Source organism: Leopardus geoffroyi, chromosome B4, assembly GCF_018350155.1.
Source record: "Leopardus geoffroyi isolate Oge1 chromosome B4, O.geoffroyi_Oge1_pat1.0, whole genome shotgun sequence".
In the NCBI taxonomy this organism is placed as follows: domain Eukaryota; kingdom Metazoa; phylum Chordata; class Mammalia; order Carnivora; family Felidae; genus Leopardus; species Leopardus geoffroyi.
The window spans coordinates 1,987,562-2,059,650 of record NC_059341.1 but is presented as its reverse complement, the minus strand read 5'-3'; the positions used below and the strand labels follow the sequence as shown (position 1 = coordinate 2,059,650).

Sequence of the window (72,089 nt, the reverse complement as noted above, 5' to 3'; positions counted from 1 at the left end):
GAATGGACATTGGAGGTAGACTTTCGCTGTTGCTCTATAGTGTCTGTCCTTTGGTCTTGTTATGGAGTCTCCCTAGGCTAGTGATTAAATGTTCATGTCCATTGTTATTTTGGTCTTTCCACTGGAACCAATAAGACACTAGTTGAGGAGACAAGTGCTCACAAAATGGTTCTCAAACACAACAATTCAGGGATTCCACCATCTGGCCATTAGAAAGTAGGATATTTTCTTTTTAGTTTTTTTTTTTTTTTTTTTTTTTAAACACAGTTCTTATTGAGAATTTGAACAGAGAGACACAGAATCCGAAGCAGGCTCCAGGCTCCGAGCTGTCAGCACAGAGCCCGACGTGCGTCTCAAACTCACAAACCGTCAGATCGTGACCTGAGCTGAAGTCAGACACTTAACCGAGTCAGCCAGGCACCCCAAAAGTAGGATATTTTCTTAACCTCAATGCAACTCCAACCAGTAGGATAACAATTGACACAAAGGGCATCCCAGAAGGGTGTGGAACCTGTGGCCTCAGAAGATGTAAGAACTCATGTGGCATAGGTAGTAAGAATGACATCCTATAAATGGTGTCCCCCGTCCCCCAGAGGATGAGACACCCCTCCAGTCACAGACTCGCCAACCTGGGAACCTGGGACCCTGGGAAGGTGGTACTGGGATAGAACCTCCCCAGCATTAACAAGACAATATGGGTCAAGACGACAAAGGCCCTTGCAGACCAGGACCCTTAGGACAAAACCCCCGAGTATCAGCTTGGCCAGACAGAGTGCTACTGGTGACTTCCTGTCTGGGATCTCAATCTACTTAACTGGCCACCAGGGTCACCCCAGTAAGCACACCCTCCAGATGACAGGGGCCAGAGGGCATATGCTCCCTGATCACGGAGCCCAGCTCTCAGACACAGAGCACATGGAAAACTTCATCTGGTTTTGACAGAGGGGACCCGCAGCAAAGTTGGTCTAAACAGACACCTGTCTGGTGAGAACTGTGAACTCACCAGTATGGGGCCCGGCTCCAACAACAGGCTAATGGGGGTGTGCCTGCCTTCTGCCCCATGGTGTCCCTCCCTCGTGACAAAGGACACAAAGAGACCAAGGAACAGGGTGGCCAGCTCTGGGAGGAAACCATAGTAACTCACTGTACTCAGACTTTACCAGAGTCTGCCTACCCAATACACTGGCTTCCCCGAGTATTCCCTCCAGCTAATCCTGGTTTGGACAAGGATAAGGGACTCTCAGCACCCCCACTGCCACCAGACCCTGCAGGCAGAGATCCAGGAGACCCACATGGCAAGAGTTCTTGCTGTCTGCCAGCAGTCCCAGGATGCCTCTGCCTACAGCGCCCCCAGAAAGAGGGGTCCCTGGTGGAGAGAGAGAAGTTGCCCATCTGTAGGGGTGAGGAATTTTTCCCTTTTCCCACTAGGCTCCTTGGTCTAATCAGGAAGACCGACTGACAGACGAATTCTGCATGTATGGGAGGCCCCTACAGATAGACTCACAAGCACTCAGGCAACTGAGCCCCATATACCATCCTTAGGTAAGAAGGGGTAGGGGTCCAGGGGGTACATGGTGGGGGAAGAATCCTCAGGAAAAGGAGAAAAACCGATGTTTGGAAATCAGACATCTGCCACCCTCCCCCACCCCCCAGAACTGGGATCACAAAAACTTCTGATAACAGCTCCTCCTGGCGTGGAGTGAGCTGTAAATTTCTTCAGGCCATCAAGAGCCAGGTAAGCACCTTTTCCGGAGTGTGCTGGGTCTTCGATGCCTTCAGCTCCCCAGCAATCCACATGCCAGCACGGAAACCCTTGGGGTGAGGTGTTGTGCTTCCCCCTAAGTCCCACCTTTGAAACTTCTCCAGGTAGAAACTTCTCCAGAAGCCCATAAGGCAGATGGCTCCATTTTGTTGACTCAGCCCCACAGTGCTGATAAAAAGTCACTTCAGGAGGGGAAGGTGGGCTCCCAGGTTCAGTCTGTACTATGCAAGCAATCCGGTGTCTAATAAACCACATTCTATGGAAACAAAAAAAAACACTAATGATTGAAACAGCCCATAACCCAGGTTCTGAGTCCTGAGTGCAGCCAGTCATGAAGCACCCCAGACGTCAGGCCAGAAGCATCTGACTGTGGAATTAGGGCAGGCAGTGGCCATCTGACAGATTTTGCTGGTTCTGAGTTTGAACTGCTCTGGTGATCTCTGGGGGTACACACAACAGGCATGCAAACGGTCTATACAAGAGCTGTTAACTCACGTAGTTTTGCTGAAGTTCCTATCAAGTCTTCCCCTTCAGAAAAAAGGCATTCTTTATTCTCAGCGACTCTAAGACATAGGAGAAAATTAGAAGCCTGGGGAGAGTTAGATACAAATTATTAGAGAAACTTGTATAGGAAGAAAACGGTACCCCTGAGAGACTATTAAAGCCTTAAGGTCATTAAATAATTTTTCTACAATTACACTTACACTATTCAAAGATAATCAAATTAACAGGATTGCTGAACAGCCAAACATGGCCTAATCATGTGTATAAATGCAGCAAAGAGAGGGATTGACCATATAGCTGCTCTTAAATCTGCTTTGCTGGATTTTTAAGGAATGTCAGATTGGAATTTTTAAGTCTCAAGGGGAGGGAGCCGATCCAAGGAGACTCACCATCAGACTTTGCCTGCAACAGCTCTAGACTTGGGTTTTCTTCAAAGTACCCCAAATATCCAGAGTTTCCTGAGCCTGCCTGGACATGACCTTCCTTATTTACTTTGTCATGCTGCTGGGAACCCTGTAAGCAATGTACCAGGCTGATTTTTCCAAGGGGTATTATTGGCTCCAAAATTCAACTTAGTTCCTTAAAACTGTCGGGTCACTGGAGTATGTATCCTTTCTCAAACCGGACATCCTGGTCAAAGTCTTGCCAACATAACCGATGTTTCCATTTATGTCCTGTTAGAGGACATATTCTTATTGTACTTTTGCAAATAGCTGTATCACCGTGAAAATACTAAGCTTCTGCATTCTGGAGAGATCAGGAAAGAAAGAAAGATAAATGCTCTGTCTTTGTTCACATAGGTAGACTTCACCCAACAGTTGACAGCTTGAGAGAAAAATGGTTTCTATAGTCTGGAAAAACAAAAGAACCAACAATGCTTTAAAAAAAAAAAAAAAAGTCCTACGTATTTTAATCTTTATCAGTTCATTCAGGCTCATGTAATTAATTCTTGTTGATCTTCACCTTTTGTTGGCAATTGTACAAAGCCCTCAGTTTCTCCACTGGGGTTCTGCAATCCCTTATCCACTCAGTGGTATGATCTGAGTTTTCAGAAACTGTCCTTGTCAGGGTCCTTTCCAGGAGTCTCCCTGAAGACAGAATAGTTTACATACACACTTTCCCAATAGTATTGGAGTAAAAGTCACTATAAATGACAAAGACTTTAGAATGGCCATGGCTAAAGTATTGGTCAGAATTCACAAGATAAAGGAGTTATTTCTGAGGCAACAATTAAGCAGCAATTTAAGGCACTAGTTGGACAATATCAAGTTTGTATGAACTACAATTTCTAGAATACCTGTATTAGTAATATATCCACATATAGAACCACAGGTTTATCATTACTTGACAATGCTTCCTACATAATTTAGCACACCAAATAAATCTAGTTAATCTAACATCTATCTTTGACACGTGAAAGACAAATCTTTGAGATTATCCAGTGGGTCCCTGGAAAATCCCAAAAGTTAATTTGAGCTCAAAACAACTATTTAGAATTTGACTTAGGAAAAAGTGAACACTTGATTAAATAGCATCACAGATGACAATGATCTATTTGGCTGAAGTGGCAATATAGAGATTGTAAAGGCAAATACTGAACTAAGTAGGTGTGAAACCACTTAGCACCCCTAATCGCAGCGACTGCATTTTCCTTAAATCAGAGGATAAAAGACATGAAGCTAAATTATTAGATAAGACACAAATTTTTTGCCTCCAGATTGCTTAAAAGGAAAAAGGGCTCCTATTAAGGGAATATCAATAATCTAAGAAAACTTTTAATTAGAAAAACCCAAATCCTAATTTTGCACTAGTGTATGGATATCAAAACTCTTCTTGAAAACTTAAAATCCGGGGCACCTGGGTGGCTTAGTTAAACGTCCGACTTCAGCTCAGGTCACGATCTCACGGTCCGTGAGTTCGAGCCCCGCATCAGGCTCTGGGCTGATGGCTCAGAGCCTGGAGCCTGCTTCCGATTCTGTGTCTCCCTCTCTCTCTCTCTCTCTGACCCTCCCCCATTCATGCTCTGTCCCAAAAATAAGCCAACTTAAAAAAAAATTTAAAAAAAAGAAAACTTAAAATCCAATCCAATCTTCACTCAACTACACATAAAATTCCTTTCCCACAAACCTTTTAGAGTTTTTTTTAATGTTCATTTTTGAGAGGACACAAGTGATTGGGGCAGGGGGGTTGGGACAGAGACAGAATGAGAACAAGAGTATCCGAAGCAGGCTCCAGGCTCTGAGCTGTCAGCACAGAGCCTGACGTGGAGCTCGAACCCACAAACTGGGAGATCACAACCTGAGCCAAAGTTGGGACAGTCAACCGACTGAGCCATCCAGGCACCCCTACATCATTTTTATATATGTTCAGGGGTGTGTGTGTGTGTGTGTGTGTGTGTGTGTGTGTGTGTGTGTGTAGCCATCATTCCATCATTGTCTTCCTGTACCCTTTTCATATACAGGTTTCCTTTCTCTATGATTTCAAGGTGGTTTTAAGTACCTATATGGACTACAGTTTTTAACTCTTAAAATCCTTAATTCCTAGTGGAAAATAAGAAAGCAACTCTGGACATCACACTGTGTTCTGTGGACTGGCAAACTTATAAATACATTTCTGGAGTTGCACAAAAGCACGTAATTCCTCACAGTAAATTGTCCAGTGTGGCCCTATTTTGTGATTTTAGCCTCTCAGTAAATAATGTCGTGGCTGGACCAGCCCTTGTGGTTCTATGACTGCAAGACCCCCTTCAGCAATAACCATCAGGAAACCTTGGAAAAAAAAAAATCCAGGTTTATTCCTTACAAGATCTGGAAATGACAGAACACACCTGGGGCCCCACAAAGAGGCCACAAGTTGAGGGACAGCACACCCATGGGCCTGCGGCTCTGCCTCTTGAGGGCAAGGGTGGGGACCTAGGGCTTCCCAGACACATGGTTTAATGGTAAATTTAAAACTTAAGAGCAGTAATTTAAAGCATGGGAAGGAAAAAAAAAAAAAAAAAAAAACAAACAAGTGGCCCAAAGGGTCAGTTAACATCAACCAAGATCTCCAAATAGAGGAGCCTCGCTGTGGCAGGGAGCCTGGCTCATTGAGTCATGTGGCTGCAGCGTGGTGACTGGAGAGCACCATCATTTCCGTGTCTGAAGGCAGGCACTCACGTTACAAGAACGGAGTGTGCACAACTCTCGGGGCTTACACACCCAGATAGACTTTGCTCCTCTGTAAAAGGAAGCCAAGAGTGGATATGCCTATTAATGTTTCAGGATCTCATTGCATTCAGAAATAATCGACATAGTCAGCGACTAGAACTCTAAGGTTGAGTCACCAGAAAGAATTCTGAAACTCTTTCGAGGCGGCGACCTACCACAAAGTTTAACTGTTGAAAAGTTTGCTTGTGAATTTCCACCTTTCAGCTATGTAATTTACTCGTTCACAATTAGGTTTAGATTGGTCATGAAAGTGTCACGTTAAACAGCCAGCTGTCTTATCTTTCCTCCTGAAAAACAGAATAAAATTCAGTTTGATGCTGGTAATCCTGAAGACATACCCATTTTTAATTAAACCAACTTAAACTAGCTTTTATTTACCAAAGATTATTCTAGATCACAAGATCCTGAAAAATATTTGTGTTTCCCTATTTGAGAGTACATTTGGTTTATAAAAACACTTGTCCTTACGCAAATTAAATAGAACTCCTCACAAGTTTTGGTGAACCCATCCAGAGGTGGAAATCACATTTATAATCCACATAGCCATACAGAATTATACAAATGGAATCAGATTTCATTTTAAAATTTTAGCCATGAGACATTTACAATAATGTACAACTCACTAATTTATAAGAAACAGATGGCTTCACACTGCAGCTTCTGGCAGACAGAATAAGTCTCCCCGCATAGACAGCTAATACTTTTTGGCTAATATTGGTGGAAGAGACTTAAGACATTTCATAAGGCCTCATTTTTCAAGCATCCTTTTCATTTTTTAAGCTTCTGGAGAGAATAACCTTGTTTCTAGAAAAAAAAAAAAAGGTACAGAGAAAAAATGCCAAGTTCCATCAAGAAGGACTTTTGTTCCCCAAATTCAGATCTTTTATAATGCCTGAAAGCCTTTTGATAGGAGTAAGGGAGGTTTTGGCAAGAACGCCCACCGAGCCAATTACGCGATTCTTCAGTTGGCTTCCTTATATCAGGGAGAGGGACCTCAGAGGGAAGTCAGAAGATTCCTACATTCTAGATGTAGAGCTGGGTTTCTTTGTAAATCTTAGGAAGTCTTTCCTCAAAAGGCTTAGGATGTTTTTCCTTCTTTCTTGGTTGTACAAAGTTTTATTTTAGCTTAGGGGACAAGACAGAAAATAAAGTGATCATCAGGCTGCGCATGTAAGCTTCCAGTCTGGCCCACTTCTGACCTTAGAGCCACTTACCAACAAAACGAACACCTTTCAAGACAGTACAAATTCCTGGCGATATTCAACAACTCCTTGGATGCAAGAGGAATCCCTAAAGAGGATGCAGACATACTGCCTTCCTCAGACCAGAGCGACTCCCAATGTTAGCCAGAACGATTCAGATAACTCCCCTGGTGGGGGCGGGGGGGGGGGGGCACAATTCGGTAGGGCCCCAGCACAGATTTAATACAACTGACCTCCCTGTTCAGCGAGATTTGGGGGGCTTCCCCCAACCTAATGGTTATCAAGCCAAGTTCTCAGTACACAAAGCAAGTCAAACAAGGTGGCAGTAACCGTATCTGGGAGTGGGGTGCAAAAACGACCAGTGGCTACCTGAAGGCAAGTTCAGGAGTCATAATTCAAAGATCTAATTCTTTCAAGTTCCCCCCCACCCCATGTAAATTTGGAAAGGAGGGACAACAGGAATCTTACCTTCCTCTGGTGGCCCGGCAGCACCACCACAGAGATCCAGGAGAGCTGGCTTGAGTAACAATGGTCACTTTTTGCTAGCTTCTGCCATTTTTCCCCACAATGCCATCAGGAATGAGTGGTATGTCCAAGTGGGTCTCATCCTGGTCAACCAAAATACGTGGAGAAGGAAAACTAATTTTCCCTCTTTTCACTATGGTGAGTGTTTTGCTAAGACCCCTTTACCCCTAGGATACCTCAAATAGGGAGTAAGCTTATCCAGGCTGAACATTTCCACTGTGGCCACTCTAATTCAAGATCTTTCATAACATTGACCTGCTTGTTCACCTTAAAGCAAAATTTCATTCACCTCAGGCTTCACGGTGGATCCACCCTGTGTAGGATATGGTCTTTGTTTTTAAGTAGGACCCAGTCTCAGCTGTGGAGCTAGGATCCAGGATTTGCCAGACTTACCCGTGACCTCCAGAGGTGGTGAGGAAGCACTTAGTTCAAGGGGCTCAATGGGTACGTTTGCCTGGCTGCTTGCCACTCCTAGGGGCCATGGGGAGACTCCTTTGGTGTCTTCTTCTGATACCAGGATGGCTTTAAAGTGAAGCATATTAAAATTAAATCTATTTTTGCTCAAACACCCTTAAAAGTCAGTCAACATTCCATCTGGCAAATAGAAGTTCAACCTGTTACCTAAAATGAAAGACTTTTATAGGCATAAGGGAGGCAGAAAAGTAGGTTGGTGAGTGCAAGGTCACTTTCCTTGGGGATAGGAGTCTGTCAGGCAGATGACATAAGTCATGCAGATCAGTGATACCTGGTTGAGAGGTTTAAGATTCCATTTCTGGAAAAGGTACAACTTTAGTCTTGATTTGGTGACATGGAGTTCGGCATAAGGTACTTCACTTTGGGTCTGCCATCTTGTTTTTAACAAGGAAACATTCACAATCTTAAGAGCAGGCCAATAGTCCAAGAAGTTCGTCTTTCATCCCTGAAAGCACAGAGTTTTAGTTTATAAAATACACGGACACTAAAGCTGTAACAGCCCTGGGGCAGGGACCAACCACCCGTGGTGCCCCAGCTGCAGGGGGACCAACTGTTCCCCACTAGCTCCTTTGGGCTGATTATTAGTGGTCATTAACAGACGACAAAACAGACTCCTAGGCGGCCAGGCTGATGCTGGCCCAGCCACAAAGTCTAATATAAGACGTTAAGCTTTGGGAAGACCCTCTTCCTCATACAGGCCCCTCGTCTAAGCTTTTAGGTTTTTTTTTTTTGGGGGGGGGGGGGCGGAGAAGGGGAGTTAACAAGCTCTTCCTGAGTTTGCTGAGTGTTAATTGCTTTCGCCTCAAAGAATCCATGTTCTTTGAGATCTGAAGTGACACATCTTGGACAGTAGGTCGTACTCTCTTCTCAGGGGACACCACGCTCAGTCCCTAGTCTGGGGTTGCACACACAGAATACAAGCAGCAATGGTACCCCTCCCACACGCCCTTCAGGTTTGAGCACACAAACTTTGGGGGACTTTCCATCTACAGCACTTAGATTTTAGGAACTCTGGTTCCTGTTTCAGCCTAGCACTAAACATTAACAATACCGAAAAGGGCAAAACATTTACCTTACCCGTGTCCTAAGGTGCCGTTGTCAGAATTGGTCATTGGTCCAATGAGAATTAGTCATTGGAAATGTGTGAACAATACAAGATGACCTCTATTTTGGATTACTACGGGTCCTTCCTTCATCTGAAAGAATCTCCCAAATAAGATACAAGCATCATGGTTATTTGAGAAGACGCTAAAAGAAAAAAAAAAAATGTGATGCATATATCTTCTGTGAGGTTGATCAAACTTCCCAGCTTAAAAAACCAGCTTGTCAGTGGCTACCTTGGCGCTGCAAGCAGCCTCTGATTATCGTCAGGAAAGGGTCACTCAGCAGGCATCTTGTGGAATGAGACCAGCTTCAGCTCCGGGCTCCACTGTTCCTGGCTTGTTCTGGAGGCTTCTCTAAGTCTTACTTTTTGTCATCTACAAGTTTAAGGACAGGTTACAACAACAGTATCTTAACTCCTAGTTAAAATAAGTAGGAAAAAATCCTTGTACAAGGTCTGTTGCAGAAACTAGATCCATTTTAGCTATTAGAAGAGGTAGCCTAGTGGTTTAGGATTGAGACCCTGAGCCAGACACAGCTCCATACGCAGGGCCCGCCCTTCACTACACATGTGGTGAGGAGGTTACTTGGACCTTCTGTCTCTATGCTGGTTAATTCATAAAACAGAGACAGTAGTAACGAAGCCTACATCATAGGACCATTGTAAGAGCTGTATTAATATCTGAGCTCCGAGAACAAGGTCTGGCAGGTGCTATCCAGTATATAAATGCTAACTATATGGTTGTTCACAGGAATCCATCTTGAAGGAAGGTCCAGAGGATCTTCTACTTATAGAATACCAGAAAGTATGCAAATTAGAGACAGCACTCCCTATCCCAACCTTGTAAGGGTAAGAACACCCATAGATCGATACAGATATGAAGATCTAGAGCTCTATATTGATATCGACAGGTATATCACCATATATGTGTATATACACCATATAAGATACACATATACACACAGGACTATAGCAATATACGTCTATACCTATACATGTGTATCAGCAAGTGCTAGAAGAGGTCTGAATGCGCAGCAAAAGGGCAAGATCAATTCTCATCAACTGTACCCTCACAACTAGAGAAATTCATACAGTAATTGAATATGCCTCAGAGTAAACTTCTAAACTTCTTTAAAAGCTGAAACATGCTAGAAAGTATATAGGAGATAGTCCTACCTATAACGTAGGTCTGAATCATAAGATATGACAGTACACAAAATCATATTTATAAGAAATACCTGAAAGCAAACCTTATACACGAATATGTTCAATATCAACTCAAATGGTGAAAATTCTAGTGTAAGAATCGGGAACTTTAATGCTTTCTGGTGTGCTTCTGGGGGGCAATCAGATTGGTTTCACTGAATTTTTGCCAGGAAAAAACTATGTAGGGAAGAATGCTTGGTGAAGTAAAGAGAACCCAAAAGCATTTTGAAAACGTGCCGAGGGTTTACAAAATCTCCCCAGGCTGGAGAAACAGGACATCCCAGAATGTCAGAGACCCATAGTGACACGTTTGCCCCGATTCTCCTTTTGTTCAGTTTCAAATGTGTGCCTTCAAATTTTAATACTAACCGTAAATGTACTCACCTTTGATGACACTTAAATGTTGGGCAATACTTGTTATGGCAAACCCCCCGAAGGCTCGTTCATGACCATTCATCTATTTCTTGATTTTTATTAGACTCACCATATCTTTTAAGATAGAATTTTCTATGTTTTGAAACACAGGTTTGTGATGTTCCATAAACCACTGTAATTTAGGTCATATAGGTCTTTAGGTTTTTTTTTTTTTTTTAGCCATTTAAAAAAAATTTGATGTGCCTAGGTCCTTAGGGTTTAAAAAAGCAAAAGGCTTTAAGTAGCAGGAAGTTAAGACAACAGTGATAATTAAACCCCAAAATCAATTTAAAACACACCAAAGTTTTACAGGCACCGGGGGGGCTCAGTCAGTTAAGAGTCCAACTCCAGATTCGGTCATGATCTCGCAGTTCACGAGTTCAAGTCCCACAAAGGGCTCTGTGCTGACCACTCGGAGCCTGCTTCGGATTCTGTGTCTCCCTCTCTCTCTGCTCCTCCTCCACTCTCTCAAAAATAAACATGAAAATTTTAAAACACACCCAAATTTTAATGCACAAAATGAATGAATTCTAGCATCCCACTACACAGCCATTCATCAACAACTCAACTACAGCCCAAATGTCAATGATCCCCAGTACCCCTTGGATTTTGCGCACCTGGATGCGGGCTACTTACCCCTTTACGTTAGAATTATTCTTGGCAAGCGTGTAGGACACAGGAAAAAAGTTGGTCTTGATTAAACAGCATCACTGGATACACGTGTCAAATTGATTCTTGATTTCATACGTAGAAGGGTACAGCAAACACCTTTTCCCCCCACCATGCTGTTTAAGGAATAGAATTAGAAGTACGCCTCTGAGGGGCACCTGGGTGGCTCAGTTGGTTAAGTGTCGGACTTTGGCTCAGGTCACGATCTCACAGTTTGAGAGTTTAAGCCCTGTGTCGGACTCTGTGCTGGCAGCTCAGACCCCGGAGCCTCTTCAGATTCTGTGTCTTTCTCTCTGCCCCTGCCCCACTCACACGGTCTCTCAAAAATATTTAAAAAATTTTTAAAAGCACACCTCTGAAACTCCTTAACTCATTCCTATCATGACCTTCCTCAGAGTCAAGGCACACCATTATGAATTTTGGGTCAAATGATTGCTGTGTTTTCCCTTAGAGTTTTACTACCTATGTATGCATTCCTATTAATAGGTTAAGGTTGTTTTTTTGTTTTTTGTTTTTTTTTTTAAGTTTCCTGTATATCTACATTTATGCATGACATTCATATACACACAAGAGTTCATGTGTATGTGCTTATATATACATGTGTATGTAGTTTTCTGTAAGTATACACTGCATGAAATTTTCTACAGCTCTTTTCTTCTTCTCCCCCAGGGCTTTGGGATTCACTTCTATCAATGAGGGAAGATGAAGTTCATGACTGTCATGCCCTTCTGGAGTTTTCATTGAAGGGGTAGGTCAACTGCTTATTTTAATACAAATATATTTAAGGTGTACAGTGTGGTGACCCGATATGTAGATTGACATGATCACAACTGTCAAGCTGATAAACACCTCCTCTCCTCACATAGTTACCACTGTGATGGGCGCACCTAAAACCCACTCTTAGCACATCCAGATTCAATACAGAATTGCCAACTGCCATCCTCGTGCGGTTTAGGAGATCCCAGGACTCGGTCATTCCACAGAGCTGCCACTTGGCCCCCATTTCCCCACCACCTATTGTCGGCTTCTACATGTTCAACTTTTTAGATTCCATGGGAGAGGTTTTTCTTCTGGGTCCGGCTTATTCCACTTAGCATGTCCTCCACATTCATCCACGGTGCTGCAAGTGACAGGGTCTCCTTTTTCAAGCTGAGCTTTTCACTATGCCACAAGTTCTGTATCCGTCTGTCAACAGGTACTTAAGTTGTTTCCTGATTTAAGCTATTAGGAATAGTTCTTTTGAACTTGAGGGTGAATCCCAAAATCCCGATTTCATTTCTGAGTAAATACCCAGAAGTGGTGGGCTAGATCACCTGGTAGTTCTAACTTTTTGAGGAACCTCTATACTGTTCTTCACAGTGGCTGCACCAATTTACACACCGCCCCCCCCAACAGTGCATGAGTGTCCCTTTTCTCTATCTCCTCACCAACATTTGTGATCTTGTATTTTCTTAACAGCACGAGGTGATGGAGCTCACTGTAGTTTGGATGGACACTTCCCTTGACCAGTGGAGATAAGCCCCTTTTCATATCCCTGTAGGACATTTATACATAATTAAAAATGGGGAGACATTTCTCAAAATAAGTTTTTCCCCTCTTTACAGCTATTGATCCATAGGAGTTCGTTAGACATTTTGAATATTAACCCCTAATCAGTTACAGGGCTTGCAAGTATTTTCTCCCATCCCGCAGGGCGACTTCATTTTATTGATGGCTCCTCCTCTTGGTATGTCAAAGTTGATAAGTTTGATGTAGTTGTGCTCATTCACTTTTGCTTTTGTTGCCCGTGTCTCAGTCACATCCCAAGAAGTTACTGCCAACGCCAATGTCAAGGAGCTATTTCATGTTCTCTCAGGAGTTTTGACGGGTTACTATTTACATTTAAGTCTTTATTCTGTTTTAATTCTTCTGCATGGTTTAAGGGTCTAATTTCATTCTTTTGCATGTGAATACTCGGTTTTCCCAGTACCACTGAGGAGAATATATTGTGTATTTTTGGTGCCCTTGTCAGAAGCTGGTTCACCATATTCACTTGGATCTCCAGGCTCTCTATTCCCAAAGTCTATGCTAGTTCTCATGCCAGCGTCCTACCGTTATGATTAATGTTCACTTACAAAAAGCCCACAGCTAACGATCAACAAATGGGGAAAGGTAAAAAGCTCTTCCTCTAACACTCAGCCCAAGGCAAGGATACTCATAGCACTTGTATTCAACACAATACTGTATTTAAGAGCAAGGGCTAGCAGGCCAAAAGAGAAGGTATTCAACTCAGAAGAGAAGGAGTAAAACTATGCTTGCAGAAGGCACGATCTCATAGGTAGAAAACCTTGAGGACTCCACAGAACCACTGAAACCAAAATTCTATGAAGTGGAAGAACAGAAAGCATACAAAAATAGTTGTATTTTTTTACATAAATAATTTCCATTAAAAGGAAACCAAAAAACAATCCCATTTAAAGTTGTATCAAGAGGAGTTCCGGCTTAAGATGGCAATATAGGAAGAGAGAACTCCTCTCCACAGAACCAAATTCCACCAACAAACCATTCCTCCTGAAGAAAAACCGAGGGCAGGACAAAAAGCTTCCCAACTGAAGAGAGAACTGCAAGAGATGTGGACATGGTAACAAGAGGAACCCCCAACACTGCCACTGGGGATGGACAGTACGTAGGGACCAAGAACAGATCCCTCCATCCTTGGGCAAGAGAAAAAAAAAAGCTGCAGTATTCAAGAGAAAGTAGCATGCAAAAGAGACAACACTAGGAACTCTGGGAAGCAGTGGAGAAGTTGCAGGAAAGTTCTCCAGGTCAGAGGGACTAGAGAACTACATGGTTTATGTTCCCACCTGACCTCGGGACAGAAAAGCATTGGTCATACAAAGAGACGTGAAAAGGAAGCTGGGTTGCAATACGTGTATTTGACAAAATACTTTTTAAAAAAGGCTCAAGAGACAAAGGAGGATAATATATAATCCTGAAGGGAATAATCCAACAAAGAGATACAACAGTTTTAAGTATTTATGCACCAATATATAAAACTAAGAAACAGCAATACAGTAATAAGAGACTTTAACACCCCCCACATACATCACTAGATAGCTCAAACAGAAAACAAGGAAATGGAGGCTTTGAAGGACACATTCCACCATATAGATCTAACATATACCTTCAGAACCATCCATCCTGAAATAGAATATACATTCTTTCTGAGTGCACATGGAACACTCTCCAACATTCTCTAGAATAGATCACCTAGTCGGCCACAAAACAAGTCTCAACCAGTTCATCAAGATTGAAGTCATACCATGCATCTTTTCTGACAAGGCTATGAAATTATCACAAGAAAAAAAAATCTGGAAAGAACACAAACACATGGAGGTTAAATAAGTTTAACAATGAATGTCAACCAGGAAACCAAAGAGGAAATAAAACACACGAAGACAAACAAAGATGAACACACAATGGTCCAAAATCTTTGGGATACAGCAAAAGCTATTCTAAGAGGAAGTTTATAGCAATTCAGGCCTACCTCAACAAGCAAGAAAGCTCTCAAGGTAACCTTACCTGAAGTAGCTAGACAAACAAAACCAAAAACAGTAAAAGGAAATCAAGATTTGAGCAGAAATAAGCAAAACAGAAACAAAAATGGGTCTATGAAACCAGAACCTGGTTCTTTGAGAAGATCAACAGAATTGATAAATCTTTAGCCAAAATCCTGGGCTGGGGGGGAACCACACACAAAAAATTCCACAAAACTCAAAATCAGACTAGACCACCACAAAACTACAAAAGCTTACAAAGGAGTATTATGAAAAATATAAGGTCCCCAAACTGAATTACTAAGAAAAAGAAAAAATTTTTAACAGTCCAATTGCCAGCAATGAAACTGAATCAGTAATCAATTCCCAACATCACCACCACCCCCCCAAGACCAGACCACTTCACTTATACCGAACATTTAAAGAAGAATCCATACTGCAGCACCTGGGTGGCTCAGTCAGTGAAGTGACCCACTCTTAGTTTTGCCTCGGTTCATGATCTCATGCTTCATGAGTTTGAGCCCCATTTTGGGCTCCATGCTGATGGTGCAGAGCCTGCTTGGGATTCTCTCTCCTCCCCCCCCCCTTTCTTGTCCTCCCTCAAAATAATCTTAAAAAGAATTTTTTAAAGTATTTCAAGAAAAATATATACCTGTTCTTCTCAAACTATTAAAAAAAAACCAATACAACAGAAAGAAAAGGAGAGCTTCCAAAGTCACTTTGTGAAGCCAGCTTTACCCTGATACTAAAAGTAGATAAAGACACTGGAAAAAAAAAAAAATACTACAGCAGGTCACGATTTATGATGAACATAGATGCAAAAATCCTCAGTATTAGCAACATAAATCCAACATTAAATCATTCACCAGATCAAGTGGGATATTCCTGGAATACAAGAGTGGTTCGATATTGGCAAATCAATCCACATGATACATCACAACAAAAATGATAAAACGATCATTTCAATAGATGCAGAAAAACATTTGACAAAGTATATCAATTCATGATAAAAAAAAACCCTCAACAAAATAGGTTTAGAGGGAACATAACATGGTGAGGACCATCTATGAAAAACTCATGACTATCATCCTCCTCTATGGTGAAAAACAGAGCTTTTCCCTCAAGATCAGGAACAAGACAAGGATCACATTCACCACTTTTTCTAAACGTAATACTGGAAGTACTGGCCACATCAGCCAAACAGAGGGATTTTGATAAACTATCACTATTTTCAGATGACTGAACAGTACACATAGAAAATCCTAAAGATACCATCAAAAAAAAAAAAAAAAAAAACCGACTACTGGAAGTAATAAAATCAGGCAAGTGGCAGGATACAAATTTAATGCCCAGACATTGGTATCATTGGTAACATTTCTATCCCTTAACAAGGTTGCAGAAAATACAGAGACAATCCCATTTGCAATTACACCAAAAATAATCACCTAGGAATAAACTTAACCAAAGAGGTAAAAGACCTGCAACCCCGAAAACAAAATAAACACCAGCGAGAGAAATGGACACAAATGGAAAGATATTCCATCTGCATGAATCAGAAGTCATGATGTCAAAATGTGCATATTGCCCAATCTACAGATTCAATGCAATTGCTATCAAAATTCCAATGGCATTTTTCATAAAACTAGAACAGATTAATCTTAAAACTTGTATGGAACCACAGAATACCCCAAATAACCAGATCAATCCTAAGAATAAAGCTGGAGGTAACAATTCTAGATTTAATATGTTACACAAAGCCATAATAATCAGAACAGTATGGTGTTAGCACAAAAATAGACACATAGGTCAATAGAACAGAATGGAGAGCCGAGGAATAAACCTACAATTATATGGTCAATTTGTCTTTGACAAAGACAACAGAGATGGCCTACAGACATGTGATGAGCAACATCGAGCAACTTCTCATCAGGGCTATGTATAACAAAACCACAATACTACATTACCTCACAGCTGTTAGAATGGCTACAATCACAAACAACCAACAACTGATCCATCCATGTTGTTGCAAATAGCAAGAGTTCATTCTTATGGCTGAGTGAAATACAAGTCAGGAATAGCATGATTTCACTCCTATGCAATTCAAGAAAAAAGAACCCCCCCTCAAAATACCCCAACTCTTAACTATAGAGAACCCATGGTTATCAGAAGGGAAGTGGGTGGGGATATGAAGTATGTGGAGGGTATTAAAGAGTACTTGTCATGAAGATCACCCAGTAATATACAGAATTGTTCAATCCCCAGATTGCACACCTGAGACTCATGTAACACTGTATGTTAATTATACTGGAATTAAAATTTTGAGACTGAAGTACTTAATGCAGCCTCTTCAGATTACCAGAGTAGTTGTGTAGCAAGAGAAAATTAAATTGAAAGGAAATGGCTGTAAATGGATATAAGGAAAATATGAATAAAAAGGTGTAAAATATGACAATGTATATGTAAGATGTGGAGAAGTAAAAAAGAATTTTTTTTTTTTTTTTTAAGAACAGGACTGAACTTAAGTCACCGAATATGGACCCCTATTTTACTTAGGTTATTTATGAACCTCATGGTCTCCACAGACCCAAAACCTATGATATCCCCCTAAAAAAAAAAAATAAGTCTAAACATTACACTCATTGATTGGAAAGAACAAGATAAAACTTTGTACAAAACACAACAAATTTTTAAATGGTAATTAAGTACATATCAAAAAATACTTTAGATTATCTAAATTCTCAAATCTAAAGACAGAGTGGAAGAATGGAGAAAAAAAGGATCTGTATGCTGCCTATAAAAGGCTCACATCAGACCTAAAGATCTATATAAACAAAGTGAAGGAAGAGAGGAACATTCACCATGCAAACTGAAGTAGAAAAGGAAAGCAAGAGTAGCAATACTTATAGCAGACAAAATACACTCTAAAACAAAGACCATAACAAGAGACTAAGACAACCATTACATATTGATAGAGGGACCTAATCAACAAGATGACATTACATTGTAAATATCACAAGTGCTCTCCTTAATACCCATCATCCATTTAGCCCATCCCGAGGAGCACTGGGTCTTTTAGGTAAGAGATTAATCACTAAATTCTACTCCTGACATCAATATTACACCATGTTAGTCAGCTAGAATTTAAAAACTTGATACAAAAAAAAAAAAATGTAAATGCCTATGTACCCAACCCTGAAGCATCTAAATACATAAGCAAACATTGACAAAAACTAATAGCAATGCAATAGTTTGGGACTAAAACTGCATTTACATCAATGGGTAGATAATCCAGAGAGGAAATCAATGAGGCAACAAGGTCTTTGACACATTGGACCAGATGGACCTAACATATCCAGAACATTCCACTGAAAAATGGAATACATATTTAAGCACAGAGGGAACATTTTCCAGAATAATGTATTCAGCTGTAAAACAAACCTCAATAGATTTAAGTTTGAAATCATACTATGCTTTTTTCTGGTCACAACTGTGTAAAACTAGAAGCTTAAAAAATAATAGGACAAAAACCAAACACATGGATACATGGAAGCAACCAGTGGGTCAATTAAGCAATCAAAGAAGAATTTAAAAAATACATAGATACAAATGAAAACAGTCTGAAAAATCTCTGGGACACAGCAGGAATAGTTTCAAGAGGGAATTCTAGAGCATTACAGGCCTCCCTCAAGAAACAAGTTCAAACAATCTAACTTTACACCTATAGGAAATAACAGACTAAAATACAGAAAATTAGTGAAATCAAGAGCTAATCCTTTGACAAGGTTGACAAACCATTAGCCAGACTCAAGGAAAAAAAAAAAAAAAAGGACTCAAATCATAATATCACACAAATACAAAGGATTATAACAATACTATGAAAAATCATATGCTAACAAACTTGGCAACCTAGAAGAGATGGATAAATTCTGAGAAACAATCTTCCAAAAATGAACCAGGAGGAAATAGATCATCTGGACAGATGGATTACAAGTAACAAAATTGAACTGGTAATCAAAAAACTACCAAAAAACAAAAAGTTCAGGACAAGATGGGCTCACAAGTGAATTCTACCATTTAAATATGAGTTCACACTTATTCTCCTCAAACGATTCTGAAAAAAATAGAAAAGGAAAATATTACCCTGATACCAAAACTAGATGAAGACCCCACACAAGAAGGAAACTATAGGCCAATTTCCCTGAAATAGATAGAAAAATCCCTTGCAAAATAATGGCAAAACACCTAAAACAATACATCAAAAAGATCATTCACCACAATCAGGTGGGATTTATTCCTGGAATGCAAGAATGGTTCAATACTCATGCTATTGGGTATTTACCTAGGAAAAACAAAGCCATTAGCTTCAAAAGATATGTGCCTCTACATTTATTGCAGCATTATTTGCAACAGACAAGACCTAGAAGCAACTTAAGGGTCCATCAACAGATGAATAGATAATGATGATGCGTGTATATACAATGGAACATTACACAGCCTTTAAAAAGGAGGAAATCGTGGCATTTCCAACAACATGGATGGACCTTGAGGTTACTATTTCTAAGTCAGATCATACTAAGACAAATACCATGATTCTACTCAAATGCGATCTAAAAAATAACAGAAAAAGAATGAGAACTATAGAGAATTGATGGTTGCCAGAGTAGAGAGTGGAGGGGGAGGGGATGATCAAAATGTGTAGAGGGAGATACAGGCCTCCTTGTGGATTAAGTTCCAGAAATAAAAAAGCATAAGGAATACAGTCAATAATATTGTAATAGCAATGTAGTAGGGCAAGTGATAGTTCTACTCATGAACACAGTATATGGTATAAACTTGTCTCATCACAAAGTTGTACACCAAGAAGTAACCGTATGAACTATACTTAAAAAAAAAAAAAAAGGCCATTAGCATAACAAGTTGTATGAAATGGACATTTAGGAGTCCATTTATCCAAGGAAGATCCATACACTGAAAATTATAAAGAACACTGATTGAAGACATTGAAGACACAAATGAAAGATCTCCCTATTTCATGGATTGGAAGAATATTATTTAAGAAGTCCTTCCTATGCAAAGCATTCTACAAATTCAATTCAATTATCCAAATTCCAAAGAAATTTTTCACAGAAAATTCTAGAATTCGTATGTAATCAGAGACCCTGAAGAGGCAAAGTAATCCTGAGATAAAGAATTGGTGAGGGTGAAGACGGCACAACAGGATGGAAATTTTTTGTGTGTGTCTCCCATCCATGAAATACAGCCAGACCAACACTAAACCATCTTGCACACCTAGAAAACCGATTTGAGGATTAACACAACAATCTGCACAACCTGAGCCACAGAATTAAGAGGAAAAATTTTTTCAACTTCTATTAAAAATATTTTTCGAGTTTTTACATTTTTTGCTTTTATGTAATTTTTCAAATTCTATTTTACATCCATTTTATTTTAGTCTACTACAGTGTATTCACTTTTTCAAATTTTAAAATGATTTTTTTCATTTTTCTTGACTACAGAAATTCAATTTTTATTAAAATATTCTTTAATTTTTTCCACTATTTTTTTTACTTTTGTGTAAATTTTTTCAAATTCTATTTTACTCTCATCACATTTTAGTCTACTTCAGTGTATTCATTTTTTCAAATTCTCAAATGATTTCTTCCCCTTTTCCTGCAATCTTTCAAACCACTTTCAACACCCAGACCAAAACACACCCAGGATCTAGCATCACTTATTAGGTTTTGTGTATTTTTAATTTTAATATTTTTAAAAAAAAATTTAATGTTACTTTTTCTACCTCATTAATTCCTTTTCTCCCTTCAAAATGACAAAATGAAGCAATTCACCCCAAAGAACATGAAGAAACGACAGCCAGGGATTTAACCAACACAGATAGAAGATGTCTGAACCAGAATTTAGAATCCCAATACTACTAGTTGGTAGTCGAAAATAGATTAGAATCCCTTTCTGCAGAGATAAAAGTAAAAAAAAAAAAAGCCAGAACAAAATTAAAAATGCTATAACTGAGCTGCAATCACGGATGGGTGCTGCAGCAGCAAGGATGGATGAGGCAGCACAGAGAACCAGGATTATAGAGGACAAACTTCTAGAGAATAAGGAAGCAGAAAAGAAGAGGAAGATTAAGTCCAAAGAGCAGTATATAAGAATTAGAGAAATCAGTGACTCATTAAAAAGGAACAACATCAGAATCATAGGCATCCCAGAAGAGGAAGAGAGAGAAATGGGGGTAAGAAGGGTTATTGTGAGCAGATCATAGAATACTTTCCTAACCTGGGGAAAGACAGAGACATCAAAATCCAGGAACACAGAGGACCCCCATTAAACAAAAACTAACTATCAACAAGGCATATCATAGTCAAATTCAAAAAATACTCAGGTAAGAAGAGAATCACAAAAGCAGCAAGGGGGGGAAAAAAAAAGTCCCTAACCTACAAGGGAAGACAGATCACATTTGCAGCAGACCTACTGACAAACTTGGCAGGCCAGAAAGGAGTGGCAGGATATATTCAATGTGCTGAATCAGAAAAATATGCAACCAAGAATTCTTTATCCAGCAAGGCTGTCATTCAAAATTGGAGAAAGTTTCCCAAATAAAAATTAAAGGAGTTTGTGACCACTAAACCAGCCCTGCAAGAAATTTTAAGGGGGACTCTGAGGGGAGAAAGATGGAAAAAAAATATGTATTCATGGGTGTGTGTACACCAATACACACACAAACACACACCAAAAGCAGCAAAGATTAGAACACCACCAGAAACTCCAACTCTGTAAGAACATAATAGCAATAGCTTCATATCTTACGGCACTCACTCTAAACATCAGTGGACTCAATGCTCCAATCAAAAGACATAGGGTAACAGGATGGATAAGAAAACAAGCTCCATCTATATGCTGTTTACAAGAGACCCACTTTAGACCTACGGACACCTTCGGATTGAAAATAAGGGGATGGAGAACCATCTATCATGCTAACAGTCAACAAAAGAAAGCCAGAATAGCCATATTTTTTTTTTATTTTTTTTTCAATATATGAAATTTATTGTCAAAATGGTTTCCATACAACACCCAGTGCTCCTCCCAAAAGGTGCCCTCCTCAATACCCATCACCTACCCTCCCCTCAACCCTCAGTTTGTTCTCAGTTTTTAAGAGTCTCTTATACTTTGGCTCTCTCCCACTCTAACCTTTTTCCTTCCCCTCCCCCATGGGTTTCTGTTAAGTTTCTCAGGATCCACATAAGAGTGAAAACATATGGTGTCTTTTCTCTGTATGGCTTATTTCACTTAGCATAACACTCTCCAGTTCCATCCATGTTGCTACAAAGGGCCATATTTCGTTATTTCTCATTGCCCTGTAGTACTCCATTATGTATATAAACCACAATTTCTTTATCCATTCATCAGTTGATGGACGTTTAGGCTCTTTCCATAATTTGGCTCTTGAGAGTGCTGCTATAAACATTGGGGTACAAGTGCCCCTATGCATCAGTACTCCTGTATCCCTTGGGTAAATTCCTAGCAGTGCTACTGCTGGGTCACAGGGTAGGTCTATTTTTAATTTTCTGAGGAACCTCCACACTGTTTTCCAGAGTGGCTGCACCAATTTGCATTCCCACCAACAGTGCAAGAGGGTTCCCGTTTCTCCACATCCTCTCCAGCATCTATAGTCTCCTGATTTGTTCATTTTGGCCACTCTGACCTGTGTGAGGTGATATCTGAGTGTGGTTTTGATTTGTATTTCCCTGATAAGGAGCAACATTGAGCATCTTTTCATGTGCCTGCTGGCCATCCGGATGTCTTCTTTAGAGAAGTGTCTATTCATGTGTTCTGCCCATTTCTTCACTGGGTTGTTTTTCGGGTGTGGAGTTTGGTGAGCTCTTTATAGATTTTGGATACTAGGCCTTTGTCCAATATGTCATTTGCAAATATCTTTTTCCATTCTGTTGGTTGCCTTTTAGTTTTGTTGGTTGTTTCCTTTGCTGTGCAGAAGCTTTTTATCTTCATAAGGTCCCAGTAATTCATTTTTGCTTTTAATTCCCTTGCCTTTGGGGATGTGTCGAGTAAGAGATTGCTACATAGAGTAGCCATACTTCTATCAGACAATCTAGACCTTAAAATAAAGACTGTATCAAGAGATGCAGAAGGACATTATATCCTAATCAAGGGATCTATCCACCAAGAAGACCTAACAATTGTAAACATTTATGCACCAAACGTGTAGCACCCAAATATCTAAATCAATCACAAAGAAACTCATCAATAGTACTACCATAGTAGGAGACTTCAGCACCCCACTCACAGCAATGGACACATTATGTAATCAGAAAATAAACAAGGAAACAATGGCTTTGAATGACACACTGGATCAGATGGACTGAACAGATATATTCAGAACATTTCATCCTAAAGCAGAATATACATTCTTCTCCAGTGCACATGGAATGTTCTCCAGAATAGACCATATATTGGGACACAAATCAGCCCTAAGCACAAAAAGATCAAGATCATACTGTGCATATTTTCAGACTACAACACTATGAAACTCAAAATCAACCACAAGAAAAAGTTTGGAAAGGTAAATACTTGGAGACTTAAAATCCTACTAAAGAATGAACGGGCTAACCAAGAAGTTAATGAGGAAGTTAAAAAGTGTACGGAAGGCAATGAAAATAACACTACAACCCAAAACCTCTGGGAGGCAGTCATAAGAGGAAAGTATATAGCAATCCAGGCCTTCCTAAAGAAGAAAGATCTCGGATACACAACCTAACCTTATGCCTTGAGGAGCTGGAAAAACAGCAAATAAAACCCAAAACCAGAAGACAGGAAATTATCAATAAAGATTAAAGCAGAAATTAATGCTATCAAAACCAAAAAAAAACAGAACAGACTAATGAAACCAAAAGCTGGTTCTTTGAAAGAATTGATAAACCACTAGCCAGTTTTATCAAAAAGAAAAAAGACCTAAATAAAATCAAGAACAAAAAAGGAGAGATCACAGCACAACAGAAATAAAAACAAGAGAATATTATGAGCAATCATATTCCAATAAAATGGGCAATCTGGAAGAAAAAGATTCCTACACATATATACACTACCAAAATTGAACCAGGAACAAATTTGAACAGACCCATAACCAGTAAAGAAATTGAATTAGTAATCAAAAATCTGCCAAAAACAAGAGTCCAGGGCCAGATGGCTTTCCAGGATAATTCTACCAAACATTTAAGGAAGAGTTAACACCTATTCTCTTGAAGCTGTTCCAAAAAACAGAAATGGAAGGAAAACTTCCAAACTCTATGAAGCCAGCATTACCTTGATTCCAAAACCAGAGACCCCACTAAAAAGGGGGAACTATAGACCAATTTCCCTGATGAACATGGATGCAAAAATCCTCAAGATATTAGCCAACCGGCTCCAACAATACATTAAAAAAATTACTCACCACAACCAAGCAGGATTTATACCTGGGATACAGGGCTGGTTCAATATCCGCAAAAACAATTCACATGATTCATCACATCAATAAAAGGATAAGAACCATAAGATCCTCTCAACAGATGCAGAGAAAGCATTTGACAAAATATGGCATCCTTTCTTGATAAAAACCCTCAAGAAAGTAGGGATAAAAGGAGCATACCTCGAGATCATAAAAGCCATATATAAAAGACCTAGTGCTAATATCATCCTCAATGGGAAAAAACTGACCACTTTCCCCCTAAGGTCAGGAACAAGACAGGGATGTCCAGTATTACCACTGTTATTCAACATAGTATTGGAAGTCTTAGCCTCTGCAATCATACAACACAAATAAAAGGCATCCAAATCAGCCAGGAGGTGGTCAAATGTTCACTTTTCAGATGACAGGATACTTTATATAGAAAACCCAAAAGATTCCACCAAAAAACTGCTAGAATTGATTCATGAATTCAGCAAAGTTGCAGGATATAAAATCAACGCACAGAAATCGGTTGCATTCCTATACACCAACAATGAAATGACAGAAATCCAGGAATCTATCCCATTTACAGTTGCACCAAAAATCAGAAAATACCTAGGAGTGAATCTAACCAAAGAGGTGAAAAATCTATACACTGAGAACTATAGAAAGCTTATGAAAGAAATTGAAGACGACACAAAAAAGAAATGGAAAAAGATTCCACGCTCCTGGATAGGAAGAACAAGTATTGTTAAAATGTTGGTACTACCCAAAGCAATCTACATGGTCAATGCAATCCCTATCAAAGTAACACCAGCATTCTTCACAGAGCTAGAATAATCCTACGATTTGTATGGAACCAGAAAAGACCCCGAATAGCCAAAGCAATCTTGAAAAAGAAAACCGAAGGAGGCAGCATCACAATCCCAGACTTCAAGCTATACTACAAAGCTGTGATCGTCAAGACAGTATGGTACTGGCACAAGAACACTCAGATCAATAGAACAGACAACCCAGAAATGGACCCACAAACATATGGCCAACTCATCTTTGACAAAGCAGGAAAGAATATCCAATGGAATAATGACAGTCTCTTCAACAAGTGGTGCTGGGAAAACTGGACAGCAACATGAAGAATGAACCTGGACCACTTTCTTACACTATACACAAAAATAAGTTCAAAATGGATGAAAGACCTAAATGTAAGAAAGTCATCAAAATCCTCGAGGAGAAAGCAGGCAAAAACCTCTTCAACCTCAGCCGCAGCAACTTCTTACTCAACACGTCTCTGGAGGCAAGGGAAACAAAAGCAAAAATGAACTACTGGGACCTCATCAAAATAAAAAGTTTCTGCACAGCAAAGGAAACAATCAGCAAAACTAAAAGGCAATTAACAGAATGGGAGAAGATATTTGCAAATGACATATCAGATAAAGGGTTAATACCCCAAATCTATAAAGAACTTATCACTCAACACCCAAAAAACAATCCAGTGAAGAAATGGGCAAAAGACATGAATAGACACTTCTCCAAAGACGACATCCAGATGGCCAACCGACACATGAGAAAATGCTCAACATCACTCATCAGGGAAATACAAGTCAAAACCATGATGAGATACTACCTCACACCTGTCAGAATGGCTAACAATAACTCAGGCAACAACAGATGTTGGCAAGGATGTGGGAAAGAGATCTCTTTTGCACTGTTGGTGGGAATGCAAACTGGTGCAGCCACTCTGGAAAACAGTATGGAGGTTCCTCAAAAAACTAAAACTAAAAATAGAACTACTCTATGACCCAGTAACTGCACTACTAGGCATTTATCCACGGGATGCAGTGTGTTGTTTCAAAGGGACACATGCACCCACATGTTTATAGCAGCAGTATCGACAATAGCCAAAGGATGGAAAGAGCCCAAATGTCCATCAACAGGTGAATGGATAAAGATGATCTCTCTCTCTATATATATATATATGTCTATATATCTATATGTGTATGTATATACATACACATACACAATGGAGTATTACCTGGCAATCAAAAAGAACGAAATCTTTCCATTTGCAACTACATGGATGGATCTAGAAGGTATTATGCTAAGTGAAATTAGAGAAAGACAAAAATCATATGACTTCACTTCTATGAGGACTTTAAGAGACAACAGACGAACATAAGGGAAGGGAAACAAAAGTAATATAAAAACGGAGGGGGACAAAACAGAAGAGACTCAAATATGGAGAACTGAGGGTTACATGAGGGGTTGTGGGAGGGGGGATGTGCTAAAAGGTTAAGAGGCATTAAGGAATCTACTCCTGAAATCATTGTTGCACTATATGCTAACTGATACAGATGTAAATTTAGAAAAGTTAAAAATAAAATTAAAAAAAAAAAAAAAAGAATTGGTGGGGTACCTGGGTGGCTCAGTTAAGCGTCTGACTCTTGATTTCAGCTCAGGTCATGAATGTCACGATTCACAAGTTCAAGCCCCATGTTGGGCTCCACACTGAGCATGGAGTCTGCTTGGGATGCTCTCTCTGCCCCTCCCCTGGCTCTCTAAAAAACTGAAAAACAGGCTCTGTGCCATACGTCTTGGTAATGAATCTTTAGGTCTGACACCTAAAGCATAAGCAACAAGGAGCAGAACTAAAAAGCTCCTACACAGTAAAAGAACAAAGTGAAAGGGCAACAGAGTGGCAAAAAATATTTTCAGACCTTATCTGATAAGGAGTTAATCTACAAAATGTATTAAAAAACTCCCACGGGGCGCCTGGGTGGCACAGTCGGTTAAGCGTCCGACTTCAGCCAGGTCACGATCTCGCGGTCCGGGAGTTCGAGCCCCGCGTCAGGCTCTGGGCTGATGGCTCAGAGCCTGGAGCCTGTTTCCGATTCTGTGTCTCCCTCTCTCTCTGCCCCTCCCCTGTTCATGCTCTGTCTCTCTCTGTCCCAAAAATAAATAAACGTTGGGAAAAAAAAAAAAAAAACCTCCCACAAAAGCAGGAAAAAAATAATCCAATAAAGACACTCTACTAATAACCAACAGGTACGTGAAAAATGCTCAACCATTAGCCATTAGAAAACACATCAGAACCACAACGAAGCATCACCTCACTCCTGTTAGACAGGCTATACAAAAGGGGTAACAGATGCCGGTGTTGAGAAACAGGAAGTCTGTTTTTAAGGTTATTGGGGGGCGGGGGGGAGAAGCAGTAAGGGAGGGAGACAGAATCCCAAGCAGGCTCCACACGGTCAGTGCAGAGCCCAACGTGGGGCTAGAAGTCACAAACCGTGAGATCATGACCAGAGCCAAAGTCAGACGCTTAACTGACTGATACGGTATACATACACCTGCCCCTAGAGTATTGCTCAGTCCTAAGAAAGGAGGAAACACAGCTGTTTCCAACAGCACGGACAGACATTGAGGGCATTACACCAAGCAAAATAAGCCAGAGGAAAACCTACTGCCTGACGTCACAGTTTGCATCTAAAAACAAAAGCCAAACCCATGAGATTTGTGGTTACCAGAGACCCGGGCCAGACGCCAGGGAACAGAGGAAGGTGGCAAAAAGGCACAGGCTTTGAACTGTAAGATAAGCAAGCATTCACGACGTAATGTAAAAATTGCTTACCACTGCTGTATGACGTATGCCCAAGTGGTTGGGAGTAAATCCTAAGAGTTCTGCTTCCAAGGAAAGGACAGAAAACTTCTGGTTTTATCTTACCTATAGAAGATGACGGATGTTAGCTAAGCTCGTTGTGGTAATCACGATACACGTTGTCAAACCTTTATGCTGTAGGGTTTAAATTCAGGATTGACCCTCGTGACTCTCTGGAAACTGGCAAGACCAGAATATGGCTCACGGCACCGTCACCAACGTCATCCATCACCAACACAGACCGCACGTCAACAAACCCCAGTGCCAGCTTCCCAGAAGCCATTCTTCCACACCACCCCATCCTGACTTACAGAGATCACTTTTCCGTGTTTTAACCCATCACAGGTGCTCAACACCAGTTCAGTTTTGAGTTTCATGAAAGCGCGGTTTGGAGTTTGCTGTTGTGCAAATACTAACACTCCACTGAATGTCCTACAACACAGGTATCTATTATGCTTTTGAGCCATTTTTCCCCCCAGTCTGTGGCTTTTATAAATAATGCCTAAAGTACTCTCTAACATATATACAGGCACATAGTTCTGTAGGGAAATATGTTTGAAAGGCTTTCCAAGTCAGTCTTAATTTACGCAACTCTAGTGGCCTATGCCAAATTGTTCTCAAAAGTGCTTGAAAATGATTCAAACTCCGTTATTTTCTGCATATGAGAGCACTGCTCGTTCTATATACATATTGCAAATACATGTTACCCCCGTGGTATGTCCCTTTATTCCAGCCTTTCGATAAACACAAGTTCTTAACTATAATGCCCAATTAGTTACTGGTTTCTCCAGACTTTTCTCCACAGTTTATGAAAGTGTTCTAGAATTGAGAAGGCTATGCTATTTTGTATCCACAACACTTATGTTTGCAATGATACAGAGTAAGCAGCTTTTTAAAATATGGTTCTACAAGTCACCAGTTTCTGCAGGCCCCCTACTACATTGTATTTTTCCATCCTGGAGTAACTTATCTGAATTACAGTAACTTAAAAAAAAAAAAGCTACAGTAGGAGCGCCTGGGTGGCTCAGTCGGTTAAGTGTCCGACTTTGGCTCAGGTCATGATCTCAGTTTGTGAGCTCAAGCCCTGTGTAGGGCTCTAGGGCTGACAGCTGGGACCCTGGAGCCCGCTTCGGATTCTGTATCTCCCTCTCTCTGCCCCTCCCCTGCTTGTTCTAAAAAAAAAAAAAAAAAAAAAAAAAAAGCTACAGTAATCCAGTAGAGGAAGCTTTCCCACCAGTTTTCTCCTAGATTTTTGGCTATTCTTGACCTTTTATCCCCATGTAGGTCTTAGAGTCATCTTATCAAGCTTCATAATCTGTTATTTTCATTAGAGATTCAAGTAATCTATATTTGGAGGGATAATTAACATTTTCACAATCCCCTTTGTCTTGTTTTCGTAGTAAGGCAATCGTGGCCTCAAAGATGGGTGGGGGTTATTATCTGAAAGTTTCAAATTTGCCATTATATTTTGTAGAGTATCCTGAAATATGGCCTCAGAAATTACTTCCGGTGGGTGTGGTGGCTCAGCTGATTGAGCGTCCGTCCAACTCTTGAGTTTGGCTCAGACACGATTCACCGTTCACAGGTTTGAGCCCCTAGTCCAGCTTTGCTGACCGTGCAGAGCCTGCCTGGGATTCTCTGCCCCTCCCCCACCGTACTCTCAAGAAGAATGCATTTTTCTAGTTCTATATTTGATCTGAATTTAAGGTAATTAGGTCAGTCAAGACCTTAGTTTTATCTCAGTCCACTTGTATTTAACATCACCACTGACGTGTGTTTAAATCTACTTTTTTGTTCTACTCGCATTACTTGTTCTTTGTCCCCGTTTTAGTCTTTTAAGAACTTTTCGGATTTTCCTTCTAGTCTATTAAACACAATGTTTGAAGAGAGCAGGGAGACGATTGGGTTATCTCACAACCAACTTCCACCTTTCGTTTATCGAGCTGTAAATTCCATGGGACTTCTGGCTTGCCCAGATATTTGCCCAACCACGATCCATTCATCAGAGAATGCACTTAGAAAATCCAGGAACATTTAAAGTATAGAAAAACCATTTGCAGAGGGATCAAGAGTAGGAAGGCATCAGAGTTCTTAAGTTTACCTGAGCTTTTTAGATAAAAGATGTGAGGTAGACATTTAAGAATGAACATCGTGTAAAGTTCTTTTCCAGGGAAGCAGGAGCACAGGGGAGGCAGTGTGGAGGAGAACCGACGAAGGGGGGTACCGAGCAGACCCCAGCATCAGGGACAAGCATGGCTGACTGCCCAGTGTTCCAAGACATTTTCACAAAGACCTTACGCAGGAGATTTAGAACAGGCGATCTAGGGAAACCACAGAGAAGGGAGGCTCCAGCTCTGCCCTAATTCTCCCTCCTCCCATAGGTGAAAGGTCACCGCTCTACAATTTCACGTCACATCACCTTGCCCCTTCAGGAGGGCCCTGGAGAGCCCAGGAATCCACTAAGTACAGGACAGCCAGGAGAGAGGGGCAGGGGTCTTACTCTGTCCATCTGCTTCTGCGTGTGGCTCAGATTCACGGCAGGAGAGGCCCAAACATCAACCCTGCTCAGACAGCTTATCGAGAACACCAACTACACTGGTCTGGCCAAAACCCAAGTCTCAGGGAGAAGGGGAGACATGTGAAGGTCCAGGAGCAGGGTTATGTGCGGGACTGTTCACACTCTTCCTCAGACCTGCCGGACCCTATATCATGCTTCTATCAGGGCCGTGAAGGGGATGCCCTCCATTCTCGCCCCCAGGAGACCTACGTGTTCAATGCCTCAAGTGATGGCATGCCGTATTCTCCTACAGAAGTCAGAAGACAGTCGGCAAAGCAGATGCTAGTTCCCCTTACTGTAGGTGGTGCCGTGTTGTAAATGCTACCAATTACCTTCCCCCACCCCTGCCAGCTCGTTTAGATTTGCCTCACCTCACCTTTAACCAAAACTCAGGCTTGGGCTGCAGGGGTGATGGGAGCACTGTCTTCTAACACCCTATCAGTTCTGATTGCCAGGATCTCCCTTTCTCAGTTATTGGTGAGCTGAGTACACAAGTACAGAGAGCTGGCCTAGTGAATAGTGGACTCCCCACCACGTCGGTCTAGAAGTCCTTTGTAAATGTGATGCCTGGCTGGGTTCTCTTCCCTGGTTTTCAGATTTTAACTAGTTTCTTCAGATTTTAGATTTCCCAGTTATGGCGAACTCTGTATGCTTTGCATTTTTTCTGTACTTGACTCCTAGGACTTTTTGAATCCAGAAGTATCAGCTTGTGAAAGTTTTTAGTCCTCTCCAATCCGTTGTTCCAATTTACCTGCTTGTCCAACTACATATACACCAGAAGTTTAATATTCATGACTTTTCATATTGATCATTTCAGAAGTTTTTTTCTGATATGTAATTTCAGTCATCCTACATAGCTCTTGTACATTAGGTAGAATACTAGATCTTATCGAAGTATTTGAGGAATTCTGGTTCTTTTTAAATAAAATATTTTTGAAAGAGGATGCACCAGCAGAGGAGGAGCAGAGAGAGGGAGGGATTCACCGAATCTGAAAGCAGGCTCCAGGATCTGAGCTGTCAGCAGAGCCTGACATGGGGCTCGAAACCCGCGAACCATGAGATCCTCACCTGAGCCAAAGTTGGAAGTTAACTGAGCCACCCAGACACCCGTTTGCCCTATTTTTAGACAATGTTTTGTTTCCAAATGTGTAAAAATGCTTAAAGGCCTTATCCTTCTGATTTGTTGTACTAGGTTTTTAGGTCATGTACCCTCAAGGCAGACTTTTTGCCAAAACTCCTGGTCCTTGAAGTCAGATAGGAGAAATAGCAAACGTAACCCTTTACTAACTGTATGGTTACCTTTACCAGTGTTCTTCTTTGCAGATTCGAGTTCCTCTCTAGTGTCTTACTCTTGCCTCAAAGATTCCATTAGTTCTGGAAGAAATGATTTAGCAACTTAAGCATTGGGCTATTTTCTCCATTTTTTAAGTTACTTGTGATTTTTTTTTTTTCCCCCTGATCTTTGAATATGGCATCCCAAGGGCTCCCGGCCTCCAGAGTTACTGAGGAGAGCTAGGAAATAGGCTGTATCAGCTTGTAGGGGGCTCCCTTAGAGACGAGGAGTCTTTCCTCCTGGCTAATAAGTGTTTTGGTTTTTGACAAGTAAATGCTGCATGTGTCCAGGTGTGACTCACTTTTGGTTTATTTCACTGGAGTTTAACATTTTTAAAGTTTCCAGCCATTTCCTTCAAGCATCCTGTTTTCCCTTTTTCCTCCTCGAATACTGCATTATGCACATGTTTATGTTGAATAAGATCTCATAGGTCTAAATCTTCATTTTTCCTCATTCTTGGTGTTCTTTTGAGTGAATAATGTCAAGCATCTTCAAAATACGGATTCTTCAGGGCACTGGGTGGCTCAGTTAAGCATTCGATTTCAGCTCAGGTCATGACCTCGTGGGTCAGGGAGTTCGAGCCCCGTGTTGGGTTCTGTGCTGACAGCTGAGAGCCTGGAGCCTGCTTCAGATTCTGTATCTCCCTCTCTCTCTCTGCCTCTCCCCACTCCTGTGGTGGCCTCGGTCTCTAAAAAATGAACAAACATTTTTTGAAGTTTCAAAATACCGATTCTTTTAATTGCTCAAATCTGCTGGTGAGCCTTTCCGTAAAATTTTTACCCCAAGTGTAGCTCCCATCTGTCACCACTCAAGGCTACTCTCTTTGACTATATTCCCTATACTGTACCTTTCATCCCTGTGAATTATTAATTCCATAACTGAAAGCCTTTACCTCTCCAGTATCATTTCCCATACCGCCCCCATGCTTCAGGCCACCATTTCAACAGGATTCTGTGACTGAACCAATCCATTTGCTATGACCCGGTACAGGTGATATACTTCATTGTATAAAAACTGAAGATTGAACACATGTCTCAAGAGGTGAATTGAAGTCCTTAAGTTCAACATTTGGGCTTCATGGATGATGGTTTTATTGATTTCCCCTTTGGGTAGTATTTCCCTTTTTAAACTTTTGGGAAAAAAATCCTTTCAGATAGTACATGGCAGCTCTAGAGATTTACCATCTCAAAAATTGTTTTTTTAGCAAGGGTCTTGAATCTATTCCATGTCATTATGGCCACTGAACTTTCTGCTCAGCTCATTGGTCATCTAATAACATAAATGCCTGGAATCACAAAGTCTCCCAGGCTTAGTGGAATCTGTAGGTGTACAGAGGTACGCTTTTAACACTCAGGGAGCTGAAAACTCTGGCTCAGCCTTCATTTCATCCTTAATGTGCAACCACCAAACCAGAAAGCCTCAATCTTTCTTCTAGCTTTCCTGAGCACACACATGGCCTAGGCATACATGAGACCTTCTGTGGTCCAAAGACTACACTGGAGTTTTTAGAGGACCCCTATGAATACTGCATTCCCCAGATTTTGCTTTTAGGGTTTTTAACCCATTTTTCTCTGAAGTCTTTCTCTCCAACTCAGAACTATGATGTTTAACAGCAAGTGTCGGTTTTGTAATCATCTAAGAAAAGGCTCTTTACATTGGGCAACACTTGAATCAGGTCAAAGAAAGGGAAGATCTACAACTTGGAACTTTGAAGTAACTTCCAAGACAGGTCAAGTGATGAGGAGTCGAAGAATGGGATTTTAAAATAGCTCCAGACCCATTATGATCCTTCGGGTGGGCTGCTGGGCTACTAGTTTTCACGTGATTGCAACTACTTAAGACTGAAAAGGAACTTGGAAGGCTACTGAACAGAGCAAGTTAACACACCACAAAGTTCACCCTTCCAAGATTGATTTTTTTTTTTTTTTGCATGAGTTTCAAGATTGTGCAAGTCTTTGGTTATTTTCTAGAGTTCTACAGAAGTTTCTTCTGACAGATTCTGAAAATGTTCTCATTTTTGTGGAGATTTGTGGAGGTCAACATTCTGCAATTGTAGACACGCTTTAAGTCAAATACTTGGATCTACTCTTCAAGTAGTTACTACTCAGTGATTAAAAAGGAACATCTGAATCCTAGGAGTCCCGAAAGATGGAGAGAAAAGGGGGAAGAAGTTTTATCTGGGCAAGTTACAGCAGAAAACTTTCCTAATATAGGGAAGGACACACGCACGTTAAAATCCAAGAAGCATAGAGAACTTCCGTTAGATTCAACAAAAACTGATCATCACCAAGGCATATCATAGTCAAATTCACAGAAGAGAAAAGGAAAGAATTGTGAAAGCAGCAAGGGAAAAAAAGTCCTTAACTTACAAGGGAAGACAGATGAGGATCACAGATCTGACCACAGAAACTTGGCAGGCCAGGAAGGAGTGGCAGGATAGATTCAATGTGCTGAATCAGAAGAACATGCAGTCAAGAATTCTTTATCCATCAAGGCTGTCATTCAAAATAGGAGAGATAAAGAGTTTCCAGATAAAAACTAGAAGTTTGTGACCACTAAACCAGCCCTAGAAGAAATTAGGAGGGGGGCTCTTGTTTTGTCCTTTCTCCAAAAAGCCCAAAAGCAAGAAAGACTAGAAAAGGCCAGAGAACTTCACCAGAAACACCACCTTTCCAGGCAACAGAATGGCACTAAATTCTTTCAGTACTTACTCTAAATGTCAATGGACTAAATGTTCCAATCAAAGGACACAGGATATCAGAATGGATAAGAAAACAAGACACCTCTATTTCCTGCCTATAGACTCATTTTAGACCTAAATACACCTGCAGATTGAAAGTAAGGATGAACCATCACATAATGGTCATCAAAAGCAAGCTTGGGTAGCCATACTATTAGGCAAACTAGACTTTCAATTAAAAAACGCTATGAGGTGCAAAATGGAAGCTGCCACATCACAGACTGAAGAGGCAGAGGACAGAATAGGTGAGTTAGAAAATAAAATTATGGAAAAAAGAGAAAAAGGAAACCAGGATTAAGAGAGAAGTAGAGAACCAAGTGATTCAAACAGAACAGTATCCACATCATAGGAATTCCAGGAGAAGAGAAAGCAAGAAAGGGGATGAAGGTGTACTTGAACAAATCATAGATGAGAACTTCCCTGATCTGGGGAAGGAAACAGACATTAAAATCCAATAAGCCCAGAGAACTCCCTAGAGACATAACTTGAATTGATTTTCTGCAGGACACATCATAGTGAAACTGGCAAAATATAAGGATAAAGGGAATTCTGAAAGCAGCTAGGGATAAACGGGCCCTAACATACAAAGGTAGATGCATAAGGGTAGTAGCAGACCTAGGCACTGAAACTTGGCAGGCCAGAAAGGAATGGCAGGAAATCTTCAATGTGATAAACAGAAAAAATATGCAGCTGAGAATCCTTTACCCAGCAAGTCTGTCATTCAGAATAGGAGATAAAGGTCTTCCCAAACAAAAACTGAAGGAATTTACCACTAAACCAGCCCTACAAGAGATCCTACGGGGGACTCAGTGAAATGTTGCAAGGACCACAAAGTACCAGAGACATCACTACAAGCATGAAACCTACAGATATCACAATGACCCTAACCCATATCTTTCAATAACACTGAATGTAAATGGACTAAATGCTCCAACCAAAAGACACATGGTATCAGAATGGATAGAAAAACAAGACTCATCTACTATTTGCTGTCTACAAAAGACTCATTTTAGACCTGAGGACACCTTCAGATTGAAAGTGAGGGGATGGAGATCTATCATGCTACTGGAAGTCAAAAGAAAGCTGGAGTAGCCATACTTCTATCAGACAAACTAGATTTTAAATTGAAAGCCTTAACAAGAGATGAAGGGCATTATATAGTATTTAAAGGGTCAATCCATCAGGAAAAGCTGACAATTATAAATGTCTATGCACTGAATTCGGAGACATCCAAATATATAAAACAATCACAAACATAAGCAACCTTATTGATAAGAATGTGATAATTGCAGGTGACTAATACTCTAGTTACAACAATGGATAGAACATCTAGACAGAAACTCAATAAACAAGGGCCCTGAATGATATATTGGATCAGATGGACTTGACATATACTTAGAATTCTGTATCCCAAAGCAACAGAATATACTTTCTTCTCCAGTGCACACGGAATATTCTTCAAGATAGATCACATACTAGGTCACACAACAGCCCTTCATAAGTATGAAAGAATTGAGATCATACCACGCACACTTTCAGACCACAATGCTATGAAACTTGAAATCAACCATGGGAAAAAGTCTGGAAAACTTCCAGAAGCATGGAGGTTAAAGAACACTCCACTAAAGAATGAATGGGTCAACCAGGCAATTAGAGAAGAAAAAATATATGGAAACAAATGAAAATGAAAATACAACAACTCAAGTGCTTTGGGATGCAGCAAAGGCAGTCCTGAGGGGAAAATACATTGCAATCCAGGCCTATATCAAGAAACAAGAAAAATCCCAAATACAAAACCTAACAGCACACGTAAAGGAAAAATAGAAGCAGAACAGCAAAGGCATGCAAAACCCAGAAGAGAAATAAGATCAGAGCAGAAATACAGAATCAAAGAAAAAAAACAAAAAAAAACAAGAGATCAATGAAACCAAGAGTTGGTTTTTTGAACAAACAAAATTGATAAACCTCTAGGCAGGCTTCTCGAGAGGACCCAAAGAGATAAAATCACAAATGAAAATGGAATTACTACAACCAATACCTCAGAAATGCAAGTAATTATCAGTGAATACTATGAAAAATTATATGCCAACAAACTGGACAACCTGGGAGAAATGGACAGATTCCTAAACACCCACATGCTACCAAAACTCAAATGCAAAGAAATAGAAAATTTGAACAGACCCATAACTAGTGAAGTAATTGAATCAGTTATCAAAAATCTCCCCCAAAATAAGAGTCCTGGACCAGATGGCTTCCCTGGGGAATTCTACCAGACATTTAAAGCAGAGATAATACCTATCCTTCTCAACCTGTTCCAAAAAATAGAAAGGGAAGGAAAACTTCCAGACTCATTCTATGAAGCCAGTATTACTTTGATTCCTAAACCAGACAGAGACCCAGTAAAAAAAGAGAACTACAGGCCAATATCCCTGATGAATATGGATGCAAAAATTCTCAAGATACTAGCAAATCTAATTCAGCATATCAAAAAATTATTCACCATGATCAAGTGGGATTCATTCCTGGGCTGCAGGGCTGGTTCAATATTCACAAATCAATGTGATACGTCACATTAGTAAAAGAAAAGAACCATATGATCCTATTAATAGATGCAGAAAAAGCATTTGACAAAATACAGCATCCTTTAATAAAAATCACCCAAGAAAGGATAGAAGGAACATACTTAAACATCATAAAAGCCATTTATGAAAAGCCCACAGCTAATATCCTCAATGGAGGGAAACTGAGAACATTCCCCCCTGAGATCAAGAACACAACAGGTATGTCCACTCTCACCGCTGTTGTTTAACATACTGTTGGAAGTTCTAGCATCAGCAGACAACAAAAGGAAATCAAAGGCATCAAAACTGGCAAAGATGAAGTCAAGCTTCCACTTTTTTGCAGACAATTGTACCAAGAACCATAAAATACCTAGGAATAAAAACCAAAGACCTAAAATCTGTATGCTGAAAACTATAGAAAGCTTATAAAGGAAATTGAAGATACAAAGAGATGGAAGAACATTCCATGCTCATAGATTGGAGGAATATTAAGATGTCAATACTATCCAGAGCAATCTACACACTCAACACAATCCCAATCAGAATTGCACCAACATTCTTCTTAAAGCTAGAATGAACAATCCTAAAATTTGAGTGGAACCACAAAAGACCCTGAATAGCCAAAGTAATACTGAAGAAGAAAACCAAAGCAGGAGGCATCACAATCCCATACTGTAGCCTCTACTACAAAGCTACATCAAGATAGTATGGCATTGGCACAAAAACAGACACATACACCAATGGAATAGAGACCCCAGATTTGGACCCACAAATGTATGGCCAACTAGTCTTTGGCAAAGCAGGGAAGAGCATCCAATGGAAAAAAAGATAGTCTCTTTAACAAATGGTGCTGGGAGAACTGGACAGCAACATGAAGAATGAAACTAGACCACTTTCTTACACCATTTACAGAAATAAACTCACAATGGATGAAGGATCTGAATAGGAGACAGGAAACCATCAAAACCCTAGAGGAGAAAGCAAGAAAAGACCTCTCTGACCTCAGCCACAGCAATTTCTTACTCAACACATCTCCAAAGGCAAGGGAATTAAAGCAAAAAATGAACTACTGGGACCTCATGAAGATAAAAAGCTTCTGCACAGCAAAGGAAACAATCAACAAAACTAAAAGGCAACTGACAGAATGGGAAAAGATATTTGCAAAGGACATATCAGATAAAGGGCTAGTATCCAAAATCTATGAAGAACTCCCCACCCAAAAACCAAATAATTCAGTGAAGAAACGGGCAGAGACATGAATAGACACTTTTCTAAAGAAGTCAGCCAGATGGCCAATGGGCACATGAAAAGATGCTCAACGTCACTCCTTATCAGGGAGATACAAATCAAAACCACACTGAGATACCACCTCACACTGGTCAGAGTGGCTAAAATGAACAAATCAGGAGACTATAGATGCTGGCAAGGATGTGTAGAAACGGAACCTTCTTGCACTGTTGATGGGAATGCAGACTGGTGCAGCCACTCTGGAAAACAGTGTGGAGGTGCCTCAAAACATTACAAATAGAACTATCTTATGACCCAGCAATAGCACTGCTAGGAATTTACCCAAGGGATACAGGAGTGCTGATGCACAGGGGCACTTGTACCCCAATGCTTATAGCAGCATTTCAACAATAGCCATATCATGCAAAGAGCCTAAACGTCCATCCACTGATGAATGGATAAAGAAATTGTAGTTTATATACACAATGGAATACTACTTGGCAATGAGAAAGAATGAAATCTGGCCTTTTGTAGCAACGTGGATGGAACTGGAGGGCGTTATGCTAAGTGAAATAGGTCAGCCAAAGACAGATACCATATGTTTTCACTCATGTGGATCCTGAGAAACTTAACAGAAGATCATGGGGGAGGGAATGGGGGAAAAATGTTACAGAGAGGGAGGGAGGCAAACAACCTTAGAGAACCCTGAGGGTTGATAGGGGTTGGGGGAGAGGGGAAAGTGCATGACAGGCATTGAGCCGGGCACCTGTTGGGATGAGCATTGGGTTTTATATGGAAACCAGTTTGACAATAAGTTATATTTAATAAAAAATGAAGACTAACAAGAAATTAAGGGATTTATGTCATAATTAAGTGGTCTATCCACCAAGAAGATATAACAATTGTAAATGTTTGTGCCAACTTGGGAGCACCCAAATATATAAATCAATTCGTCACAAAGAAATTCATTTATAACATAATAGGGGAGTTAAACACCCTACTTACAACAATAGATCATCTAAAGAGAAAAAACAAGTAAATGATGACTTTGAATGACACACTGGACCAAACAGACCTGATGCATATTCAGAACATTTCATCCTAAAGCAAATATAGAAGATCAAGTTCATATCATGCATATTTTTAGACAACCTTATGAAAACTTGAGATCAACCATGAGGAAAAATTTGGAAAGATCATGAATACTTGGAAATTAAAGACAATCCTACTAAAGAATGAATGGGTTAACCAAGAAATTAAGAAGTACATGGAAGCCAACGAAAATGAAAACATGACAGCCCAAAACCTCTGGGATGCAGCAAAGGCAGTCATAAGAGGAAAGTATATAGCAACCCAGGCCTTCCTAAAGAAGGAAGAAAGGTCTCAGATATACAACCTAACCTTACGCCTTAAGGAGCTGGAAAAACAGCAAGTAAAACCCAAAACCAGAAGACAGGAAATAAAGATTACAGCAGAAATCAAGGATATTAAAATAAAAAACAACGGACCAGTGAAACCAGGAGCTGGTTCTTTGAAAGAACAAAATTGATAAGCCCCTAGCCAGACTGATCAAAAAGTAAAAGGAAAGGATCAAAATAACATCACGAATGAAAGATCACAACGCTGCAGAAATACAACATTATGAGCAATTATATGCCAATAAATCATGCAATCTAGAAGAAATGGGTAAATTCCTAGAAATATATGAACTACAAAAACTGAAAAAGGAATAGAAGATTTGAACAGACCCATAACCAGTAAGGAAATTGAATCAATAATAAGTCTCCCAACAAACAAGAATCCAGTGAGGACAGCTTTCCAAGAGAATTCTACCACACATTTAAAGACGACTAGGGGCACCTGGGTGGCTCAGTCCGTTGAACGTCCAACTTCGGCTCAGGTCATGGTCTCACAGTTTGTGAGTTCGAGGCCCGCATTGGGCACTGTGCTGACAGCTCAGAGCCTGGAGGCCTGCTTCAGAGTCTGTGTCTTCCTCTCTCTCTGCCCCTCAGTGGCTCAGGCTCGTTCTCCCACTCTCTCCCCCTCCCTCCCAAAAATAAACATTAAAACTCAAAAAAAAAAAAAAATTAACACCTATTCTTTTGAAGCTGTTCCAAAAAATAGAAATGGAAGGAAAACTTCCAAACTCATTGTATAAGGCCAGAATTACCTGGATTCCACAACCAAAGATCCCACTAAAAAGGAGAACTACACACCAATTTCACTGATGGGCATGGATGCAAAAAATAACATACTAGCAAACTGGATCTAACAATACATTAAAAGAATTATTCACCACGATCAAGTGGGATTTATTCCTGGGATACAGGTCTGGTTCAATATCCACGAATCAATGTCATTCATCAATAAAAGAAAGGGCAAGAACCACAAAACCCTCTCAATAGGTGCAGAAAAAGCACTTGACAAAATACCTTTTCTCGATAAAAACCCTCAAAGCAGGGATGGAAGAAAAATACCTCAAGATAAGGGCCATACATGAAAGACACACAGCTAATATCCTCCTCAAGGGGGAAAAAACAGAGCATTCCCATAAGGTCAGGAACACAACAGGTACGTCCACTCTCACCACTGTTATTCAACATAGTGAAGGAAGTCCTAGCCTCAGCAATAAGAAATAAAAGGCATCCAAACTGGCAAGGAGGAAGTCAAACTTTGTCTTCACAGAAGACAGGAGACTGTGGAGAACCCAAAAGACTCAAAAAAAGAAAAAGCTTCTAGAACTGATTCAAGGATTCAGCAAAATTCCAAGATATAAAAATCAATGTACAGCAGTTGGTTGCATTTCTATACACCAATAATGAAGCAGCAAAAATCAAGGAATCGATCTCAATTACAATTGCACCAAAATCCATAGAATACCTAGGAATAAGAAGAGGTGAAAGACCTGTGTGCTGAAAACTATAGGAAACTTATGAAGGCAATTGAAGAGGACACAATGAAATGGGAAACCTTTCATGCTCATGGATAGGAAGAATATCGTTAAAATGTGTTATCCAAAGCAATCTACATATTCAATGCAATCCCGGTCAAAATAACACAAGCATTCTTTAGAGATCCAACAGACAACTCTAAAATTTGTATGGAACCACAAAAGACTCAGAAAAGCCAAAGTAACGTTGAAAAGAAAACCGAAACTGGAGGCATCACAATCCCAGACGTTAGCCTTTACTACAAAGCTGTAATTAAGACAGTTTGGTACTGGTACAAAAACAGACATGGATCAATGCAACAGACTAGAGAACCCAGTTTACCCACAGATGTACCGCCAGCTAACTTTTGACAAAGCAGGAAAGAATATCTGACAAAAAGAGTCTCTTCAGCAAATGGTGCCGGGAAAACTGGGCAGTAACGTGAAGAATGAACCTGGACCACTTTCCTACACACATGCAAAAATAGACTTCCCATGGATGAAAGACCTTAATGTAAGACAGAAAAGCATCAAAATCCTCAAGGAGTGAACAGGCAACAACTTCTTTTGACCTCGACCACAACAACTTCTTGACATTTCTCAGGAGGCAAGGGAAACAAAAGCAAAAATGAACTTTTGGGACCTCATCAAGATAAAAAGCTTCTGCACAGCAAAGGAAACAATCAGCAAAACTAAAAGTCAACTGACAGAAGATGTTTGCAAATCACATATTGGATAAAGGGTTAGTATCCAAATTCTATAAAGAACTTAAACTCCACACCCAAAAACCAAATAATCCAGTGAAGGGACAGAAGACAGGAATAGACACTTTTCCAGAGAAAACCTCTAGATGGCCAACAGACACGTGAAAAAAAAAAAATGCTCAACATCAGGGAAATGCAAATTAAAACCACAATGATACACCAACCTCACACCTATCAAAATGTCCAACAATAACTCAGGCAACAACAGATGTTGGCGAGGATGTGGAGAAACAAACCCTTTTGCACGGTGGTAGGAATGCAAACTGGGGAAGCCGCTGTGGAAAACAGTATGGAGGTTCCCAAAAAAGTTAATAGAACTGCCCTAGGACCCAGCAATTGCACCACTAGGTCTTTATCCAAAGGACACAGAAATGCCGATTCAAAGGGGCACACGCACCCTGATGTTTATATATGGCATTTATAGCATTTACAATAGCCAAATTATGGAAAGAGCCCAGATGTCCACTGACTGAAGATGTGGTGTATATATATACATAATAGACTATTAACTCAGCAATCAGAATGAAAGTTTGCCGTTTGCCATTTGCAACAACATGGATGGAACTAAAGTGTATTATGCTAAGCAAAACAAGTCAGAAAGAAATATATAGGATTTCACTCGTGGAATTTAAGAAACAGATGAACACAGGGTAAAGGAAGCAAAAATATAAAGACAGGAATACAAACCACAGGAGACTCAGAATGGAGGGTTGCTGGCAGGGAGGTGGGTGGGGGATGGTCATTAAGGAGGGCACTTGTTGGGAGGAGTACTGGGTGTTACCTGTCAGTGATGAATCCCTAGATTCGACTCTGGAAATCATTACTCTATATGTGAATTTGGATTTATATAAAAAATAAAGTTCAAGTACTTTTAGGGTTTGCAGGGTTTTTGGGGGGGTACCTTTTGAGATGCTCAATTTTTTATATCCTTGAATATGTAAAATATACAGACAATAGTATCTAAGAACTAGTATTTTAGTTCCTTAAGTTCCATTTATGTTTCCTGCTTATTTCTTGATTTTAATTGTCCTCCTCTCCAATTATTCTCTAATTGGTACTTTTTTTTTTTTTTTTAAATAATTTGTAAGAGGCGCCTGGGTGGCTCAGTCAGTTAAGTGTCCGACTTCAGATCAGGTCATGATCTCTCGGTCTGTGAGTTTGAGCCCCGTAATTGGGCTCAGGGCTGACAGCTCAGAGCCTGGAACCTGCTTCGGATTCTGTGTCTCCCTTTCTCTGTCCCTCCCCCACTTAGTCTCTCAAAAATAAAGTTAAAAAAATAATTTGTAAATACCTAGTAGTGCAATGGCTGGATTGCAGACTAATTTTTAACTTTCTGAAGGACAGATAAAAAGATGCAGTGTATGTACACAATGGAATACTACTCAGCCATAAAAAGGACAAAGTCTTGCCATTTGCAATGACATGGATGGAACTAGAAAGCCAGAAAAGAAACACTATTATTTCACTCATATATAGCATTTAAGTAAAATGAGCAATGGGGGAGGCAGGGGGAGAGTCAAACCCAGAAACAGACTCTTAACTATAGAGAATGGATGGTTACCAGAGGGGAGGTCAGCAGGTGAATGGGGCAAACAGGTGAAGGCAGCTAAGGAGAACACCTGTGATCAGCACAGGGTTATGCATGGAAGTGCTGAGTCACTATCATATGCCTTAAATTATAATATATGAACTGGAATTTCAATAAAAACTATTTGTAGTTTACAATGTCTTACAAACACACCTTTGTTACTACCTAGAAGCCCGAGTGCATCAGATCTCGATCCCTTCCACTCTTCTCAAGGACCGAGACTGGACTCTGATCTCTAGTTATGAGAGTATTTCAACATCTTTCTATTAAGAAATTTGCCCCAGTGGCACCTGAGTAGTTTAGCCAGTTAGGCATCTGACTTTGGCTCTCAGGTCATGATTCTCATGGTTTGTGAGATCGGGAGCTCGACGCTGAAGGTGGGGAGCCTGCTTGGGAATCTCCCCACCTCCCCCCACTCATGTGCTCTCTCTCAAACTTAATATTTGCTCCAAGTTATGTTTGATTAAGCAAGCCTGTAGAAGATTTTGTATCAAGTTATTACAAAATACATTCTCCTTACATATACATACTTCACTTTGAAAATATTACCTACTAGAACATAAACCAAAGCCTTAATTTTTGAGAAACTAGTTTTGTGCAACACAGTATCAGAAGTGGTAGCCTGATGAGTTAGGTAAGAAATAGGACCTCCAAATGGAAAATAAAATGGTCACTACAGAGGACGTCATGTATAAAAAACAAAGTACCAAGGAATTGAGAAGTTACATACTGCAAAAATCATCGTACAAAAATCTGTTGCATTTCTAGACACTAATGAATTACAAGAAAGGTTAACAACTGACTAAGATACTTAGAAATAAACTTAACCAAGGAGGCCAAGGAGCTCTACAAGGAAAACTAAGATAATGGAAAAAAAAAAAAAAAAAAAAGAACACAAATGGAAAGATATTCCATGCTCATGGATTGGAAAACTCTTAAGATGTCCAGTATCCAGAGTAACCTACACATTCAATGCAATCCTTAACATCTTGGCATTTTTTCACAGAAATAGAAAAGTTTCTATGGAAAGCGATTTTAATTGAAACAGAGTGGCACTGACTTAAGAACACACAAATCAAAAGCACAATACAAAACCCAGAAATAAACACACATAGTTAACTTACAAAGGAGGCAAGATAACACAAGTCTATTCAATAAGTGGTGCTGGAAAAACTGGACAGTCCCATGCCCAAGAGTGCACCTGGGCCACTTTCTTACACCATACATGATAATCCAACTCAAAAGGGATCAAATATTTGAACAAGGTCCAAAATAAAATCAGAAGTCACAATTGACAGCAAAGATTCTAATAGACTACTACAGTTATATGCCAACAATTGGACAAACTGGAAGAAATGGATAAAACTCTACAGACAATACTCCCAAGACTGGATCAGGAAGAAGTAGAAAATCTGAACCATCTAGTAATGAAATGGAGTCAGCAGTCAACCACCTCCCAGGCCCAGATGGTTTCAAACGTGAATTCCACTCAATTTTTTTGGGAAACAGTTAATACAGATCCTTCACAAACTATCCCAAAACGCTGAGTAGGAAAGAATGCTTCTAAGCTCACTTTACAAAGCCAGCAGTACTGACGCTAAACCCACATAAACACTACAAAAATTATAGCCCAACGTTTCTGATGAACATAGATATAAACATTCAAGATTACACAAATCATACAACAATGTATGGAAGAAATCATGCACCATGATCAAGTAGGATTTATTCCAGGGGTGCTAAAATGGCTTAACACCCGCAAAATGAATTAACATGATAGACCACAGTAACAAAAGAATAAAAATCCAATGACCATGTGAAATTCAGAGAAGCATTGGACAGAATTCAACATATGATAGAAACTCTCAGCAAAGTTACATACAAGGAAAATAGCTCAGTATAATATAGGACAAAATAGGTAACAGACTTCATGTAAATCTGAAAGCTTCCCCCTTAATATCAGACAAGAATGGCCACTATATCACTTTTAGTTAACATAGTACTAAAAGTCCTAGGCATAGCAATCAGACAAAAGGCATCTAAATTGGTCAGGAAGAGGTAAACGGTGACAATTTTCAGATGACAGGACACTATATATAGAAAACCTTAAAGATTATACCTAAAAACTATTCAGTTTAGTTGCAGGATACAAATTAATATAGATATGTTGAGTTTCTGTACACTAAAAAAGAAAATGTCACAATTGCATCAAAACTAAGTACCTCAGAATAAGTCTCACAGAGGTGAAATGTTTCTGCTCTGAAACTAAGACATTGATCAAAGAAAATGACAAATGGAAAAGATATACCATGCTCATGGCTTAGGAGAGTATTAATAGGTCTGTACTACCCAAAACAATCTACAGATTCACTGTAATCCCTATCAAAGTATCAGTGGCATTTTTCACAGAACTAGAACAATCTTAAAATTTGTATGGAACAAAAAAGACCTCAAAAAGCCATCTTGAAAAACATACCTGGAAGCATCACCCTCTTTGGTTTCAAACTAGACTACAAATAAGATATGGTACTGGCACAAAAAACAGAGCAATGGAACACGGTAGACAAGAAACAAGCCCACACTTACGTGGTCAATTAATCCATAACAAAAGGAATAGGCAGCGAGAAAAAGGCAGACTTTGATAAATGTTGAGCAAAACCAGACAGTTACATGCAAAAGACTTTAACCTGGCCATTCTCTTACACCATACACAACTCAAAATGGACTAAAGACCTATATGTAAGACCTGAAACCCTGAAACTTCCAAAAGTATATACAGGCAGTATAGGCTCTGACGGTTTTTTTTTTTTTTTTTTTTTTTTTTTTAACACCAGTCTTCTCAGGGAAGGGCAACAGAAGAAATTTGACTATAAACTGAAAACATTTTGCAAATGTTATCCAGTAAAGGGTTCACACCCAAGATAAAGAATTCATGGAAACACACGCCCCACTACCTAAAGGGAGTAGAGCACCTGAATAAACATTTTTCTGAAGACCTACAGATGGCCAGATATGAAAAGATGCTCAGGATCACTAATCAGGGAAACGGAAACAGGGTCACCTCACACCAGTCAGAATGGCTGCTATGAAAACGACAAGCAACAAGTGTTGGTGAAGACGTACAGAAAACCATGGTGCGTTTAGGAGAATGCAGACTGGTGTAGCCACCACGGAGAACAGTATGGAGGTTCCTCAAAAATGGAACTACTCTACCATCCAGTAATTTAAAATAGGCGTATTTATCTTAAAACATTAACTCAAAAAGATATATGCACCCTTCTTTTTACTGCAGCAGTATTGACAATAGCCAAGATATTGAAGCAATCTAAATGTCCAATCATGAAAGGATGGATAGAGATGTGATTTTATATATACGTACATACATATATACACACATATGTATATGTGGACAATTAATCAGCCATAAAAAGATCGCATTACTTGCAAAAACATGGATTGACCTGGGGGTTTTATGCAAAGTATTAGTACTGGAAGATTTAGTCCCAGCAATCAGATAAGAAACAAAAGGCATCCAAATTGGGAAGTACAATTCCCACTATTTGCACATGACATACTATATATAGAAAACCCTCAGGAGTCCATCAACAATCATTAGAATAAATCAACTCTAAGGTCACTGGCTACAAAAATCAATATACAGAAATCCATTGCAATTCTATACAGTAATGATGTAGAAGTCATTAATAATCTCATTTATAATTGCACCAAAACACCTAGAAACAAACTTAGGTGAAAGACCTATACTCTGCAATCTATAAAACACTGAAGGAATGGAAAAGATATTCAATGCTCAAGCATTGGGCAAACCAGTATTGTTAAAATGTCCATGCTACCCAAAACTATCTACAGATTTAATACAATCCTTATCAAAATACCAATAGCATTTTTCACAGAATTAGAATAATCCTAACATTTGTATGGAACCACAAAAAACCCCGATAGCCAAAACAAACTTAAACAATGGGAGGGGTCACAATCCCAGATTAAGATACACTATACAATGTAGTAATCAGAACAGTATGGTACTGGCACAAAAAGATCAATGCAAGAGAATAGAGAACACAGAAATAAGCCCACATTTGTAAAGTCAATTAAACTTCAACAAAGAATATCCAATGGGAAAAGGATGGTCTCTTCAGCCAATGGTGTTGGTAAAACTGGACAACCATATGCAGAAGAATGCAATGGGACAACTTTCTTACACCATACACAGAATTTTAAGATAGGTTAGTGACCTAAATGTGAGACTGGAAACCATAAGAATCCTACAGGAGAACACAGTAACTTCTTTGACATCGGCAGATCAACTTCTTTCCAGATAGTTCTGAGGCACAGGAAATAAAAGCAAAAATAAACTATTGGGACCCTTGACAAAACTCTTGCACAGCCAAGGAAACCAAAAGCACAGCAATACCACCAATAATCCAATGACAATTGTGCACAAGACATGAACAGACATTTCCTAAGACATCCAGATGGCCAACAGACACATGAAAACACGTTGAACATCACTAATCAGGGAAATGCAAATCTAAACCACAATGAGATTTCATCTCAAACCTGTTTTAATGGTCAAAAATCAATGCAAGAAACAAGTGTTGGTGAGGATGTGGGGGAAAAGGAACCCTCATGCACTTTGATGGGAGTGCAAGCTAGTGCAGCCACCAGGGGAAACAGTATGGAGGTCCTTCAAAAAATTAAAAATCGAAACACTGCATGACCCAGTAGTTCCAGTACTGGCTATTTACCCATAAAAACAGTAATGTGAAACATGGAATGATCTAGAGGGTATAATACGAACTGGATTCAAAGACGAATACCATATGATTTCACTCATGTGGAATTTAAGAAAAAAATCCCAATAAAACAACTAGAGAAAAAAAACTGATCACCAGAGGGAGGTTGGGGGATGGGTAAAACAGGTGGAGAGGAGCACGGAGTAACGTGAATTGTTGAATCACTATGTTGTACACCTGAAATAGAACACTACGTGTTAACTATGATAGAACTAAGACTAAAGTACTGAAGGTAGCCTCTTCTGATACAAGAGGCAGTTGGGTAGCAAGAAAATGTTCAAAAGGCTTCTTCAAGTGGAAAATAAGTGGCCCTAACTCGGCATAAAATGTGGAAAGATAAAAAGATAGACATAAAATGCAGAAAGGGGAGTAAAATAGCAAGAGGAAAAATTTTTGGATGTACTTGAACTTAGGTCAAATTAATACAGACTACGGACTGCTGACTTTAGAGATCTTCTATGAACCTCATGGTAGCCACAAATCCAAGACCTATGATACACGGTAAAGGAAGCCAAACAAAACACTACACTCACTGATCACACAGACCAAGAGAAGGAAGAACCACAACCAGAAACCATTTTTTAAAATGGCAGGGAATACATACCATCAATAATTAAATGTAAAGGACCTAAACAAAGAGTGGCAGAGTGGAGAAAACACAGGACCCATCTTTATGCTGCCTACAAGGGACTCCTCAGACCTAGTGATCTGTATTAAGTGGAGGCATGGAAAAACTCTCCACTCCAATGGCAGGGAGAAAAATAAGCTGAGGTAGCAATACTTTTATCAGATAAAATAGACTAAGACAAAGACTTGAACAGGAGATCAAGAGAGGCAGTTTATAGTAAAAAACAATCCGAAGAAAGAAGGCCATTGTAAATATACACCTAAAACTGGAGCACCCCAATACATAAGCAAATATTAAGTGATGATAGTACAACGGTAGGGGGACTTTAACACTCCACTTACATCAATGGATAGACTGACAAGAATAAGGAAATAGTATCTTTGACACATTGGACCAGATGGACATAACAGTCACAGAACATTCCATCCAAAACAATACTTCTCAAGTGCACACGGAACATTCCACAGAATAGATCACCTGTTAGGCCATAAAACAAGCCTCAAATTTAAGATGGAGATCATGCCATGCGATTTTCCAACCAGTGTTTGAAACTGGATATAAATCCATAGAACTGGAAAGTAACAAGCAGACAAAACAGGATTCTCAACCACCAACACGTCAATGAAGCAAAGAGAAGGTCAGATACATGGATACAAATGAAAAGACAATGGTCCAAAAGTCTCTGGAACACAATGAAAGCAATCAAAAAGGAAGCAAACAGCAATACAGGCTTACTTCAAGAAAACTCCAGCTAACCCTACGACCAAAGCAACTGGTGGGCAGGGGGGGTACTCCAAGTGGAAATAAATGGCATAGAGACAGAAAGTTATAAAAAACATTAATGAAACCAAGAGCTGATCATTTGAAATGATAAACAATTGACAAACCCTTAGCCAGACTCAAGAGAAAGGACCCCAATAAAAAAGGAGAACAGACACCACAGAAATAGAGGATTATAAAGAGAAGGCTATGAAACATAGGCTAACAAAGTTGGCAACCCGGAATAAATTCCTAGAAACCTAGTCTTCGAAAAAATAGAAAATCTTAACAGACCAATTACAAGTAATGAAATTCAATTGGGTAATCAAAAAAGTACCAGAAAGTCCAGAACCAGATGGACTCACAAACGAATTCTAATATTTAAAAAAAGTTAATGCCTATTCTTTATTCCAAAAAATAGGAAGGCAGGCTTTCAAATACACCATAAGAGGTCACCTTTACCCAGATACCAAAGCCAAAGACATCAGACAAAAAAAACTACAGGACAATAAAACCGATGAACATACAAGCAAAAATCCTCAAAATATTAGCAAAGGGACCACAATACATGAAAGATCATCTACAAGCAGGCGGGATTTCTTCTTGGGATGCTAAGGTTGTTCTGTATTAGCAAGTCAGTGTCCTAAATCACATGAAAATAGCTAATATGATCTTAAGCTTAAAGGATCATAATTCCAGATTTCAAGATATACTGTACAAGGTTGTAGTCAAAACAGTATGGCACTAGCAGGAAAATGAGTCAATGGAACAGAATGGAGAGCCCATATAGAAGTCTGCATTTATATGACCAATAGTCAAAGGAGGCAAGAATGTGCAATTAGAAAGCCTTTTCAACAAATGGCACTGGGAAAACCGGACAGCAACACGTGAAAGAAAAAACTACACAAAAGCTCAAAGGGATTAAGGACCTAAATGTGAAGGGTGCCTGGGTGGCTCCATTGGTTAAGTGTCTGACTTCAGGCTCAAGTCATGATCTCACGGTTCATGAGTTCGAGCCCTGCATCGGCCTCTGTGTGGACGGCTCAGAATCTGGAGCCTGCTTGGGTTTCTGTCTCTCCCTCTGTTCCTCCCTCACTCACACTCAGTCTCTCTCACTCTCAAAAATATTTTTAAGACAACCTAAATGTGAAAACACCAGAAAAACGCTGGGAGAGAGCACAAGCAGTGATTTCTCTGACTTCAGCCTTAGCAACATTTCTCTAAATAGGTCTTCTGAGGCAAGGAAAATAACAAAAATAAACTTGGACTACATCAAAAACAAAAAGCTTCTGCACAAAAGAAAATAATCTAAATGGGAAAAGATATTTGCAAATGACATTCGATGAAGGGTTAATATCCTAAATAAACTTCTATAATCCAACACCAAAAAACCACAAATAAGCCAATTAAAAAAACAGGCAGAACATATGAATCGATGTTCCTCTAAAGACATCCAGATGCCAACAGTCACGAAAACATGCTCAACATTGATCAGGGAAATGCACACCAAAACTACAAGGGGCTATCACCTCACACCCATCAGAACGGCTAAAATCAACACCAGGAACAAGTGTTGGTGAGGATGTGGAGAAAGGGAACCCTTGTGCATGGTTGGTGGGAATGCAAGCTGGTGCAGCCACTCTGGAAAACAGTGCAGCGGTGCCTCAAAAATAGAATGACCCCATGATCTAGTAATTTTAATACTGGGTACGTACCCAAAGAATAGGAAAACACTAATTTGAGAAAATGTATGCACCCATGTGTTTATTGCAGTATTTGCAATGGCCAAGATATGGCAGCAACCCAAGCATCCAGTGACTGACAAATGGATAAAGACAACGTGGTGTGTGTGTGTGTGTGTGTGTGTGTGTGTGTGTGTGTGTGTGTGTGTGTGTGTATTCACACACACAGATTATTCAGCCATAGAAGAGTGAAATCTTGTCATTTGCAACAGGAAGGTTTCTAGATATAACACTAAACAAGTCAGAGAAAGACAAACACTAGGATTTCGCTCTTGTGAGGTTTAAGAAACAGAAAAAACAGACTCAACTACAGAGAATGGATGGTTACCAGAGGGGAGGTAAGCAGGGAGGGGGTGGTTAAACTCATGAGGGTAATTAAGAGGACACTCACAATGAGCACGGAGCAATGTGCAGAACTGTTGGTTCACTATATTGCACATGGGAGACTAAACGCTGTATGTTAACTCTACCAGAACTTTAGAAGAGCAAGGATAGAAACTATGAACAGATACAGAAAAAGTGATTATTCAACATCAATTCATGAGAAACTCAACAGATTTAGACTTAGAGGGAACTTATAATAAAGGCCATATTTTAAATATAACTTATTGTCAAATTGGCTAACATACAGCATGTCCAGTGTGCTCGTGGCTTTGGGGGTAGATTCTCCTGGTTCATTGCTTACATACAACACAAAGCTTTTATTCTAACAAGGATGCCCACTGTCCTTTTATTCAACATAGTACTGAAGTCCTAGTTGCAGCCAAAACAAAAAACACAGAAAACGCATCCAATGAACCTTAGACACCAAAGAACTGTTAGAACTAGTAACCAACTAGTCTGAATACCAACATCAGTGATCTGCCATGTTTTTATAACACTGAGAAAAATTCCATTTACAATTTGCCCCAAAAATAAATATGTAGGAATTTTAACCAAGGTGGTGAAAGATCTGTACTCCAAAAACTACAACATTGATGAAAAATTGAAAACAAATGGAAAGAGGTCACATGCTCAGGTGTTGGGAGAGCATTGCTAAAATGTCTTAATTTCCCCAAGTGATCTACAGACTTGGCACAATCCCTATAAAGATACCACCAGTATTTTTCACTGAATATTTCTGTGGAACCACAAAAGACCTTTAAGCCAAAGTGATCTGAGGAAACAATACCAGAGGTATCAATCTGATTTCAAACTATCCCACGAAGCTGTAATAATCAGAACAGTATGGTACTGGCACAAACACCAGCACAGGTACCTGTAACAGAGGCTCAGAAATAAACCCACACATTAATGGTCAGTATACAACACGAGAGGTAAAAGTCTATAATGGGGGAAAACATGGTCCCTTCAGGAAGTGCTGGGACAACTACATGCAAAAAAGGGAGACTGGAGCACATTCTTACACCACACACAATCATCAGCTCAAAAACAATTGAAAACCTAAGAATGGAAACCACAAAAATCCTAATAGAAAACAGTGATCTTTTGGACATTGCCCTGAGCAACATTTTTCTGGAGATGTTGCCTCAGGCAAGTTAAACATAAGCAAAAAATCTTACGGGACTACATTAATGTAATATTTTGTAGTGCCTATAGCAAGGAGCAGGCTACAGAGGAGTAAATAGGTCAGTTCTAAGGAAAATCGAGCAAATCCTTGAGGTAAAATAAAAAAATTGAGGTATTGAAGATGGCAGCGTAGGAGGACACTGGGCTCACCGCGTCCTGATCACTTAGATTCCACCTACACCTGCCTAAATAACCCAGAAGACCGTCAGAGGATTAGCAGAACAGAGTCTCCGGAGCCAAGTGCAGACAACGAGAGGCCCACAGAAGAGGGTAGGAAGGGCAGCGAGGCAGTGGCCGCTACACAGACTGGTGGGAGGGAGCCGGGACCGAGGGGCAGCCCGCCGGCCAAGCAGAACCCCCGACTCTGGCTGGCAAAAGCAGAGGGGCCGGAAGGAGTGTGTTCTGACAGCCAGCGGGACTTGACATCTGGAAGGTTATAAGCTAACAGCTCTGCTTGGAGAACGGGAGGGCTGGAGGACAACGGGAGGGCTGGAGGACAACGGGAGGGCTGGAGGACAACGGGAGGGCTGGAGGACAACGGGAGGGCTGGAGGACAACGGGAGGGCTGGAGGACAACGGGAGGGCTGGAGGACAACGGGAGGGCTGGAGGACAACGGGAGGGCTGGAGGACAACGGGAGGGCTGGAGGACAACGGGAGGGCTGGAGGACAACGGGAGGGCTGGAGGACAACGGGAGGGCTGGAGGACAACGGGAGGGCTGGAGGACAACGGGAGGGCTGGAGGACAACGGGAGGGCTGGAGGACAACGGGAGGGCTGGAGGACAACGGGAGGGCTGGAGGACAACGGGAGGGCTGGAGGACAACGGGAGGGCTGGAGGACAACGGGAGGGCTGGAGGACAACGGGAGGGCTGGAGGACAACGGGAGGGCTGGAGGACAACGGGAGGGCTGGAGGACAACGGGAGGGCTGGAGGACAACGGGAGGGCTGGAGGACAACGGGAGGGCTGGAGGACAACGGGAGGGCTGGAGGACAACGGGAGGGCTGGAGGACAACGGGAGGGCTGGAGGACAACGGGAGGGCTGGAGGACAACGGGAGGGCTGGAGGACAACGGGAGGGCTGGAGGACAACGGGAGGGCTGGAGGACAACGGGAGGGCTGGAGGACAACGGGAGGGCTGGAGGACAACGGGAGGGCTGGAGGACAACGGGAGGGCTGGAGGACAACGGGAGGGCTGGAGGACAACGGGAGGGCTGGAGGACAACGGGAGGGCTGGAGGACAACGGGAGGGCTGGAGGACAACGGGAGGGCTGGAGGACAACGGGAGGGCTGGAGGACAACGGGAGGGCTGGAGGACAACGGGAGGGCTGGAGGACAACGGGAGGGCTGGAGGACAACGGGAGGGCTGGAGGACAACGGGAGGGCTGGAGGACAACGGGAGGGCTGGAGGACAACGGGAGGGCTGGAGGACAACGGGAGGGCTGGAGGACAACGGGAGGGCTGGAGGACAACGGGAGGGCTGGAGGACAACGGGAGGGCTGGAGGACAACGGGAGGGCTGGAGGACAACGGGAGGGCTGGAGGACAACGGGAGGGCTGGAGGACAACGGGAGGGCTGGAGGACAACGGGAGGGCTGGAGGACAACGGGAGGGCTGGAGGACAACGGGAGGGCTGGAGGACAACGGGAGGGAGAGTTGTTGAGGCCAGGACGATAGAGAGCAGCTTGGCGGGGAACAAAGGCCCTCACCAGTGCCATCTCCCTCGCCCATCCCCCAGCCAAAATCCCAAAGGGAACCGGTTCCTGCCAGGGAACTTGCTCGCACCGCACAAACACCCAATGCTGTGCTTCTGCAGATCCATCCCTCCAGCGGGTCTTGACTCCCTCCCGGTGCCACAGGGCCCCTCCCGAAGCTGATCTCCGAAGGAAAAGCGAGCTGAGCCTGCCCCTCCCGCCCCTGTGCACCTTGCCAATCCACCCCAGCTAATACACCAGATCCCCAGCACCACAAGTCTGGCAGTGTGCAAGGAGCCCAGACAGGCCACCCCACCCCACAGTGAATCCCGCCCCTAGGAGAGGGGAAGAGAAGGCACACACCAGTCTGACTGTGGCCCCAGCGGTGGGCTGGGGGCAGACATCAGGTCTGACTGCGGCCCCACCCACCAACACAAGTTATTCAAGACAGTGCAGGGGAACTGCTCCGCAGTCCCACACCACTCCAGGGACTATCCAAAATGACGAAACAGAAGAATTCCCCTCAAAAAAACATCCAGGAAATGACAGCTAACAATCAAAAAACGACTTGAATATAACAAAGTGAATTTAGTATAGTCAAAATTAATCGCTGGGCTTGAAAACAGTATAAAGGACAGCAGAGAATCTATTGCTACAGAGATCTAGGGACTAAGGAACAGCCAGGAGGAGCTAAAAAATGCTATTAGTGAGCTGCAAAATAAAATGGAGACAACCACAGCTTGGATTGAAGAGGCAGAGGAGAGAATGGGTGAACTAGAAGATAAAATTATGGAAAAAGAAGCTGAGAAAAAGAAAAATCCGGGAGTATGAGGGGAATATTAGAGAACTAAGTGATGCACTAAAGAGAAATAATATACACATAATTGGTATTCCAGAGGAGGAAGAGAGGGAGAGGTGCTGAAGGTGTACTTGAAGAAATAGCTGAGAACTTCCCTGATCTGGGGAAGGAAAAAGGCATTGAGATCCAAGAGGCACAGAGAACTCCCTTCAGACGTAACTTGAATCGGTCTTCTGCACGACATATCATAGTGAAACTGGTAAAATACAAGGATAAAGAGAAAATTCTGAAAGCAGCTAGAGATAAACGTGCTCTAACATATAAAGGGAGACCTATAAGACTCGTGATGGATCTCTCTACTGAAACTTGGCAGGCCAGAAAGGAATGGCAGGAGATCTTCAATGTGATGAACAGAAAAAATATGCAGCCGAGAATCCTTTATCCAGCAAGTCTGTCATTTAGACTAGAAGAGATAAAGGTCTTCCCAAACAAAAACAAGGAATTCGTCACCACTAAACCAGCCCTACAAGAGATCCTAAGGGGGATCCTGGGAGACAAAGGACCAGAGACATCACTACAAGCATGAAACCTACAGACATCACAATGACTCTAAACCCATATCTTTCTATAACACTGAATGTAAATGGACTAAATGCTCCAACCAAAAGACATAGGGTATCAGAATGGATAGAAAAACAAGACCCATCTATTTGCTGTCTCCAAGAGACTCATTTTAGACCTGAGGACACCTTCAGATTGAGAGTGAGGGAATGGAGAACGATTTATCATGCCACTGGAAGTCAGAAGAAAGCTGGAGTAGCCATGCTTGTATCAGACAAACTAGACTTTAAAGGCTGTAACGAGATAGAAGGGCATTATATAATAATCACAGGGTCTATCCATCAGGAAGAGCTAACAATTATAAATGTCTATGCACTGAATACAGGAGCCCCCAAATATATAAAACAATTACTCACAAACATAAGCAACCTTATTGATAAGAATGTGGTAATTGCAGGGGATTTAACACTACACTTACAGAAATGGATAGATCTAGACACACAGTCAATAAAGAAACAAGGGCCCTGAATGAGACATTGGATCAGATGGACTTGACAGATATATTTAGAACTCTGCATCCCAAAGCAACAGAATATACTTTCTTCTCGAGTGCACATGGAACCTTCTCCAAGATAGATCACATACTGGGTCACAGAACAGCCCTTCATAAGTATACAAGAATTGAAATCATACCATGCATACTTTCAGACCACAATGCTATGAAGCTTGAAATCAACCACAGGAAAAAGTCTGGAAAACCTCCAAAAGCATGGAGGTTAAAGAACACCCTACTAAAGAATGAGTGGGTCAACCAGGCAATTAGAGAAGTTAAATACATGGAAACAAACGAAAATGAAAATACAACAATCCAAATGCTTTGGGATGCAGCAAAGGCAGTCCTGAGAGGAAAATACATTGCAATCCAGGCCTATCTCCAGAAACAAGAAAAATCCCCAATACAAAAATCTAACAGCACCTCTAAAGTAAATAGCAGAGCAGCAAAGACAGCCTAAACCCAGAAGAGAAATAATAAATATCAGAGCAAAAACAATACAGAATCTAAAAAACTGTAGAGCAGATCAATGAAACCAAGAGTTGGTTTTTTGAAAAAATAAAATTGATAAACCTCTAGCCAGGCTTCTCAAAAAGGGAGATGACCCAAAATAGATAAAATCTTGAATGAAAATGGAATTAGAATGAATCCCTCAGAGATACAAGCAATGATCAGGGAAAACTATGAAAAATTATATGCCAACAAACTGGACAACCTGGAAGAAACGGACAAATTCCTAAACACCCACACACTTCCAAAACTCAATCAGGAGGAAATAGAAAGCTTGAACAGACCCATAACCAGCAAAGAAATTGAATCAGTCATCAAAAATCTCCCAACAAATAAGAGTCCAGGACCAGATGGCTTCCCAGGGGAGTTCTACCAGACGTTTAAAGCAGAGATAATACCTATCCTTCTCAAGCTATTCCAAGAAATAGAAAGGGAAGGAAAACTTCCAGACTCATTCTATGAAGCCAGTATTACTTTGATTCCTAAACCAGACAGAGACCCAGTAAAAAAAAGAACTACAGGCCAATATCCCTGATGAATATGGATGCAAAAATTCTTAAGATACTAGCAAACCGAATTCAACAACCTATAAAAAGAATTATTCATCATGATCAAGTGGGATTCATTCCTGGGATGCAGGGCTGGTTCAACATTCGCAAATCATGTGATACATCACATTAAGAAAAGATAAGAACCAGATGATCCTGTCAATCGTTGCAGAAAAGGCCTTTGACAAAATTCAGCAACCTTTCTTAATAAAAACCCTCGAGAAAGTTGGGATAGAAGGAACATACTTAAAGATCATAAAAGCCATTTATGAAAAGCCCACAGCTAACATCCTCAATGGGGAAAAACAGCTCCCCCCCCCCCCCCAGATCAGGAACACGACAGGGATGTCCACTCTCACCGCTGTTGTTTAACATAGTGTTGGAAGTGCTAGCATCAACAAACAAAAGGAAATCAAAGGCATCAAAATTGGCAAAGATGAAGTTAAGCTTTCTTTTTTTGCAGATGACATATTATACATGGAAAATCCGATAGACTCCACCAGAAGTCTGCTAGAACTGATACATGAATTTAGCAAAGTTGCAGGATACAAAATCAACGTACAGAAATCAGTTGCATTCTTATACAATAATGAAGCAACAGAAAGAAACTGATCCCATTCACAGTTGCACCAAGAATCATAAAATACCTAGGAACATATCTAACCAAAGACATAAAAGATCTGTATGCTGAAAACTACAGAAAGCTTATGAAGGAAATTGAAGAAGATACAAAGAAATGGAAAAACATTCCATGCTCATGATTTGAAAGAATAAGTATTGTCAAAATGTCAATACTACCCAAAGCTATCTACATATTCAATGCAATCCCAGTCAAAATTGCACCAGCATTCTTCCCAAAGCTGGAACAAGCAATCCTAAAATTCATATGGAACCACAAAAGGCCCCGAATAGCCAAAGTAATTTTGAAGATCAAAGCAGGAAGCATCACAATCCCAGACTTCAGCCTCTACTACAAAGCTGTAATCATCAAGACAGCATGGCATTGGCCCAAAAACAGACACATAGACCAAAGGAATAGAATAGAAACCCCAGAACTAGACCCACAAACATATGGCCAACTCATCTTTGAACAAAGCAGGAAAGAATATCCAATGGAAAAAAGACAGTCTCTTTAACAAATGGTGCTGGGAGAACTGGACAGCAACATGCAGAAGGTTGAAACTAGACCACTTTCTCACACCATTCACAAAAATAAACTCAAAATGGATAAAGGACCTGAATGTGAGACAGGAAACCATCAAAACCCTAGAGGAGAAAGCAGGAAAAGACCTCTCTGACCTCAGCCGCAGCAATCTCTTACTCAACACATCCCCAAAGGCAAGGGAATTAAAAGCAAAAATGAACTACTGGGACCTTATGAAGATAAAAAGCTTCTGCACAGCAAAGGAAACAACCAACAAAACTAAAAGGCAACCAACGGAATGGGAAAAGATATTTGCAAATGACATATCAGACAAAGGGCTAGTATCCAAAATCTATAAAGAGCTCACCAAACTCCACACCCAAAAAACAACCCAGTGAAGAAATGGGCAGAAAACATGAATAGACACTTCTCTAAAGACATCCAGATGGCCAACAGGCACATGAAAAGATGCTCAACGTCGCTCCTCATCAGGGAAATACAAATCAAAACCACACTCAGATATCCCCTCACACCAGAGTGGCCAAAATGAACAAATCAGGAGACTAGAGATGCTGGAGAGGATGTGGAGAAACGGGAACCCTCTTGCACTGTTGGTAGGAATGCAAATTGGTGCAGCCACTCTGGAAAACAGTGTGGAGGTGCCTCAAAAAGTTAAAAATAGACCTACCCTATGACCCAGCGGTAGCACTGCTAGGAATTTACCCAAGGGATACAGGAGTACTGATGCATAGGGGCACTTGTACCCCAATGTTTATAGCAGTACTCTCAACAATATCCAAAGGATGGAAAGAGCCTGAATGTCCATCAACTGATGAATGGATAAAGAAATTGTGGTTTATATGCACAATGGGGTATTATGTGGCAATAAGAATGAAATATGGCCCTTTGCAGCAATGTGGATGGAACTGGAGAGTGTCATGCTAAGTGAAATAAGCCATACAGAGAAAGACAGATACCATATGGTTTCACTCTTATGTGGATCCTGAGAAACAAACCCATGGGGGAGGGGAAGAAAAAAAAAAGGTTAGAGTGGGAGAGCCAAAGCAGAAGAGACTCTTAAAAACTGAGAACTGAGGGTTGATAGGGGGTGGGAGGGAGGGGAGGGTGGGTGATGGGTATTGAGGAGGGCACCTTTTGGGAGGAGCACTGGGTGTTGTATGGAAACCAATTTGACAATAAGTTTCATATATTGGGGAAAAAAAGGAAATTAAAGTATTTACATATAAAGAAAAAAATATTTTGCTAACTGAAGGAAACCAACAATTCAAAGGGTGACCTACTCAATGGGAGAAGATACTTGCAAATGATATCCGATAAGGGGCGTTCTGCAAAAGGCAGAACGAATTCACCTAACTCAGCACCAAATAAATACAATGCAATTAAAAAATGGGCAGAGAATCTGAATCAAGACGTTTTTCCAAAGATGATATCCAGATGGACAACACATGAGTGAAAGAAGCCTCAACACTGATCGTCAGGAAAATGCAAATCAAAACCACAATGAGATCCTCTCGTACCAGTCAGAATGGCCAGTAGCAAGACTACAACAATTCCTGGCAAGGATGTGGAGAGAAAAGGACCCCTGTACACAGTTAGTGGGCACATAAACTTGTACAGTCACTATGGAAACCAGTAGGAAGATTCTTTCAAAAACAATTACCATGTGATCTGGTCATTCCACTATTTACTCATACAAATTAGTTCAAGAAAACATGTGCACCCCTGTTTATTGCGGCATTATTTACGATAGCCAAGATATGGCAGCAGCCCAAGTGTCCATCCGTAGATGGATAAAGGGGTATGTATACGACACAGTATTACTCAGCTTTAAGAAGAACATGCTCTTTCCATTTATAACAAAGTGGATGAATCTATGTAGAGGGTATAATGCTAAGTGACATTGGACCAAGAAATACCATGATTTTGTTTACAGGGAATCTAAAAAAACAATCAACAAAAATAAACATTCATAGAACAGATGGTTGCCAAAGAAAAGGGGGGGGAATGGGGGCATTAAAAGTACAAACCTCCTGTTAAGTCACAGGGTGAGAAGGGCAGCATAGGGAATACAGTCAGTAATGCTGCAATATACTTACAGCAGTGAGCATCTTGTAACATATACACTTGTTGAATCACAGTTGTATACCTGAAACATTACAGCTCAACTACAATTACAGGAAGGGCAGGCAGTTTTTAATAGTTATACACACTGTCTTATTTACTGTATAGACCCAATGCATGTCCATGAAAATCAAGGAATCCCTCAAAAAATTAGACTGGGTCCTCAGTAGGTTTAATGGTCATTACCAGCAAAAACCTTCCTAATGTGCAATGAGAAAACATCCTCTAATCCAGATCAAGACGTACAGATGGCCAAACACATGAACTCAGGATCACTAGTCAGGGAAATGAAAATTGAAACCACATGGAGTTATCACTTAACAGCTGTCAGAATGTCTAAGAAACAGCAAGTGTTGTCAAGAATGCAGAAAAGGGAACCCTCTTGCACTGCTGGGAATGTAGACTGGTGCAGCCACTGAGGAAACCAGTAGGGAGGTTCCTTAAAGTAAACCTAGAATTGCCTTACAATACAGTTATCCCAGTGCTGGGTATTTACCCAAAGAAGGGAAAACACTAATTTGGAAAGAGATACACCTTGTTTACTGCAGTGTTTACATAAACATAAGAGTCCATCCATAAGTTAATGGATACAGAAGATAACCCATTCTGTTTGTATATATGTGGTATATGTATTCAGTGGAGTATTACTCAGCCAGAAGAATGTGATCTTACCATGTTACAACATGGACAGGCCTAGAAGGGATAACGCCAAATAAGTTAGAGTCAAATTTTTACTCATTTGTGGAATTTAAGAAAAAAAGAAACCCAGACTCCCCAGTACACAGAACTGGCAGTTACCGGAGGAGAGGTTGGGGGGGGGGGATGGGTGAACTAAACTGAACTCAAGCACAGAGAAATACATGAAAATGCTGAATGATTATATTGTATACCCAAAACAAATACTACATTAGTTATAACTGAAATAAAAGAAAATACAAGTGAGCTGGAAAACAAAGACCAAAACCAGCCATGAGGATAGCAGGCAGAGAAAAACGGAAGCCAGACACTGAGCGGCTCCAGAGGCCTTGCTGTAAAAGCCAGGTGCACTCTGGAGCGGAGGGCAGGTTGGGGGGGGGGGGGGGCGGGGATGTAATGCTAGTAGGGCTGGGGATTCTGTTTGAAAAGTTGGGGATCCTTTTCAAACCACTTCTAAAACCACCGTCAAGGAAGTTAAAGGCTTACACAAGAGGGAAGTTTTAAATACCGTAGAAGAACGATTTTGTCTTGACCCTGGAGAATAAGTTTGTATTAGAATTAGTGTATTTGAGGTGCTCTCAAAGATTTTAACACATCTCAATACTGTGAAGACATTCCATTCCTCCAAAGAAACAAAATGGCAAGAACATGAGGTACTAACTGGGGAAATGATTTTCACCTTAAGATGTTTGAGCGAGAAAGCAGGAGAGTGCATGCAGGGAGAGGCAGAGAGAGAATCCCAAGCAGGCTCCACGCTGTCAGCACAGAACCCCAAGAGGGGCTAAAACTCACGAGCTGGGAGATCATGACCTGAGCCAAAATCAGGAGTCAGACACCTAACTGGGCCACCCAGGCACCCCTATTTTCACATTTTTAAACAAGTTTTACTAACTCATAGATAGAAAGCACACAGATCAGTACAGGAAGAAAAAATAGAAGGAAAAACACCCATTTAAACACATGAAGGACCAATGAACAGGAGGATGTTTGACATCTTACAACTTCAAAGTAACAGTAATACAGGTCTTTAACTATTAATTTGGCAAAAGTAGTCCAGTATAACCATACTACAGCCAGAAAAGCCCATTCATGTTATTACTGGTGTGAAAGGAAATCTTGGGCAGAGGTCCCGAGAACTTCTAATCCTTTCACAAACTCAAACACGTACATCCCACGTGCTCTTAGTAACATCCCTCCCAGAGGGGAGAGGGTCACATGTGAGCACAAAACATGCTCAGGAACCTGAGCCGACAACACAGACTGTACCGCAGGGAAGACCTCCGTTAACGGAAAACTGAAAACACCACGTGTTCACACACTACAGCCGTGGAGGTGGAGTACATCTATACGTGAAAGGGGACAGATCATGGGGTTGGGCACTAGAAAATAAAATTCAGAGTGCACATAGCCTAACGCCAGTCATAGAAGATCAAAGGTAGAAGATAGACGGTCCTACGTAGGATGCACACTTTGATAAAAACAAGAACAAAGGAAAGACACAGAATCCGGGACATCCCTCCAGGTCAGACAGGACAATGGGTCTTGACAGCAGCCTGCAAGTACCTTAGTGGTCTTGCCAATTACTTCTTAGATGTTGAGATAAGTATTTTTGTTGCTTCTATTTTTTTCCTCCAAGTTTTTATTTACACTCCAACATGCCATTAATATTAGTTTCAGGTGTAGAATTTAAGGATAAATCACTGAAGTATTAACTTTATTATGCTTCCCAACTTTTTTTTTTTTTTTTTTTTTTAAATTTTTTTTTTCAATGTTTATTTATTTTTGGTACAGAGAGAGACAGAGCATGAACGGGGGAGGGGCAGAGAGAGAGGGAGACACAGAATCGGAAACAGGCTCCAGGCTCTGAGCCATCAGCCCAGAGCCCGACGCGGGGCTCGAACTCAGGGACCGCGAGATCGTGACCTGGCTGAAGTCGGACGCTTAACCGACTGCGCCACCCAGGCGCCCCTATGCTTCCCAACTTCTAGATCATTCTCAAATGCATTAGACATCACATATCGCACACATTAAGATTTCGTAAATGTATCAGTAACAATGACTTAATGTCACCTTTTCCTATTTGAGTCTAAGAACTAATTGGAGAAATAAGTTACTAAAAATATGTTTTATTGTATAAATAGGTGACAAAGTAACCCCAACTGTATCTTCATTAAGACAAAGTTCTGATTAGTCTGGTTATAAATGATCTGGAAAGATCAAGATGCTAAGAAATGGTCTCATAAAAAAGAGTTCAAAGTGAATTAATCAAGGCTTCTCAAATTATGACAGGGATTGAAACCTTGACACAAATTTGTTTTGACAGTAGTCAAGGGATTCCGAATAAAAGTCTATAATTTAATCACGTAATTTCAAAAAAAGGAGTCACAACCAGAAATACTCTTGCACAACACCAGCAAGGCACCCAGTGGAAGCAGGGGATGGAAACAGCACATGGCAACTGATGGAAGTTTGATTCTGGGGAAGGAAATCAGCCTAACAAGATAACCCCCCTGAAGGGCAGGAATTTCCTAGCGCACTTATGCAGATTTTTAAATCTTATAATCCTGCCACCCACCGTAGCAGCTTATCCACCAGATGTTATGGGTCCAAAATACCTGGAAATGCTCACTGAAGAGTAGCCTACATTTCTGACACCACAAACCCTCAGCTTCAGAGGACAAGGCATTGCTGCTACACTCAGGTTTGTTTTTTGTTTTTGAGTCACAAAATACCTTCCAGTTTAGGTGAAATTAGACATTAGGTATTTGAGAAGACTGTAATAGTACACATAATTGAAGGACTTCAGTCCATTTGGAATTTTCCAACTTTAGTTGAAAAATACAGTTTAACATTCCTTAGTAGGATCTTTAAGATTTGTAACTATTCTAACACCTTCCTCTTGGGGAGTTTTAGCCTTCAGCCTTACACAGGAATGACCAAGAACGCCCACCTACGAAGGAATAATCTTTGTACACACTCACATGCACAATATTTGGTACATGTGCATAGGTGTCATTCTTGAATGTGTTAATTCTTGAGTTGTGTTAATGAATTCTTCAGTTTGTGTCCTTACCTAAAATTCCATTATCAACTCTCTATGCCCCACACATAGCATGGTTACTACAACTTAAATACTTAGTACATTAAATTGGATATTCAAGTCAAATTTCAGGGTTAGTGGAAAGAAGTCTATAGAAATCCTTTCTCCAAGTCCTCAGTACTAAAGACATTGTTTTAATATTTTTTTTTTTTTTTCCGAGAGCAAGCGTTCGCACACATGCAGGGGAGTGGCAGAGACGCACAGAATCCGAAGCAGGCTCCAGGCTCTGAGCTGTCAGCAGTGAGCCAACATGGGGCTCGAACCCACAAACCGTGAGATCATGACCTGAGCTGAAGTCAGACGCTTGACTAACTGAGCCACCCAGGTGCCCCAGTACTCAAGATACTTTAAAAATATAAACCCCACAGGGCACCTGGACAGCACAGTCGGTCAAGCACCTGACTCAATTTCAGCTCAAGTCATGAGCTCAAGTTTGGGAGATGGGAGCCCCATGCTGTCAGCGTGGGACCTGCTAGGGATTCTTTCCCTTTCTGCCCCTCCTCTTAGCTCACACACTCTCATTGCTCTCAAACTTTAAAAATTAAAGGTCGCGGGAACTGGAGAGAAGAAAGCCATAAGTCTATGTATTAAGTCTGGAAGGAAGATGGGGAAATAGGAACCCATTTAGCAGATACAAGAGGGCATCAACAAACCTACGGGGAAGAAGGCCGATATAAATGTAGATTCCTCAGAAGTTCAGAAACTAGGGCCTCCAGTAACACGGAGTTGATGAAGGGGGCGAAGTCAAAGGTGGCTTTTGATGGTTGTGTGTGTTGACCACAGTATTCTTAACCATTTGGTCCAACAGAATTCTAGGGGTGTAAGGGCCTTTCTGGATGGAGAAAACACTTAAGCCAGTGATGCTGACTGAATCCTATATAGGGGGCAAAATTCTCCAATCATCAGAAGCCCTGAGTAGAACAAAGACTGATCCCTCCCCCAAGTAAGAAAATTCCCTCTGCCCTCAAACTGGGACAGGAATTTTCCCTTCAGTGGGACTCAAACCAAAACCTCTGCTTTTGGGGGGTTAGGCCTGCCAGCCCCTGGACCAGAAAGTAAGCCATTAGCTTTCCTGGGTCTCCAATTTATGACCGATCTTAGGACTTTCCAGCCTCCATAACAATAAGAGCCAATTCCTTCTTATAAATCCCATGTATGGATTTCTATGTATGCACATCCTACTGGTTCTTTCTCTGGAGAATCCAAATACAAGTCAGGGTTGCTTGGAGTCTTGAGAAGCAATGTGCTCCTCGGATATTTTCCTCATTTCCAGGCTGCTGCCCCTGCCTTCCATTCATGCAAGTCTGCGAATTTATTCCATGTGAGGGGACAGAGGCTCAGGATTGGAAAACAGTCACAATTAAGGTGATGGCCCTCCTGCCAGGAGCAGTCCCGCCTTGCTTACTGGAGGCTGCTGCCTAGTTCTCCCGAACTTGGCTCACCAATCACTGTTGGATCAGGGCACCTGGGGGGCTCGGTCGGGTAAGTGTCCGACTTCGGCTCAGGTCATGATCTCACGGTTCAGGAGTTCGAGCCCCGCCTCGGGCTCTGGGCTGACAGCTCAGAGCCTGCTTCTGATTCTGTGTCTCCCTCTCTCTGCCCCTGCCCCAACTCATACTCTCTCAAAAATGGATAAACATTAAAACTTAAAAATAAAACACTATTGAATGGATACCTAGATTTAAGATTATACTTATGAAGAACCTGAACCCCACCAACAATAAGACATTTTGTTTCGTGAAAACACACGTTTTACCCACCAGATTACTTCGTCAAGCTCCAGACTCTAAATACCAGTTTGTTCTATTATTTTCATCTACAAATACTCATGAATGGCCCAATATCCAAGGAAAGTCTAGGACCCGAAATATAAAGCTTCTTAAGAGTTCAGGCAAGTAGTACACAACTTTATACAAAAATTCACAAGCCAGGTCATTAAGTTGAGTGACAACACACATCATTGTACACCTGAGGCAAGGCACTTCTCAAAGACATTCGGACAAATCTCCATATTTGTTATAACAAAAGCTCAATAGAAAAACTGGAATATAGATGGACTCTGGAACAGAAGAACAGGTAACAGGAAGAGGGAAGGCACTTGAGGGATTAATCCTACACAGTTCAACATTTCCACATCCATGATGAGGGAGCGTGGGGCAAGCGGAGAGCACAGCACAAGCTAACAGCACACCCCTCCCCCAATAGGTGGGGTGTGTGTGTGTGTGTGTGTGTGTGTGTGTGTGTGTGACTGTGACATTCCTCAGACACTCTTGGCTGCCCAGAACAGGGGAAAGGAAGGAAAGCAGCTGGTTGACCAACAGATCAGTCATGCAGGAGTCTCCAAGTTTACAGGCAACTTAGTAACCTGCAAGAAAAAGGCAATCTTATCCAAAGCCTAATTTCCAGAAACCTACAGACTCCGTTTCCTGGAGCCCTAATATCACCCTCAGCAAGATGTAAGGGGGTTTAAGTGCTTGCCATGGTGACACGGGAAACTAAGGCAGATGAAAAATTCCTTTACTGCCTACAGCCCAGTGACAAGTCCTTGAAACAGAGTGACCTCCCCCTAGGAGCTCACCTGTCTCGATGAGGATACCTTGCTAGGGGCATAAGGGAATCTTGGATTAACACTATCCTGACTCCCCCCACCCCACGAGGAACCCGTAAGCCTACTTTAACCTACAACAAGCTTCCTTGGGAAACTTCCTTTACCTCACCCTCACCCCAAGATATATGCTGGTAATCCTCCTCTAAGCTTAGGGGCACCCCCCCCCCCCATATACATCTGAAGGGTATCATAGACTGAGGTTTTCCTAAGTGGTCATAAATGGCTTGTTTTCCTAATACCCAGCCCCTCAAGGTCCTGGAAACCTTGCTTCCAAAGTACCAGAGACTTACTTTATCCTTAACCCCTAACCTGACAGTATGTAATCAGTTACCTGCCACAAGCCCAGTGCAGCTCTGTTTATGGGTTCTGTTCCTATGCTTTTATAGTCACATTTTTGCACCAAAGAGGTCTTCAAGAATTTTCTTGGCCATCAGCTTCAAACCACCCTACCATCACCCCAAAACTTCATCAGGAACTTCCAAAAGTGGGTGAAGGAAACAAACTAAACCCAGAAAGGGGAGCCTCAAGAGTGAATGGTTTCCTAGTCAAAATGGCCCACTCCAGCAACTCCATATTGAAAGCTATATACTTCCACACCAAGACACCTCAATGGTAAAATTCCAGGAGAAAAAAAAATCTAGTCCTACTGAAGAGAATTACAACATCCTTAGATTTCTCAATAGCAACACTGGAAGTTATGAAATCATTTCAACAGTGTCTCCTAACAATGAGAAGTTATTTATAACTTGGAATCCTACCCCCAAACTATTAGTCAAGGGACATAATGGCACAACTATTCAGGAGTTTTATAACAAAACCTCATTTCCCATAAATTTCTTTTTGCCAAAATCTACCTGATGGGCTTCACCAAAACAAGGGCAGAGATGAAACAGGATCCCAGAAAACAGAGTAAGGAGACAGAGAAACCAAAGAGGATATGGAAGGCAATTCTGACCTCCCATAGGCAGAATGTACAAAGATTCTTCCAAATTGGAGGAAGATTGATAACCTTGAGCCAGGAATGCTGCATGCATTTGTATCCATAATGGTTTCCTTCCAATGGCCCCTGAGAATTATAGTGAAAACAATTAGGGCTATGAATCTCAGATCTTGGATTGGAATGTGCCTGACAGAATTTCAGAGGTCACCACGAGGCTTGCTGTTAGTTTGCTAATCAGCTTCTTGGCCAGAGCATTCTGATCTCCAGAGAGAAACTGGCCAGACCTAAACAGCAGAAAAATATTTCAGTAAATACCTAGAGATGGAGAACTGTGAAGCATGTTTAACAGTGGCTTTCCCAGGACGACTGGAGCATCAATGTACCAAGACTGAGCACTCTGGTCATGGACAGTGTAGAGGGCTTGGGATGGACGCATAAATGGTCTCCATCTATAAATCAAGGTCAGAGACCAAAAGTGACCCTAATGACCATCTCAGAAACTGCCTTGTTTACAATCATGCATCATTTGTTTTCAAATGCAGTTTATTTTACAGTTTTGCTGAAATATGTATTACTTTACCCCTATTGGATTTTATCTTCTAATTCTTAGTATTGTGCTTAGAGCTAACAGCATGAAATATCATGTGTGCACATTTCTTGTATGGACAGGTCAAAAATTTAGACTACGTGGTCGAAACCTGTGAAAAATTGTTTTTGCAGTGACACCATGTACAAATGTGTCCTTGGGTCTCCTCCCTCCAAAAAAAAAAAAAAAAAAAATCCTCCACTGCCCTTGATGGTACTTTTTAAGACCTCACTAGTCTGGGCCCAGGGACTGCAAAGTTACAGAAGTATTAGGAGAAGTCTTTGGAAAATGTTAGACCAAGTTGCTAATGTGCAATGTCGAGATGCTAAATCCCCAAGAGAAATGGATCTAACAAAGAAGCCTGCATTAAGCAGAGTGAGTGATTTACAGCGTAAAACAAGTAATGTGCAGTCCCTAGCAGATTAGTTTTTAAGACCATCTAAACCATCACCATTCAGTGCATGTACCAGCCACTGTTTTGCAAGGTTCTGGGCAGAAGAAAAAGTAGCTCATGGGGCGCCTGGGTGGCGCAGTCGGTTAAGCATCCGACTTCAGCCAGGTCACGATCTCGCGGTCCGTGAGTTCGAGCCCCGCGTCGGGCTCTGAGCTGATGGCTCAGAGCCCGGAGCCTGTTTCCGATTCTGTGTCTCCCTCTCTCTCTGCCCCTCCCCCATTCATGCTCTGTCTCTGTCCCAAAAATAAACATTAAAAAAAAAAATTTAAAAAATAAAGTAGCTCCTATCTTTAAGGAGAGGATACAAAGTGAAGGGGGTAGGAGAAGATTCCATGCAAATGGAAAGCAAAAGAAAGCCTGGGCAGCTCTACTTATCAGAAAATGGACTTCAAAACAGACCACAGTAAGAGACAATGAAGGGCATAAGGATAAAGGGGTGAAATACAACAAGAGCATGTAAATATACTCCCAACAAGGAACCTACATATATAAAGCAATCACCAACTGAAGCAAAGGGAGAAACACCCACATAGGCCAATGGAGAGATCATCCCATTAACGAGGGAACGTTGGCCTTGAATGACACATTAGACAAGATGGACTTTATATACAGAACATTCCATCCCAAAACACATCAGTACACACAGAACATTCTCCAGGATAGAGGTTAGGCCACAAGACTAAGACTGAAATCATCTTTTTTGGCAGGTGGGGGCAGGGGAAGATAGGAAACTAACAAGCAATTACAAAAGAAATTAAGACCTACAAACTATGTGGAGATCAAATAGGCTAATGAAACAATGGATGAAAGAAACCAAGAAACACCTGGAGTTAAATGAAAAAACTTACAGGATACAGCAAAAACAGCTTAGAGAGGGAGATTCATGGCCTTAAGCACCATTTCAAGAAAGAGGGGGGAAAAAAAACATCTCAACCTAACTTTACACTTCAAGGAACAAAAAAATGAAGCCAGTAGTTATACCAGAGCAGAAGTGAAATCAAGAATGGAAAAGACCAACAGAAGAGTAGTTTCTCTCCGAAGGAACAAAATTGACACACCTTTGGTTAGACTCAGCCAAAAAAGAGGGCTCAGGGAAAATTACAATGCACACAAAAATACAAAGGATTGTAAAAGGCCATTATGAAAACTTATACACCAACAAGTTGGTCAATCTAGAAGAAATGAGTAAATTCCTATACCTTTACCATCTTCCAAGACTGAATCACAGAGAATCTGAATAGACTAATTACTAGTAAGGAGATCGGAATCACTAATCAAAAAACAAAACTGTCTAGGACCAGAGGGCTTCACAGGTAAATTTTCCCAAACACTCGATTGATAAGGATTCTCTTCAAACCCTTTCATAACAGAGGGGAACATTTCCAAACTCCTATGAGGCCAGCATTGCCAGGACAAAACCAAACAGACACAAGACCTACAGGCCAGTATCCCTGATGAGCACAGACACAAAAATCCCCAAGTTATCAAACCAAGTTCAATCCTACATTAAGAGGATCATTCATGTTCAAGCATCCCAGGGATGCAGGGATCCAGGGCTCCACATCCACAAATCAGTCTGTATGATACCCTAGAACAAAATGATCTAAAAAAATATTTCAGTAGATGAAGAAAAAGCTTTGGACAGAATCCAACATCCATTTATGTTGAAAAAACTCAACAAATTGGGTATAAAGAGAAAAAGCACACGGCAGACATACTCAGTGGTAGAAAGCTGGGATGGTTTCCTCAGAATGTGGGATCCTGGTCTTGGTGATCTGTTTTTTTACACCGAGTTTTAAGTCGTAGCCAGACTAATTAGGCAAGAGGAGGCATCCAAATTGGAAAGTAAAACTCACTATTTACACATGACATGGGGTTTTATGTAGAAAACCTAAAGGACTCTGCCAAAAATCTGTTCAAGTAAACTGTGAAGTTGCAGGATACAATAGCATTCTACAATAACCTGTTGTGTTTCTATACACAAACTATCAGGACTTAGATTTACTTGCAATTGCATCCAAAAACCCCACAAAAAACAAAAACATCTAGTAATAAGTATAATCGAGGAGGTGGAAGAGATACACTGATAATTTTAGGAAACCGAACAAATTGGAGGAATACATTACACATTCATGGGTTGCGAGAACATTGTTAGTGATGTCCACCATACCCAAAGCAGTCTGAGATTCAATGCCTTGGAAGTTTTCACAAAATAGAGCCTAGAATTTGTATGGAAGCAAAGATACTGAATAGCCAAAGTGACATTAAAGCCGGAGACATCTCACTCCCTGATTTCAAACTATTACAAAACTACGGTAATTAAGACACTGTAGTATTGACAGGCAGCACACCGCTCAATGGAGTACAGGGCCCAGAAATAAACCTGTGCATTTATGGTCAATTAGCTTGCAATAAAGGAAAAAAGAATACAACAGGGAAAGGACAGTCTCCATAACTGGTGCTGGGAATTTATTTGGTATGTGGACAGCCACATGCAAAAGAATGAGACCAGACCGCTATGTTAGGCAGTACACAAAATTAACTCAAAGTGGATTAGAGCTCTGAAACCATAGAACAAGCCAAAACAGATGGTAAGCTCCTTGACACTGGCTTGGCAAGGTTTTTCTTCTCATCTGATGTCACAGGCAATGACAAAATTCAACAAGTGAGACTATCAAATTAAAAGCTTCTGCACAGAGGAAACAAGGAAAAGGCAAACCACTGAATGGAAGAAAATATTTACCAATCCTATCTGATGGGGGTTAGATCGAAAATATGCAGAACTCCTAGAATAAAAACATGCAAGCACAAAAACGTCAGATTAGAAAT

General features: G+C 40.9%; 1 long non-coding RNA gene across 1 annotated transcript; it reads right to left on the bottom strand.

The window, feature by feature from the left end:
- Positions 1–24,975: 24,975 nt before the first annotated feature.
- LOC123590712 lies at positions 24,976–41,494 on the bottom strand. The gene is made up of 3 exons (XR_006708941.1): positions 41,370–41,494; positions 38,227–38,233; positions 24,976–25,050 (listed from the first exon to the last, which is right to left on the bottom strand). It is a non-coding gene; the product is annotated as an uncharacterized LOC123590712 (long non-coding RNA).
- Positions 41,495–72,089: the final 30,595 nt, after the last annotated feature.